The following is a 72,089-nucleotide window of genomic DNA, read 5'->3' on the forward strand; positions in this document are numbered from 1 at the left end:
TCTGATAGAACTCTGATAATGGACACTTAGGAATGATTATGCTCATTTTCTGGTGTCCTGAAAGTGAGTAGTTTTCCAACTATGAATGTAAGCTACTGATGACTCAGGATGTGTTCTAAATTTATAATAAACCATATTTCTTGGTATTTCCTGGTCATTACACTTTTCTTGAAATCTCTCGCACCTCCTCCCAAAATAACAAAAAATGAAGGTATCATCATTTAAGTATTTTCATTTATTATAGCTGATATTGTGTTCATTGTATCTTTTTTTATACCAGAATTGTGACAAAGGGCAATTAGTTTTACAGAAAGTGAAGAAAGATAGGAAGGTTGCTTTAATTTTTCCCAAACCTGGCTGGAGGGAAAATTCGCACATCCTTCAAGTTTATGAAACAGGCGCCGAATCTTTATTAAGTTGGCCAGCAGCAGCAGATCATCCCCATTCAGGTACCGGAGAACTGGAATCTCCTCGGGGTTAGGGAACTTTGCAGCAAAGAGAAAGAGAAGGGAAGCTCAGGGCCCGCCTGTGGCAGCGGGGAGTTTGTGAGGAGGCAGCACCAATTTGCGGTAGGATTCCCTTGATTCCTTATCTACAAAGCCGGGTGGGAGGGGGGATAAAGTTGGGCTGCGGTGTTAATCTAATCTGAAGGAGGAGTGAGCTAAAATGCTGTGGAGATTTGAGAGACCAAAGCAGGACTGACCACATAGAATTTGAATACTTTCAAACGCTCACATTTTATTCAAGTAATGTATCAGCATAGAATGTATCAGCATATGCTGAGGGGAGCACCAAGATGCCTCGAGCACAGCCCCTTCCTGGAGAGATGCCCAGTGGGGAGAGCATGGTCAGTGCTGGACTGGAGGCTAGGAAGGCGCTGAGCAGGCGGCCTTCCTCAGAGAAGGGAGCGCCTCAGCTGAGTTTTCAGGTAGGACCCGGACCGCTGAAACTCCTTTCCTTCTAAAATGTGCCCCTGCCCCGAGGAAGCCATTCCACGTTAACCTTTCCTTGACCCTCCCTTGGCCTCTGCGCTTCCACTTCCTCACAGCCTTTGGTGATTCAGGCTGATGTCTGAATTCCTGCAGCTGCAGGAAGGGGAATGATCTGTCAGGACGGTTTTGCCTGTGTGTGCTCACATGTGGATTCAGGACCAGCTTAGGAGGGGCGTTTAGCCTTAGTTGGGGTGGGGTAAATGCAACCTGCCGCCATCAGTGTTACCACCTACCTACAAGAGACTCAAGAACGCACAGCATTCCCTTCTGCATCGGAAGGTAAGAAGGGAGGGAGGGAGGAACAGGGAGTATGAGACAAGAATAACAAGGAATGGGCCAGCATTTATAAGTTCCCTTCAATCCCGATTCCATAGAATCACAGAAAACTTTTTAAGAGAGTAAATCAATGATGGTTCTAGGAAATAGAAAAGATTCTGATCAGCAGGAATAATCTTACAGAATTCCTGAATATCAAAAAACAGATGGGACCATATCCATAGAGAGGTAATATGATCAAATAAAACCGCTAACCCAGAACACATCCAGAAATGAGGAGGAGGAGGGACCCTGAGGTAAATACTAGAACAATCAGTTGATCAGTCCGCAGCCCTTACGTGGGTGGGGCTGTACCTGTTTTCAATCATCGTGCCCCCAGGGCTGCACAGGCTGGAGCTGGAAGTCTGGCCCTGGGGCTAGCCTTCTCCCCCTCAACATATACCACTTTCCCAAAGGCCCCACAAACAAACTTCAGTAAGTAAAATATGCAGGAAAGTAGGGATTCTCAAATACAAAATGAACACACAACCTGGAATCACCAAATATATGAGGAAATTTGAGGCTGTGAGAGAAAGGCCAGATAAAACTATCAGAGATACCAATATTCAAAGAGACAGTAGCCAGAGGAAGGCTCTTGAATATGGATAGTTAATATTATTTTATTATTGAATATGGATGGTTAATATTTTCTGAGGGAGAGAATTCTTGTCAAAGAGAAGCAATAACTAGAGGACTTGGAAATTCTATGCACATAGGAAAAAAGATGTGTTAATTTTTTTTTTTTTTTAGAAAAGATTTATTTATTTAATTGACAGACGGAGATCACAAGTAGGCAGAGAAGCAGGCAGAGAGAGAGGAGGAAGAAGGCTCCCTGCTGAGCAGAGAGCCTGATGCAGGGTTCCATCCCAGGACCCTGGGATCATGACCTGAGCTGAAGGCAGAGGCTTTAACCCTCTGAGCCCCCCAGGTGCCTGATGTGTTAACAATTTTAGAGTGATCATTAAAATGTATTAAAAGGTTGAGTCTGTTAGGTTGAGGAAAGCAACAAAATCCAGTTATATATTGTTTGCAAGAGACACATCTAACTTAAAATTGTATAAAAACATTGAAAATCAAATAATGCAAAAAAAAAAAACAAACCACACCAAGCAAATGCTAACTAAAAAGAGAGCCGGTATAGCAATTTAACATCATACAGAATAGTATTTAAGGCAAAAGTCACTTGTAGGGACATTGGGAATAATACATGTTGAAAATATAATATTTTTGTCAAAATAAAGACAACTTCACTGATAACACTGAATCTCATAATGGGCGGAGCTGAAGAACTAATAGGTGTGGAAGATTGGGCTGGCCCAAGGCAGAAGGCACAACGCACCAAGGAGATAGTAAACATCTTGAATTTCCTAACCACAGCCTTAAGAGTCAACTGGGGAAGACCAGAAGCAGGGAGACTCATTAGGAAGCTCTTATGATTTAAACAAGAGATGAACTTGGCACAAGAGGCAGACAAGCGGGTTGATGTTAGAGCAAATGAGAAGTTTTGAGACCAAGGCTTTGAGACCGGAGGGGTAGGGGACATGGGGTTTATAGGACCTGCAGGGAATAGATGTGAGGCTCTGACGTGGGGAGAAGGAATACTGCTCCAAAGTGGCCTCAGCAGGGAAGGAGTGCAGGTGTCACTGTCTGAGGTGGAGAAGACTGGGTGGAGGGGGTGGGCATTCTCTAGGATCTAATTTCGCCAAGTTTTTAATGCCCTCTTACACATGCAAATGGAGATACAGGGTTGGAATCCAGGATGTGAAAGCTAAAAGTTCAGGAGAGAGAAAATGAGTATCAAGATGGAGGTGGTATTGAAGGGTAGGAGACTCCATGAGACCACCTAAGGAGGGATTCACCTAGGAATATGAAGAAGAGCCCCCAGGGGGAGGCCTGGAGCCCCTCAATATGTAGAAAATGCAGAGGTGAAGAGAGCAAAGAAAAAGGAGAAGGAACAGTTCCCGAGGTGGAAGGAAAATCAAGGGAAGCAAGGCAAGAAATGCTTCCAAAAAGAGGAAGTGAATAACTGGCTGGTACCACTGGGAGGCCACTCCATGTGGCAAAAATTATACTGCATATAAAATGTTATGGAGCCTTTAAGAATAAAATAGACAAATAACGCTTGTTATTTGTAATGTAGACATGGAAAAACCTCTAATACTCCTTAAGTGGAAACCAAAAACAATCCCCCCCCAACAATACAAGCAATATGATCCAATTTTTATTGTAACAAAGATGTGTATGAATAATTTATAAATACATTGAACAGAGAAATACTAAATTTGGGGTAGTAATGACCTTTAAGAAAGGGGTTAGAATAGATGATGAAAGGATGAAAGTAGAATCTTGACTTTTCACTCTATTTCTATATTATCTGAATCTTCGAATATGAGAATATTTAACATATCACTTTTGTAATTCTTAAAAACCTAAAGAAAGGCTGATCATGAGGATAATGAGAAATGGAACATCAATTTTTTTTTTGGCATCAAAACGACTCTTCTGATTAAAATTCATTTCTAAGGAACAAAGGGGGAGAGAACATTTTTTACATTTTTGGTAAGAAGGCATTTACCATGAATGTAACCAGAAAGAAGCCTATCTCATCAATTTCTAACAAATAAAGAAGCTTGTCTGGAGCATAAACAGAGGACCCCAATAGCCAGAGAGATGGAAAGTGGCTGGAATAGTGCTGAGTGCATGGTAGACCCTCTTGAGGGTTTGGAGTTGGCAGACTCAGAAGTGTCCCTTTTGATTGGTCTCTATGAGATATTACTGCCTGTGCTGAATATGGAGGCCATATTTCCACTTATTTAAAAATGCAAAAGTTTTCGAGGTTGACAACACCTTTGAAGTCTGGAGCAATCTCTTCCTTTTAATAATTGGTGAAACAAAGGGCTTTGAGTTTAAGGGATTTGTTCAGAGCCACACCCTAGATATGCTACATAGACCTCTCTCTCTCTCTCCATATATATATTTCAATATTATTGAGTTATAACTGACAAACTCTGTGTGGAGCTATCATTTATTGAATACTTAGTTGGTACCAAGCACCATGCTACATGATCTATACTTTGTATTCTTGTTGAATATTTGGCAATCTATTTGGTGGGAATCATTATCCCCATCTTACAGATGAGGGAACTGAAGTTCTATCACCTACTTAGCTAAGTGGCAGAGTTGAAGTATGAAACTATGTCCCTGTAACCTGAAGGCCATGTTCTTAACCACTGCCACTCACTGACAGTGTATTCTAGGCCATGCCCTGGGTAGGGTAGAGCAATCCATAAGGCAGAGATTTTGTCCTGGAGCTCACCATCTGGTAGGCAAGGCAGCCACAAGGGCAAGTAAGGCAGCATGGTCCATCAAATGCAGGGAGAGAGGTGAGTACATGAACACCCCCAGGGAAAGCCATGATGGATCCTGATTGGGCAAAGGTCTAGGTGGTCTGGGAAGTGTCTCCAAGGAGACGGAACTTATACTTGGTCTTTAACATGGTTGGAACCCAGGGTCTCCTGACTCAGCCCAGGGCTTTCTGCCAGAGCACAAAGGAAAAACAAGCACAGTACAAAATTCTAAACCCAAACCCCCAAAGTAGTACTACTTGGTCACAGAGTAAACACAGTAAATGTTAGTTTTATCTACTCTGTACTACAAGGAATTTATGAAGAACAAACAATAAGGTTTTTCACTATGTGTTTTTTTTTCATTGAATTCCAAAACTCTTAGTGGATAGCAGATTACACACAAGTATAATCTCTCAGTCATAATACTAACAAGAGTCATTTACTCTCATTATTCTAAATGCTTTGAACTATTTTCAAAAAATGTACCTACCTTCACTTTGGTCCCAACACTGATTCTTGCCTGTTGGCCCATTGCTAGAAAAGTGACTGTAATCTTGTCTTGTTCTAAGATGCGAATTCCAATGTAATGGTTCAAAGCCAGAAAGATAGGTTTAAATGAAACAAAGGGTGAGGAAGCAACAGAACTGGACCAATTCCAAGCCCTTATTCTGTTGCCAGCTTGATCTGAGTATTGACCTCCCAAGATATTGATGTATACCCTGGGCAGAAAGGAAATTGAAAATTATAAACCATCATATTTTACTTTAACCTTGAAATTAGCCCTGTTGCTTGCTAGCCAAGGGGAGCAGAAGTTTACGCTAGCCAGCGGCATACAAATAGTGCAGAACCTCAGGTAATCTTGTGAGTGGTGATACTGTGCCTGAATTTTATACTAATTTAGAGTGGTGGATCCAATCCAAGACCTACTGATAAACCAAACTGGGTCCCAAAGATGGAACCACGATGGTAAAGGGATCTGGGAAACGGTGTGCTAGGAAGAATGAAGGGGGAGCAGGAAAGGTTTACTTTGGACAAGAAGACATGGAGGTGAGGCAAGCAGGCTGTATCTGAAGAGGGGAGAAGACCAGTGCTTAAATTTTCCCCAGGACACAATGAAGACCAGTGGCTGTTAAGTCCTCGGGAAGACCCCATTGGCCTCAGTACGGGACAGCTGTGTTCTAACAGTACCCAGTGACTAGGAGCCAGGAGTCCTCCTAGGAGGGTTCTCGTCAGGGCTGGTTGTGGGCAGGAGAGACTCTGGGAACATCTCTGAAATGGCTCAGGATGCCAGTGAAGAGCCTTGTGATGGAGCACAAATTAGAGCTTGGACTAATGGGGCCTCTGTAGTCTCTTGGCATAGCTGATGCCACATTTACTACATTATATACATATCAGGCCCGGCACAGCCTGAGCCTCAGTGGCACTAGGGACTGCCATTCTACTTAGTTATCTCCTCGTGCTCTCTCACTGTCTTCCAACTTGGATCTCCATCCCTTTCTTGAGAGGGAATACGTACAGCTCTGGGTATTTAGAAAGTTTGCTGAATTTGATAATAAATTATTTTTTTTAAACTAGATGAATTGGCCGTGAGGGGTCCTAGAGTAAGATAATATCTTATTTCCCCACTGCTGATTAGTGACAGTAATCTAATAACAGAAGTGTAAATGAGAAATTGAGGTGATGATCTTATTGTATGTGGGAGGAAGAAGTTTCCTTTCACCTTGAAATGTGGATGAAAATAAAACTTGGGTAAAATTATGTAGACAAATTGTTCACTTAATAACATTCTTTGAGTCTGTATCATGTACATGCTTGTAGGGACAATGATTCAGAGTGTGACTTCAAAGACCATCTGTCCAAGAGGGGAGATGGACTCGCTACACGAAAGGCAGAGGCAGGTAGAAGGGGCTATGAGAGTATGCAGAAGTCACATTAGAGGGTCGGGAATTCAATTAGTGGGTCAGGGGACTTCACAGAGAGGAGAACAGTCCTAGAAACCAATGAAAATCTGGTGACAATTAAGACAGTGCCCCACCACATGTAATATAGAATTGCTATTGAACCCTGAAGGATAAATAGAAATTCTCCAGTACACATAGGGATAATGGACTGCTGCTTTAGACCTAAAAAACACAAGTGTCTTAACTTTCTCAAGTACTGGTAGAATGTCCAGACTTTGTCAATTATGAACAGAGTTTCTCAAGATGAGATAGTTATTCCTGTACATAATTTAAAGGGAGAGTGTATGTCTTTCTGAAAAGTTCAGGAAGTTGGAACTGCATTTGAAGTTAGAACCCAAATTTCACTTTCTCAGGCTAAATAATATGAGGCAAAGTCACAGAGTAGATAAGTTCATAGATCAAAATGGGATCAGGATCTGTAGACATTTTGTAGGTATGTTATTGTAAGTTATAGCTATAGGAATATTGGAATAGTTATAGATATATCTCAAAACATAACACACACAGAAAAACTATAACAACACAGTATGGCAGCTTCCATTATAAATTATTTCCATAGATGATGTAGTATAACATTATCAGGCATCTTGTATAACATTATCAGGTTTCTAGAGAAACCACCTGGGTTCATATCCCAAATCCCTCATGTGACCATATAATTTGTTTGGAGATTTTTTTTTTCTAATACTGAAATACTGAAATCACAAAGTTCATATATTCTTACTGTTTATAGAAAGAATATGATGAGCTTTGTGTTACGTAGCTGTCTGGGATTTTTCCACTGAGAAGATATGGGACGACATTAAAAAAAAAACTTCTCTGAGTTGAACATTACTATCTAAAGACCACTAACTTAAAAAATTCTTACATTCTGTTTACTTTTATCATTTGAAAGAAAAAAAGAAAACCTCCAGCTATAAGATGAATAAATTCTAGGGATTTAATGTACTGCATAGAGATTATAGTTAATACTGTATATATATTTGAACATTGCTGAGAGAGTATATCTTCAATGTTCTCAACACAAAAAAGAAGTGGTAATTATGTGACATGATGGAGGTGTTAGCTAATGCAATGTGATAATCATTTTGCAATATGTAAGTGTATCAAATCAACACATTTTATGTTTTTAACTTCTACGGTGTTATGTCAATTATATCTCAATAAAGTTGGAAAAAATGAAAGAAAAATAAATTTTCAAAACCAGTCCCCCCTCCCAACCCCCACAAAATGGCAGCAGGAGAAACCTAGAAGCCTACCAGACATTTCCATTGGGATGATAGCATGAACTTCTCCCAGAAGAATCTAACAATGCCAGGATCGCAGGGTCAGTTGGCATATCTTCTTGGACTATACAAGTAAAACCACTTATTTTATTGGGCACTCGGATGATGGCTAGGTTTCCAGATGGGTAACTGAGATCAGATAAGGTCCTTTGAGTTGTTCTAATGGCCCTTGACTATTCCGAGAATAAATTCAATTTATGAGAGAGGCTTTGAAACCATTCTAGAATAGGAGCTACAAAAAGCATTTTATGCTTTTTATGGGATCAAAATACATTTACAAGATGCAAAAAGTCTCAACAAAATACCAGCAAATGGAATCTAGCAACGTATAAAAAGAATTATATACTATGCCAAAGTGGAGTTTATCCCAGGAATGCAAGGTTGGCTTGACATCTAAAAATCAATCAATGAAATGTATTGATAGAATAAAAAGCCAAAAAAAAAAAAAAGTGATAATCTCAATATACACAGAAAAAATATTTGACAAAATCCAATACCTTTTCATGAAAAATAACTCAATGAAGTAGGAACAAAACTTCTCAACCTGATAATGTCTAACAAAAACCCACAGCTGACATCATACTTAATGGCAAGAGGCTGAGTGATTTCCCCCTAAGATTAGGAAACAAATGAAAATGTCTATTCTTCCCACTTCTATTCAGCATTACACTGAAGGGTCTAACTAGAGATATTTTATGAAAGAAGAAACGAAAGGCATCCAGATTGGAAAGGAACGATGTGAAACTATCCTGCTCTTATATATAGAAATTCCTAAGGAATCCATGGAACAATATATTAGACTAATAAACGAGTTCAGCAGGGTTATAGGCTACAAGACCAATGTACAAAAATTAAATTGTACTTCTGTATACTAGCAGGGGACATTCTGAAAATGTAATTAAGAAAATAGCCCCATTTACAATAGCATCAAAACGAATAGAGTCTACTGAGGATAATTTACTGTTAATACTCGGTCCTATCTAAGCTAATCAGAGAAGATTAGAGGAAAGGTAAACACAAGATTGACTCTGAGTCATTTTGAAAAGCAGCCAGGGCCTTCAAGAGAATTAAGAATTAAAGACAGGGCCTGAAATGATAACTAATGATAAAAGCTGGAGGGTGTTATGTAAAATTTATTGATGTAATTAAAACAAGACCTACACTTTTTCTCATGGGGCCTTACCTAAAACTTCATTATACTTCCTATGCCATGAAAGTCATTTTTCTGCTTGATTATTGGGGTTTGATTAAACTTTTAGGAAACTATAACCAAACATGCCTTTTTCCTATAAAAGTGGGGCCTTCAGCCACCAAAAATATCTCATTTCATAGCTCTGTTTTTTACTTTCCTTGATGTATTAAATGGCCTTTATGTCAAAATAGTCAATGGCTTGGCCATGAGGTGGAGGTTCAAGTGATGAATAACTTAGTGTTCCATAAAATGGATGTCGAATTTTTGTATTAAAAAGTAATGTGCTGCTCAGAGATGTATAAATTGGTACACATTTTTGGGGGGACAAAATCTATCAAAGCTTTAAAATGCCCAATTTCTCAGTCAGAGTTTCTACCCCTAGACATTCAATTCAAGGAAATAAGTGAAAAGTATACAATGAAGTCTGCACAGAGTTGTTCATTTAGCTGTTGCATATAATAGCAAAAAATTGTGATACTGCCTTTGAGGTTAGGTTAAATGAATTATAGTACATCTCTGTAATGAAATACCTTGTGGTTATAAAACCAGTGGTGTATTTCTATCTTTATTACATATTATATGCTCATAACATTGTTATTTAATATTATATAAAGAGGGCAAGTTGAACAATATGAATAATGAGTTGAAGAATTGACTTTTAAAGAATTATATATATATATATGCGCTCATAGAAAAAAGGAAAGGTGTATAAAAAAGATGTTAACAGCTTTTCTCTAGATGACAGGGTTTGGGGTAATATTCTTTCTTTATAGTTTTGTATATATCTTATATATAATAAAGCTAATAAAAATAACTCATTGAAAGGATACAATATTTGTGTTGTTCCATCAGGAAATGAAGTCAAAAACTTGCTCCCATGTTTGTAGTGCTTCTCCAAGAGCTCTTTCCTCATGATCTATGTATGTACAACAGAAAATGAAAGGTCCCTTAATGTTAATTGTTCCAGATACAGTGTATTAATTATGATAATAACAGGCATTGGTTGCTTGCTAGGCAGTGATACAAACCATTTCTTAATTTAAATTTTCGGCCCTGCAAGAGTGACAAAGAACAATCTTAAGAATCATTAAAGATTATTCCTAGCCCCTGCAGATAACTTGATAAAAGCTTTCAGGCAGGCATCTGACATTACATATCTGTTTGAAAGGCTTTAAAAAAAATTTTTTTTAACCTTATTCACATATTACTCTAGAAACAGAAAATTAAAGAGCAGCCCTAGCACAATGGAAATATTCTATGTGCTGATTGTAATAGTGGTTACATAACTGCCAAAATTCAGAGCGCTGCACATCTAAAAAAGGTGAATTCAACTGTATATAAATTATACTTTGACAGAGTGACTTTGAACTCAAGTACAATCTGTAGCATCTGGTCTCTCTTCAGGATTGCCCTTAAATTTATTTGAGTAAAACACTGATGGCATATGAGAAGAAGAAAAAAATACAGGGAGATAATCCTTATTATATCTCCAATTTTAACTATTTTATATGTAGTACTTAATAGGGAAATGAATTTGTGCCCAGTAACATTTTATAATGAAAGATTCTTTTTAATCCTAATCTTGTATTGATTCAATACAATTGATTATATTGAATTACAATTGTTGTATTGAATTACAACAATGTAATCGATTCAAGGATTTCTAGGGCTAAACAATGAAACCACCGAAATATGTAAGTGTTGCCATTTATTTTGGAAGATAACACATTTTTATTAATTTTTAAAGTTATGAATATGAAATACATTAAGAACAGTGATAAAACATGCTGTTTTGTTAGTGAGTAATTATAAAGTGAACACCCATCGTTATCACCAACCAGGTCAAGAAATAGAATAAAACCAGTACTCTAGGAGCCCCTCTGTGTGTCTATCTCAAAGTCTTTCTTTCCTAGACATAACCGCTACTCTGACTTCATAGTCATTTCCTTGCACTTTTACAATTTCTAAACAATATAGCTTTAATTTTTCTCATTTTGAATTTTACATAGGTAAAAACATACATCATGTGTCTTTAATATTTTGTTCCTTTCTCTTAATATCATGTGTGAGTTTCATGCATGTTCCAGTGTGTAGCTGTGGTCCACTAACTTTCGTTTGTGTATAGTATTTCAGGGTATGAATTTATCCCTATTTATTTAATGGTTGCCTGAGTCATTCCCAGTTTTTGACTATTGTAAACTGAGAACATTCTTTTTTTTTTTAATTTTTTTATTTTTTCAGCATAACAATATTCATTATTTTTGCACCACACCCAGTGCTCCATGCAATCCGTGCCCTCTACAATACCCACCACCTGGTGCCCCCAACCTCCCACCCCCCACCCCTTCAAAATTCTCAGATCGTTTTTCAGAGTCCATAGTCTCTCATGGTTCACCTCCCCTTCCAATTTCCCTCAACTCCCTTCTCCTCTCCATCTCCCCTTGTCCTCCATGCTATTTGTTATGCTCCACAATAAGTGAAACCATATGATAATTGACTCTCTCTGCTTGACTTATTTCACTCAGCATAATCTAAACTGAGAACATTCTTATGCATGTATGCAGGTACTCAGTTCCCCTTGGATATTATGACCATTTGAGAAAAATGGGCCAAAAAAACTCTTGAACACTTCTGAAAGGAGAAATCTCAAATGGTCAATAAATGAAAAGGTACTCAACATCATTAGTAACCTGGAAAATTAAAACCACAATTAGAGATCAGTATATATCTATCGTACTAGCAAAGAAAATGTAAATTCTGATAGTACTGACTATTGGAAAGGATGAAGAACAAGAGTCACTATTGTTTGCCTCTAGTGAATCAATGTAATACAGTCCAACAACTTGGAAATCATTTTGGCTTCATCTAGTAAAGTGAAAGACAGGCAGAGCCTGGGATTCAACAATTCCATTTCTGGGTATAGTATCTGAGAGAAGGGTAAATATTATAGCGTTAACTTCAGACTTGGATAAATTAAGTTTACTTGCTGAAAATTTCTAGGGTAGCCAGAAAAATAACAGAGGCAGAGAGTATAACTCCCAAGCTTGTAGAGGTAGAACAAAAAACAGAATGATATATTTTAAATACCCCTCCCCAAAAGACAAGAAAGGATAAAGGAAAAGAAAAACACATAACAGGGAACAAATAGAAAATATCAAAGAATGTCAGTAATTATGTGTAAATAGACTAAGTACTTCAGTTAATAAAAAAAAAGAATGTCAGATTAGTTTTAGTTCTCTCTCTTTTTTTTTAAGATTTTATTTATTTATTTGACAGACAGAGATCACAAGTAGGCAGAGAGGCAGGCACAGAGAGAGAGGAGGAAGCAGGCTCCCTGCTGAGCAGAGAGCCCAATGTGGGGTTCGATCCCAGGACTCTGGGATCATGACCTGAGCTGAAGGCAGAGGCTTTAACCCACTGAGCCACCCAGGCGCCCCTTTAGTTCTCTTTTTAAGGAAAAATTCCAACCATATATTTTTTACAAGAGACAAATCTAAAATCTAAGTATATAAAAAGATTATAAATAAAAAATGATATATGAAAATACTGAATAGTATTACTAGAGATAAAGAAGATTACTTCATAATGATAAAAGTTTAAATCCACTGGGAAGATATAACATTACAAAATATTTTCCCCATACTTAGATAATTTCAACGTATATAAAGCAAAATTTCACAAAAGGAAAAGGAAAAATTAAAAATTCCATAATCATAATGGGATATTTTAGCCTACCTCTCTCAAAAATTGCAAGGATTTTTAGACCAGAAAGGTAATAAAAAAATAAAATATTTGAATAACGCCTTTCATAAATTTGACCTAATGTTCATGGATTGGAAGATTAAGTATTTTAATGATGACTTTCTTCCCAAATTGATTTATAGATCCAATGTAACTACAATTCACATTTTAACAAGATTGTAGTATTTGTGTGTTGAGGTAAGGGAGGTCCTCACAAGCTGATTCTAAAATTTATATACCAAGAATTTAGAAGAGCCAAGATATTCTTAAAGAAGAAGACTGAGAAAGAGGAATGTGATCTACCAGATATTAAGATGTATCACAAATTAGAGTAAGACAGTGTAATGTTGGGGCACAATAAAGAAATCTGTGATACAGGATAAAGAGTCCAGGGGTGCCTGGGTGGCAGGTGGGTTGAGCCTCTGCCTTCGGCTCAGGTCATGATCTCAGGGTCCTGGGATTGAGACCCACATCAGGCTCTCTTCTCAGCAGGGAGCCTGCTTTCCCCTCTCTCTCTCTGCCTGCTGCTCTGCCTACTTGTGATCTCTCTCTCTCTGTCAAATAAATAAATAAAATCTAAAAAAAATAGAGTCCAGAATCAAGATCATGCAGTCATATACATCTGATGTGGGACAGCTGTGCTAGTGCATGGTAATGGAGAAAGGAAAATCTTTTCCATACATGGTGCTAGATACAACGAGGTATATATATATATATATATATATATATATATATGTATATATATATTTACACACACACACAGGCACATATATTTCAAGATTTTATTTACTTATTTGAGAGAGAGAGACAGTGAGCATGAGGGGAGGGGTAGAGGGAGATGGAGAAGCAGACTCCCCACTGAGCAGGGAGGCTGATTCAGGACTCCATCCCAGGACCCTGGGATCATGACATGAGGCAAAGGCAGACGCTTAACCAACTGAGTCACCCAGGTGCCTCTCTATATTTTTAAAATGAAATTAGAACCACTACCTCACATTATATGTAAAACCCAATTCCAAGTGGATTAAAGACTTAAATGTGAAATGCAGAACTACAGAGATTTCTTTAACATAGGAGAATAACTTTATTATCTCAGGTCAGGGAAAGATTTACCAAACAATGAAAAAAGGCAGTATCCATGAAGGATTTGATAAATTACAGTTAAAATGGTGAAGGATAAGCCAAGAAGGGAAAAGTAGTTGCAGCAATATGACATACAAAGGACTCATATCCTAAATGTATGAAGTATTTTTATAAATCAACATGAAAGAAAAAGTCTAATGTACCACTTTTTCTCTTCATTTTTCTTGAATATCAGACCATCCAATTACACAAAGCACATTCTTTTGAATTTCCTTTAATGTGGGGCTACTAGTGACAAATTTTCTTTGACTTTACTAGACAATATCTTTTTTGGACACATTTTCTTGAAAAATACTTAACCGGTTATAGACTTCTAGACTGACTGCTTTTTTCTTTCAGCATGCTAAAGACATTCCACTGCCTTCTGGCTTCCATTCCTGCTATCGGGAGGTTATCTGAGAGTGTAATTCTTCTTTGAATATAAACAGAACTTCTTGTTCTCTGCTGCTTTTAAGATTTTTTTTTCCTTCTGTGTTCCCCAGTTTTGCTCTCACATGTCTAAGATTTTTTTTTTCTTTATTTCATCTTGATTGGGATTCGTTGGGCTTCTTAAGCCTGTGGGTTATTCTCATTGATCAGTTCAGAAAATTATCCATTATCTCTTCAGATACTGCCTCTTCCTGATTATCTTTCTCCTCTCCTTTTGGAATTTTGAATAGATATGTTTTAGACACCTCATTTTCATATCATATCATAAATTTTATTCTGTATTCTTTACCTATTTTTATTCCCATAGAGAATTTTATAATTTTTTTAAAAATCTTTTTTCCAGGTCATTAGTTCTCTTCTTAGTTGGGCCTAACCTGTGTTTAACTGTCATCTTTCAAGTTTTTAACTTCAGTTTTTATTTTTCATTTCTATAAGTTCCATTTTTTTTTCTTTACAAACTGATTATGTCACGATAGTTTTCTGTTCCCTCCATATATCTTAAAGCTGATATTTTATTTTCATGAGCATAATTTAATTTCCAAAGTCTTTGCAGGTCTTTTTTAAATTAGATATTATTCTTCCAGTTTTCAATTGTGGTGTTGAGTTTTCTTGTGTTCTTGATTCTTTGTCACTTTGTGCTAGTAACTGAACCTGAAGGATAATTTGCAGGAGAAATTGGAGGGCCAGGCAGGTGACTCTCCTCCCAACAGGATTTGGGTTTGCTTCTGTCAGTCACCTCGGTTCACTGCCATGGCTTAAATTCTTTATACCCAAGAGAAACAAATATGGTCTCCATAAGTTAGTTTCTAGAGATCTATTCTGAAAAATATACTTATATAAAAATCCACTTATACACAAAGATATTCAAAGCAGTATTACTTAATATAGCAAAAAAATTGTTAACCTGCATGTCTAATAATAGGGGAATGGTTAGACAAACTACATTAAAAAAACCACACAGATATTGAAATGCTGTTAATGTAAGCTATATAAGATCATGGAAATATTTTTTAATGAAAAATTTTAAATAAACTCTTAATTTTAGAACAGTTTTAGATTTACAAAAAAAATTGTGAAATAGTACAAAATATATCTCAAACCCAGTAGTGTATCCTATTATTCACATCTTACATGAGTATGGTACCTTTGTTATAGTGAAGGAAACAATATTGGTACAATATTATTAACTAAAGTCCTTACTTTATTCAGATTTCATAGAAATATTTTTATAATAAATTTAAAAACGAGATAAATATTACACATGTAATATAATTACAAGTGTTATTAACAAAAACCAATGGGTAAAAGTCTAGAACAGTGCCGTCTAATAGAACTTTTGGTGATCAAAAGAGTGTTCTGTACCATCAGTATGGTAGCTGTTAGTCACACACAGCTGTTCAGCACTAGAAATGTGACTAGTGTGACTGAAGAATTCCATTTTAAATTTTATTTAATTTTAGTTATTTTAAATTTAGATAGCCATATGTAGTAGTTGCTACCCTATGGGAGAGTGTGGATCTAGAAAATATTGGAATATTAAAAACAAACTGGGGAAGTGCTTGAGGCTTTTGGTGATTTTTCCCCCCTTCTTTTTAGTTTTTAAGGGTTCTAAATGTTCCAATGATCACATTTTAAAATAAAAACACTTTAACTAAAATAGCTCACCGTAAAATATATGTAAAAGCATTGTTACAAAGTCTAGTAGAAGTTAAAGAGCCAAGTCTGTACCATTTCTTCTTGACAAAGAGTTAAATGTGTTCTGTAGCCAACCTGTTATATTCATTATGACAGCTTTTACAATTTTAGGAAAAACTGATTTTAAAGAGTTGTGAGTAAAAAAATTACAAGAGAATTACCTTTCCACCTGCTATTCTAGCATCACAGCAAACAATAGAAATTTTTCTGTTTTCTAGTTGGAAATCAAGTAGTCTGTCAGCAATTGGCTTTTTTTCTGGAATATCCACAGAAAGTTGATAAGAAATTGTTTTTAAGTGCTTTGAATCTAATGGGAAAAGAATCACATGAAAGTGGATATTTGTTTAAAATGTTCGAAAACCTCTCTTCTAAAATGAAATTTCAAACCCTATTACAAAAGGATCACTTCATCAGACTCTTTTTTAATGGAAGAAAAATGACGTCCTTCATTAAATTAAAGTGAGTATCTTCTTTTGTTAAAAAAATGAAAACATTCCTTTGTTAAAAGAAGAAAGATAATTTTTTATTAAGTGGAATTTTCTGGCCTTATGTTTAGTAGGAAATAGTGGAATATCAAGGAACTTTATAGTAGAGATTTAGTTTAAACCACAACAAACATTGATCTTTTCTAAGTATCTTTTCAATGGCTCTGAGTGGTAGAGGAGCAACCCCATGTTCAGAAAGATTAAGTAATTTACCCCAAATCAGCCAGCCTATAGGGAAAAGAGCAAGGATACAAATCAAGAACTGATTCTAAAAATCAGTGCTCCTTCAATTTTACCCCTAACTAGAACAACTTTACAGCTACCTGTAAAGTGGTCTATAGATGTTGCTAATTTATTTCGATCAATAACAGTAAGCAGAAGACAAAAACCTCCAAAAGCCACATAACCGAAACACCAGATTTTCTGAACCATTTTAACTGAGACATTGACTAGAATGAACATTTTGTTTATTTTTTAATTATTACTATTTTTTAGATTTTATTTACTTGAGACAGAGCAAGAGAGAGAGAGAGAGAGAAGGAGAGAGAAGGAGAAGGGGGAGGGGCAGAGGAAGAAGCAGACTCCCTGCAGAGCAGGCTCAATCCCAGAACTCCCCGATCATGACCTGAGCCAAAAAGGCAGACCCTTAATGACTGAGCCTCCCAGGCATCCCTGGAATTAACATTTTAAATATTATTTTTTAAATAAACCAATTTCAGCTCTTAGTCATCTGAGCTTTCTATGTTCAACTGATGGATAACATCAGCGTTGAGGAACTCACCTTCTTCAGAAAAATTAGTCTGTTCATTTGTCATTATTGCAAATTGTCTGGCCATTTGTCGCTCTTGTTTTCTACAAAATTGAAAAATATGATGCAAAAGTCTGAAATGTGTTTTGAAGCTTAAAACAGAATTTTAGTACAAATTTTAACTGTTTAAATGCTGCCCCTTATTGTTTTTATCTTTAAATACTTGTGAATCCAGGCTTTTGATCAGTACATACGCGTCTCTACTCTTTAGTCAACAAATTTCTCCAACATGGGAATTCTAAATTGAGCTGAGAATTTGCAGTTGGTAGATTTCTACTTTAAATTGGTGTGTTCACAGAGTTTCTGGGAGCTTCTGAATCTCAGTAACATCCACCAGGAATTTTAATGGGTTTGCTTTGACGACTTTTTATTTCTTTACTGGGAACACATCTTCAAAATTATAAATTTTGAAAAAACAAGGTTCGTCGACAAAAAGCCCTCTTCTTCAGTGGGCCTGAGGTTCAATATCAAAGGCTCAGTTACCTCCGTAGGGCTTTTTCCTTTGCTTTGAGTCTGTCAGCTTCACTGCCATGGGCTGCGTGAGGGTTAATACAGATTAATTCCGCTGTAGGGCCCTGGGTTTTTTTCTTTTCCTCATAGATGTAGTCAATCAGATTTTGAAAATACCTACAACAGGAGGCCTGAAAAATAAAGAGGCCATTTTTCATCTCACTAGTCCTCAATGAAGATAATTAGAGAGGGAAAAAAACAAAGAAACAAAAATGGCTAATGCATTTTGGATAACGATCAATGGTTACTTTTTTCTGGTAACAGCTTTCTTGAGATAGAATTCACATACCATAATTCATAGCCATTTCAAGTGTACAAGCCACGGGTTTTTAGTGAATTCACAGAGTTGTGCAAAATGATCGCTGCAGACAACTTTTAGAACATGAACCTTTATCCCTCGACACTTCCTCCCCATCCTCTTCTCCTCTCAGACCCCCAAAGCCACTAACCTGCATTCTGCATAGGTTTCCTGTTGTGTACAGTTCATATAAGTGGAATCAGAAACTTGTGGTACTTTATGATCGGCTTTTGCTTAGCATAACGTTTTCAAGTTTCGTCTATGTTGGAGCATGTAAGCATGGATCAATATTTCGTTCTTTTTATGACTGAATAGTATTCCATTAAATGGATACACCACATTTATTGATCTGTTTATCAGCTGATGGTTATTTGGGTTGTTTTCACTTTTCAGCTGTTATGAATCACGTTACTATGCACATTGGTGTCCAAGTTTTTGTGGAGGTAGAGGTTGTCAGTTCTCCTGGACATAAACCAAGAAGTGTAGTTGCTGGGCTGCAGGTAACTATGTATTTAACTTTTCAAGGAATTGCCAGACTGTTTCTCAAAGGCCAAACCATATTATCTTCCAGTTTCTCTACATCCTTGCCAACATTTGTTAGTATTATTCGTCTTTCTGATTATAGCCATCAGAGGGGGTATGAAAAGGTATCCTGTTGTGATTATGATTTACATTTCCCCACCAGGTAACATGTAACCCTGTTAAGCCTTGTAATGCAAGGGAAGATGCAGGAGAAAATACTTCATACGTTTAAAAATAACACCATTTCCTCCATGAACCTGTTTTAGAACTTACTTCTTCTATTGATTCCGAATTACTGTCATCAGAGATAATATCCATATTGGAAAGAAATGTTCTTAGGTTGCCCCCACAAAATTCACACTGGGGTGATATTTCCTCCTCTTCTTCCTTCAGGGAGGGGAAAGCAAAAATGAATCAATGCCCACAAGGAGGCCCAGAGCCTCTGGGAGCAGCAGGAGTCAGGGCTCTGGGTGGGGCCAGCAAATGTCCAGTAGGGGAGCAGGGGTGGGGCTGGGGGATGTGCCAACCTGTCAGGATCCCTGGGGGCTGAAATAGTTGGTGGGGAACTTGCAGGGGGCTGAGATCCTATACCAGAAGGCACCAAACTAGCAAGGTCTGTATATTCCAGTAATGAGACATTATTTCTATTCAAGGGCTGAAGAGGCAGAGGTAGTGTTTTGAGGGCCTCTGTCTGGTTCACCAGAGCACAGAGAGCCCATTGGGAACTTGTGGGTCCTTAGGGTGCCTCCTCAGTGAAGAAAGAAAGTTGCACAAATGACTTTACTATTGGCATCAGAGTCCGGTTGGGGGTGTGTGGATTACAGTGTGTGACTGGATGCAGGAGACAAAGGATAACACACATTAGGCCCAGATTGGGGTTCTGAATTCTCCTATCTGTGCTGTGAGGGTAGTTTTGAAGGGGCATGGGAGGCCAGGGGAAGCAACAGGAGACTTGGAGTTAGGGGCTCAAGGGTTGAGGCACTATGGCCATGTGAGTGTCTGAGGTCACGACTCTGACTGCAGGGGCTTCTGGGCAGGCCAGCAGCCAAGCCCAGCATAGGCCTCCAGGAGAAACCCATCTCGTGCGTGGCTCGCAGGTCTCGAGCACTACCAGGCCGGCTGTATCTTCCATTCTCTGGGATTGGCAAAATGGCCACTGTGGGGCCAAAGGGTGGATAAGGTGGCCGGTGCCACCAAGCGTTCATCACTGGGGAGCGAGGGCTACTGTCTTGAGGCTGTTGAACTACCCGATAATAAGTACTGTGCATGGCTGAAAGTGGAACACTTTGGGAGGCATGGGTAAAGCCCCGCCCTGGACAGATGGTGGTGGAACGTCTAGTTTGTCTTCCATGTAACAGGACAGGCGGAAAGAGTGTGGCGATGCCATTTCCCAACCAGGGTCTGGGTCATTAGCTTTTCAGCCCATAGTCCCTTCAACCCTTCACCTGCGGGAGAAGGAAGGTGGAGATTCTTCCAAAGATCATGGGGGGGCTGGTCTCTGCACCTGAAGAGGCTGCAGCTGGAAAGGAGAGCTGGCAGGCCAGTGCCTGGCGCCCCTGTCATAGCCCCATGAGATCTGCTGTGTGTAAAGATCCGGGGGCCAGTATAGGGACCACTCCCCTGAAAGAAAGACCACCAGGCTTTCTTCATGTTCAAGACCATCTCTGGGGGTCAGCAGAAGAAAACCCCAGACACTTCCTTGGGTACAAGCTTTTGTGGTTCAGCAAGAGGAAGGAGCTAGGTTTGAATCAAGAATTTCAGTCTGAAGAGTCTGAAGGATGAGCCCAAAGTTTAGAAAAACCTGGACAAATGCAAACAGCAAATACTGACCAATATTACATTCCATGGCATGTTTAGTGTGTCCGCCTCATTAGACTTGTAGAGTTTAATGTGCTGCCCCAAGCGGCTATGAACAGCATGGGGTGTGTCCGCCCAGCATTCCCACACACACATCTGCCTCACGCCGCCTCCCACGATGGCTGGCTCTTATTTCCAGGGAGTAAGCCTGCACCTTTAGTGTACCCCGAAGTAAATAATGAAGGAGGTTCCTGTCTGGGGACGATGAAGCTCTCTCCACGTAGCCAAGCCACCCGAGTTTGGAAATAATCATAACACCCATCAGTCCCTCCCAGCTCTGGTGCAGCAGGACAGTGTGCAGTCCTGTTGGAATTATGAGGGCGGCCTTTCCCTTGCCCACCAGGCAGAGGCAGTAAATGGTCACTTAAGGTGATCAAGTATGGCAGACATTCACCTTTGTTTCCAGGCCTTGTGGCCACTGTTACAGGATGAATCGTGTCCCCTGAAACAACAGTTTGGAAGTCCCAACCCCTGGTCCCTGGGAATGGGGTTTTATGTAGATATGGGGTCTTTGCGGATGTAAGCAAGTGAGGATGAGGTCATTAGGTCATAATCCAACAGGACTGGTGTCCTTGGAGAAGAGGGACACCGGGACACAGACACACAGAGAATGCCGGGACAGCTGAGGCGACATAGGAGTGGAACAGCCCCAAGCCAAGGCAGGCCAGGGTTCCATGGCCATGCTGGAAGCTAGGAAGAGGCAAGGAAGCATGCTGTCTGAGAGGGTGGACCGGCTGGCGCATGGACTTTGAACTTCTAGCCTTCAGAACTGTGAGACAGTAAGTTGCCGTGGTTTTAAGCCACCTGGTTGGCGGTACTTAGTTCCGGCGGCCCCAGCAGACAGACACAGCCACCCTGAGTGCCGTTCCACATAAAAGAGCTCTTTGCCTGGCTTTGTTTTTTAGAGTATGTTCATATCTTCTGGGCAAATTGTCGTGTGGCTTATTACATTATGTATTAATAAACGAAATTTAAAAATTTTAAAACAATACGAATTAAAATCACCTTGAAGTTAATGCCTAAATTGGAACTCTCTGGTTTGAATGTCAGAATGGATGGTGGCCCGATGCTAGGCAATGTTCTCAGAGAAGGCTCAAACAGGGTGATGAAATCTTCTTTAAACTACATTTTTAGAAAGAGAGAGAATTGATGTTTGAATAAGTGATATTTACCATGAACACTGTTGACTATTGGACTGATAAACATTTCTTACCTCCAGCTCACATAAAATACTCAGTCTTCGCTCTTCTGGATTAATTACCCATTTTTCTGAAGAGAAAAGCATCAATTTAGAAAGAAAGTATAAAATCTTTGTAACAGAGTCTTCTACTCTCTCGTCACCCACTACCCATCTCAAACACACACACACACACACACACACACACACACACACACACACACACACACACACTTTTACAATGTCTTGAACCCTTTTCCCCACCTCCTCAGGTAAATTCTTAGGGGAGGGCATTTTGAGAGGGGCAGGCACCATCCCAGTTAAGGGTGGTTCCCCAGTGGCAGCTGGCCTTCGCGGGCAGAGGGAAGGACTCCAAACATCCATTTACCTCTTAACTTAGAAGCCAGATTTTCAGGTTCAGTTTCTTTGATTACAGAGGTTGCTTCCTTCCCTGTAAAATGAGTGTGCATTTGTCATCAATCCTGACAAAGTGGGAAAGAAGTTTAATGTAAAAGAAAATATGCCTTTCGGAAAAAGAAATACCCTTATCTGTGTTTGTTTTACCTTTGACCTCATACCTTTTACTTTTTTTTTTTTTTTTTTTTTTTTTTTGCCTTTTCCAAATAGCTTTTTATCAACTGTGGGGAACAGAGGAAAGCCACCACTGAAGGATCATATTTTAAAATGTTTCCCTGTTCCTTTCTGGTCCTAGACTACTACAGAGATGCACACTTTACTTGATTATAAACGTTGTTTGCAGACTCTTTTGTTTCCCTCTTTCTAAAGTACTACTTTGTCTACTTATGTCTGTTATTCTGTAAAAGACTTTTCAGGTTGAAGGGTGCTCAGGGTTCTCCTTTAAGACACTGAACTCAACCATGAGGATTATTCCCTCCACAGATTCCATGGCAGTACTGAAAATGGGGAAGGTAACCATCAGCAACTTTGAATAAATGTCTAGAAGATTTAAACGGATAGAACTGGAATAATGGAAACCAACCAGATCAACCTATAGTGGGACAGAGGTATGGGGAGGGAGCTGGCCCGTTTGCTCAAAGAGCCAGGGCCAGCAAGGACTGCTGTTGGAGAAAGAAGTGGGCTTCAGAAAATGATGCACTTCCTATGTGGAGTATCTGGAAAAATTTTATTTTATTTTATTTTTTTAAAGATTTTATTTATTTATTTGACAGAGAGATCACAAGTAGACGGAGAGGCAGGCAGAGAGAGAGAGAGAGAGGGAAGCAGGCTTCTTGCTGAGCAGAGAGCCCGATGTGGGACTCGATCCCAGGACCCTGAGATCATGACCTGAGCCGAAGGCAGCGGCTTAACCCACTGAGCCACCCAGGCGCCCTATCTGGAAAAATTTTTTAAATGTGGGTTAGGTATTTTGGCCAAAAGAAATACCAGCACTGGTATTAAAAAAATGTATGCACAAAGATTTTTATTAAGGCATGAGTTGTTAAGGGGAAGAGCTCAAAACATCAAACCAAACCAAACCAACTCTGAAATATCTAGCAATCAGTTTTATTACATAAGCCACAATAACTATATAAAGTAACACTATGCTGTTGTTTCAATGAATTAGATCGATCTTTCATGACATGGAAAGGTGTCCATCATGCACTGCTAAGTAAAAAAGTTAAAGAAGAGATAAAGTTGCCATTACTTATGGGAAATGTTAATTGTTCCGCAGACTTTCAACTTACAAACTATTAGCATTAATAAGAAATTTCAGCAATGGGTGGGTCAGATACAAGATTAATATATAGAAATCAATAATTTTCCTATGCATTGACAATAATTAGAAAATATAATGGGAAAAAAGTGTCCAATTGTTACATCAATACAGGACTATAAAACACCTAGGAATAAACTAGGAAGAGCTGCATGAGTCCTTTATGGGGAACCCCCCCCCCCCCCCACAAAACTATGAAAGAAGATCTGAAAGAAATGGAGGGGCACACTTAGGCTCACTAGGTTCCTGCTTGGTTCAGACTGAGCGGCCATCAGATGAGGTGGCCCTGCTGCCTTCCTTGGAAGCCTAGGTAAGCAAACCGAAATCCACGCTGGTCAATTCCTGTAAATGCCTCAAGGTTAAGAACAGCCAATGGGGACAGTAACGAGGCTTCCCAAATATCTCAAACCCATAAGCTCTCCAATTAAAAAATTTCCTTGTTCTGCTCCGGGGTCTTCTCTGTAAGAACCTCCTCCTGCCCCCGCTCTTGTCTGGGGAGCGCTCCTAACTATCTCCTGTTGGGCACTACTCCATTTCAATTCATGTTTGCTCAAACTTAGACATCTGAAAATGCCTCAGTTTATATTGTAACACTGCTAAGATGGGGTGACAAATCAACTTGTCAAGTTCCATTGAGAAATCCCATCAGAATTACTGCGTAGATTAATTTGGGAATGATTAACATCTTTTTAGTATTTGGTCCATTTTCCTGTTAGATTTTGTCACTCTTCTGTGCAAACCCTGTAGTGTTTTTCTACTTCGTTCCCATTTATAAAGATCTGGTCCTCAATTGTCCCTTTGACCCTCAGATCCTCCTCCTACTTACTTCCCTGCAGCCACACGGACTGCCCCCTTGCTCTGGGAGGAGGCCCATGCTAGTGCAGTCCGTGTGCCTAGAGTCCTCTTTCCCCGGAAACCATTCTGGCTCATTTCTCTCACATCCTTGAGGTCTTTGCTCAAGTATTTTAGCTTCTCAGTGAAGATTTCCCTGAGCACCCGCGTCACCTTGCACCCCTCCCAACCAACATCTCCTGACCCTTCCTCTGCTTTTACTCCTTAGCATGTCTATTGTCTAATATACTATGTATTTGTGTATTATCTACCTCACCAGCCCCCCCACACACCTTCCACACTTTAACACCAGATCACTGAGACAGGGTTTTTTTTTTCTTGTTTGTTTTTCTTCATTGCCATTTCCCTAAAACCAGGTCTGGACTATGATGGGTGCTTGGCACGTGGTAGGTGCTCGATAAGCCTCTGATGAATACGTGACATAATATAAAAAAATTAAAAAGTTCAAAGAAAAGGCTATTCATAATTCCTTATACTGGGATAAATTAAAATTTTCATTTTTATATATTTCTTAATGGTTCGCATTTAGAAACAGCATGCATTTTACTTCTTAATAAAAAATGAAGACATATATCAAAACATAAGGGCAGATTTTTTCTTGATGCGAACATATCGCCAAGCCAAAGCTAAGAAATCAAACTACTCACTCCTCCGCCTTTTGCCAGAAAATTCTTGAAGCCAGCTTTCTTCTGTTTGTACTGATGTTGGAATTCCTGGATACAAAGTGTGATACATAGTCCTGAAGTTTAGACAAAGTGTTAGTTTTGAGTATATCTAAAGAGTTGTTAGTTCTTCGGAACACAGCACATTTTAACAGTCAAATACTGCAGGTACGTAGGAGAGCCTGGTTTCTATTTTCTTTGAAATATATTCTTCCATTGTTATCTCTCAGTAAAGTCAGGCACAGTGTGTTTTCATCATAGGGCAGTGTTCCTGAGTCCCAGAGGCTCCCAATACCATATCCCCATCCCACCCCACCCCCACCCAGGGAATAAATTACCACCACTATATCAGTGTATGTGTGTTGGTGGTGACAGTGATGGAATGTGTGTTTAAACATTTATTTGAATTTAAATGAGACATACTGTACATTTTATTTATTTAAGTAATTTCTATATCCAACATGGGGCTTGAACTCTCAATGCTGAGATCAAGAGTGCTGTGCTCCTCCAGTTGAGCCAGCCAGGTGTCCCACTTAAATAGCTTAAAAATAATCCAAACCTTTTTTTTTTTTTTTTAAGGGTTGAAGCTCAATGCTTTGTAATCAAACAATTGGTATTCTTTCTACAAGTAGTTCAGTTACTTGAGTTATCACTGACATGATAGAAAGACAGAAATATATTGATTTTTACTAGTTAAGATGACTGTTACCAGTAATAAGTGAGTAATAACTATTGCTTCAAGTTTCTTTGCCTCTTTGAATTTCAATTTTTTGTAATAATTTGCTGGATCTTCTGAAGTTATCAAATCTTTTTCAAATAACTGAGTTAATTTTAGGTTCTCACTTTTTTTTTTTTTTAAAACCATTCTTCGTTCTCTTAATGTCTCTACCTTCCTTTTTTAATGCTTGGTTCCTTGGCACATTGCATCACTGGGATGTTTTAATCCTGAAATGACTATGTCTTGTAATAAGTGAAGAATAACTCTGCCAAAGCCACCTCTGCAAATCTCTGGGGGAGTCCTGTTCATCTCACCTACCAGATAAATAAGTTATGGGGACCAAGGGTAAAGGCATATATATATATATATATATATATACACACACACACACACACACACACATATACATACACATACAAACATATATATACATACATATATAAAGATTTTATTTATTTATTTACTTATTTATTTATCAGAGAGAGAGAGAAAGCACACACAAGCAGGTGGAGTGGCAGGCCAAGGGAGAGGGAAAAGCAGGCTCCCCACCGAGCAAGACCCTAACGTGGGCCTTGATCGTAGGACCCTGGGATCATGACCTGAGCCAAAGGCAGATGCTTAACCAACTGAGCCACCCAGGTGTCCCAAGGGTAAAGGCATATTAAAGAGCAATCCCTAGAGAGCATTGAATGTTTGGCGCTTTTTTCCCAAATTCAATGGTTAGCAAAATCAATACATTATCCACCAAAGGCTCTTTGCCTTCCTGAAACCAATACCAAAGATTGTTTCTGAAATTCTGTGTAAAGATGGCGGGTGACGGACGATAACAAAATTAACGTTTATAGAGATCTTACTATGTAGTAGTCCCTTCACAACAGTTGTCTTACTCACGTTATTTCATTCCAATTAACAAAAACTAATCAAGGCTGTATTAATATTCCCTTTCTTCAGGCAAGGAAACTGAGGCTCTAGAGAACTTCTGAAACATTGCATAGGGCAGATGGAGATGGGGCCCTGACCTGTTCGGCTTCAAAATCTGTGTTTCTCCACATTCATCTGCCGCCTACAGTTGGCCCCATTTTCAACCAGAATAGTAATAGGGCAATTAAAAATAGGAGGTGAGCCAATAGTGGTTGCATTTTTATGACTTTTTAAGGATAGATTTCCTCAAAAACGCAATCTCATGAAATTCACCAGAGAATGCTTGGAAATATAAAAGGAGCGTCTTCTTAGGAAAATTTATGAGGGGAAATTATGAATTTGATCAAGTAAAGAGATGTTCCCACATCATAGGAAGTTCAGGTCAAGATGGCATTTGAGCACCCAGTTCCTTCCCTATCCAAGATCTTACTAAAATAACAAAAACAAACAAACAAACACAAAAATAGCCCTGGAGGGGTGCCTGAGTGCCTCAGTCTTTTAAGGTCCCACAGTCCTGGAATAGAGCCCCGGAGCCCCTCATCAGGCTTCCTGCTGGCAGAGAACCTGCTTCTCCCTCTCCCTCTGTCTCCTGGCTGGTGTGCTCACTTTCTCTCTGTTAAATAAACAAATAAAATCTAAAAAAAAAAAAAAAAAAGCCCTGGGAAATAAGAAATATGTCATCAGTAGACCAGTAATATTGAAGTCCTTAAAGAACAAAAATAAATGGCTTTCACTTGATGGAAAACCAGAGTGGAGAACACCACAGTTTCAGAAAAAAGAGGTAAGTAAAGTTCTTCTGGGAAGTTCTTCGCTCAGACTCAACCAAATGCAGTGAGGAGGGAGCTAGGGACTGCCATCAGAGGAGTTCAAGAAGTCAACTCAAAGCAGTTGGCCAGAGCCACAGCCAGGCCCCTTCTTCTCCCCTTATACAGGAAGGTTGTTTTTATTTCCAGATGAAGCCCAAAGAACTGCTTCCTACAAAGAGCAGGCAGCCTCTCCAGGGAGATTTTGGGTCTGAAAGAGAAGCAGAGCACAGTGAGAGTTTCCACAGGACCTGCCGGATAGGCCTGGATGAGGAAGGAGGAAGGGACACCCCACCCAGAAATGAAATGCCTGAAGAACTCCGACCACGCAGCAATGTGTCCTTATCCTAACTCTGGTAATAGTGGGACATCCAGCTTGCCTGCTTCCTACCGACACTCCAGGAGAGGCTGGCTCTGACAGGTGCCATCCACCCACGCATGCACGAATCACCACCAAGCCTCCAGGACTGCTGTGAGGAACTACTCAGCTGCAGAACGACTCCATTTTGGCTGCCTACCGGCCATTCATTTATAAATACAAACTGATAACCCAGGCTTACCAGTCACCTAAGGACAATCAATAGTATGGAAGAGAAGCACCAAGATAAACAGAACTCATCCTGAAAAGAAAGAACTTCAAAGAACAAAAAAGAATACTCTCAAAAAAGATTTACAAGCAACAACTATTTGAACAGCGACACAGAGCAAGATCTGGTTCTTGGAAATGACAAATATGAGCAACGAAATAAAAATTTTTGTACAAGGGCTGCGTATTATCTTATAAATACCCCAAATCTTAAAGATACCTGAGAGGGCCAACAGCTATCCAGTAGGAGTTCTAAAGGAAAGAACAGAGACAAATGAAAGAAGGAATCACATGCCACCAGTATCTGAGAATCAGAACGATCAGCAATACCGGGTACTAAAAGGCAAAGAAACAATATCTTCAGAGCTCTGAGGAAAAGGGCTTTAAATGTATTCTTTTATGCTATGTTATATTATTAATTAAGTATGAGGGTAAAATGAAGAAATCTCCAGACAGGCAAGAACTCAGGAGTTTGACTACCTATGAGATCTGCATGAGATAATTACCTGAGGAGTTTCTCCAGCTAAGAGGAAAGGAATAGAAGCTGGGAATCAAGAAAATGTGGCCACTGCACCCAACTCAGGAAAGCTGAAGACAATTAAAAACAACTGAGAGGTGAAAAGTTTTCCTTTTAGGAGTCAAGTTTTACTAGCATAAGATTTTTTTTTTTTTTTTTTTTTTTTTTTGGTGCACTAATCCAATCACATTATTGGATTCTTAGCATGAAATTATATTGTTGATTGGCTTTCAATTTTTATAATTAACCTGTACTGACTTAATAATTATAAAACACAATATGAACATAACAAAACTTGGCAAAGTAAAATGACTTTATATGACTATATATTAACATTAATATAGTTTGTTATAAAATGTATATAATGTGTTAATTGGGATAGGAAGGAGTGTGAGGAAAGATAGAAGTAGAAGTGCATTAGTGGGTTAACTTTTCATAATGAGAGTTAATAGGTAGGGCTCCTAGGTGGCTTAGTTGGTTAAGCAACTGCCGCTGTTTGGCCCCACGTCATGATCCCGGAATCCGGGGATCGAGTCCTGCATGGGGCTCCCAGTGGAGCTGGGAGTCTGCTTCTCCCTCTGACCTTCTCCCCTCTCATGCTCTCTCTCTCTCTCTCTCTCAAATAAATAAATAAAATCTTATTTTAAAAAAAGGAGTTAATAGGTAGTTGCTAAAGTTGATAAATCAGATAGTAGAGATTTAAATACCTTAAAATCCTAAAGGCTAGAAAAACTAAAAATAACATCACTACCAAAAATGAAGAGGAGAGAAATAGTGTGAGTTATAATCCTCATCTTTCATGGGTGGGAAGCCCATAAATATGTCACAAATGGATAAATCAGAGAATGAAAATACACTATTTAAATTTATATTGGCATGGCGTCTGGCTGGCCAAAGTCGGTATAGCACGCAACTCTTGACCTTGGGGTTGTGAGTTTGAGCCCCACATTGGGTAAAGAGATTACTTAAAAATAAAATCTTAAAAAAAAATACAAATTAGAAACAAACTGTTAACAATATGTTAACTGGTGAGTAGGAGTGTGGGGATGAAGAAGGGCATGGAAATTTTTTATTTTATACCTTTGTATACTTTAATATTTTAACCATGTACATTTTTTTCTTAAAAAGTTGAATTAAAAGGATAAATAAAAACATAAAAGTGGGACAGAACAATCCTGGTGCTTAGGAATTTAGAATTTGCTTATAAAAGCAAAGTTTAGGTGAATAGTAATTCAAGATTGTGGACTCAGGTTTGGTGTGAGATTTCAGGGAAGATTTATAAACATGTCCCAAAAGGTATTTCTCTGGTCTCTTCCTGTGCTTGAAGGCTAATAGCAAGAATAAGACCATAATTTCCAGTCTCCTTCACAGAATATGTCTGTAATCACGGTCTCATTTAGCCAATAGAGACCTAGGTCCTAAACGTTCAGAACCCTTGCTATTGTCTACCTGGCAGAGTGTTATTATTTCATGTTTTATGAAGTGGACATGCCATGTCTGCGCGTAGATGGACAGGGACCTTGTCTCTATCCCCAAAGTGTCTAACAGTATGGTTTTTTAAAAAAACCTTTTTGAATAAATTACTTGTAAGTGCCCTGGATTATTTTACTCTATTTCCAGACATGTTTATTCAAGAGGTAAACACCATCAGCTTCCAAAAATAATATGAAAGCAAAACATTTCTTACCTATTTAAATTCGTTTCAGAAAAGTCTTTCCTAAATGTCTGGAATATTTTAGGAAAACCTGTTGAATGAAACATTAAACAATTTATCCACTCTTCCTAGATCAGTGGTTCTCAGAAGGGCAATTTCTCCCCCCACCGCACCCCCCAGGAGACCTCTGGCAACATCTAAAGACATTTGTGATTATCATAGAGTGGGGGCTAAGGGCGTAGTCCCCGCTAGAGGCAAGGGATGCTACCAAACATCTGTAAAGCAGAGGACAGCCCCCTCCCACGCTCCGCCCAACCGAGGAGGATCCTGGCAGAACTGTCTACACTGGGAGGTTGAGAATCCTCTAGATAACTGCCCTGCCTCTCTTTTTAAGGAAGTGACTAGTGTGGTTTTAGCGCAGGAACTTAAACACGAAGTAGGTTTTTTGGAGGACGGTCTTAGAAGCATAACACTCTAAAGGCACTACTGTTCCAGGAGTGGGACGTTCGTGTGTGTGTGTGTGTGTGTGTGTGTGTGTGTGTGTGTGTGTGTAAAAGAGGTTGGGGGGATGGGGGACCGTGGGGTGGGGGGGAGATAGAAAGAGGGAGGGAGAGGGAGGGAGGGAGAGGGAGGGAGGAAACAAAATCTCGGCCAGAATGCACAGAGGAGTACTACCAAATGCGCTCCATATGGCACCACCCAAACTTCAGTTTCGCCAAGCGTTTCAACGATGTCCTAAACTCTGAGCCATCACAAAGGCTCGGGCAAGATTTCAGTGCCTCTGACAGAAGGGCGGGAGATAGACTGGGCTGTGTGTGGAGTGTGCATGTATTTAGAAACCAGCCGCGCAAGGAGACCAAGGCTCTGGAGTCGGGGGACCCGCAGCCCTGAGGGCCCGGGAAGCCTTAGAGGAAGGGGCGGGCAGGGGCTGTACTTTTCTGGGGAGTGGAGGTGCTCCACTGCGAGCTCCAGCTCTGGGTCTCGCTCTGCGACGGTCTCGACGTCTGGCTGAGCGGCGGGGTCGGGCTCAGGCTGGGGCTCAGGATGCTGGTAAGGCGGGGAAGGTAGGGCTCTGAATTTTCGCCATTGCTGTCACCGAGCTCCACAGCCTTCCAGAAGTACTCATCGCTAAACGTCTCGTGGACCTCCACCTTCTTCTTCTCCGCGTCCGCGGCCTCCTCCTCCTCTTCCTCCTCCTCCACCACCTCTTCCTCCTCCACCTCCTCCTCCATCTCTGCCAACACCTCCTCTTCCTCCTCTTCCTCCTGCCGGTCCTCTTCCGTCTCGGGCTTTCTGAAGCTGCGACGCGAGTGCAAGTTGGCCATGGCTGGCGGGAAGCGGGGTGGCCGCTAGCTCAGTGGCCCGCGCTGCCGCGGGTCTAGGCGGGAGAGCGCACGAGCTATTGTGCATCTGTCTCCCTGGGCAACGGACCGCCGAGCGCTTCCGAGCCCCGGGATTTAAAGCCGCAGCACCCGCGGGGCGGGGGGGAGGGGCGGCGGGGCCGTGAGCTGCTAAGGAGCCAGGACTAAGGGCAAGTTTCTTTCTCACCTGCTTTCCCCTCGCAGCCTGTGGCGAACTGACCTCCCTTTCCTCTCAGGTCCTTTGAAGCGTGTTTGTTTGTTTGTTTGTGTGAGTGGGGTAGCGGGAGTCACTAATGACATCGTGAGGCCACTTGGTATGGTTGAGGCTGGATTTTGGTTTTTGAGTAGATACATGTTTGTTGGAACTTACTATAAAACTTTGTTACAAAAACAGGCACCGGCCTTTGGGTCGCAGTTTGCTGCTTTGCTTTTTAAACTGATTTTATCTCGATTAATGAGATTTTGGGTGCCCCTTAAATTTTGTGCCCGAGATGGGTGCCTTGCTCTAGACCCAGTCACGCTTGTCGCAAAGCCTGAGGCATCTGGCTACTCTAAGTACCACCTGTGTCTTTCCGGGGGCTTTGTTTTCAGTTTATTGTAATTTTTTTGGTAAAATATTTGTATATACACAAGGAGGTAGATAGAATGATAGGTAATGTACGTTGTTTACTTACCACCTAGACTGGAACATACATCTTCACTGTAGAGTTCAGCATCCTTTGAAAGGCCTCTCACGTCTGAGAAACGTTCCTGGTGAGAGAAATTGTGTTTTTGCTGTTTGACTTCACCTCTAAGGTAAAGGAAGCAAACTGAGATTCTCCGTGGCTGAGGACACCTGGCTGTTGTGAAAAGGGCCTGGACTGACCCTTATATTAAGTGAACAGGGTTAGGTCTAGAAGTCTTCTTGTCTGATCTCTGTTAAATCACTTGACCTTGTTCAACTTCAGTTTCCCTGGGGGTAAATTGGGAATAATTATACTTTACCCCTGAGATGTTTGTGGATATCAGTGAATGTGAAATGACAGCCTATAACTGTTGGAGCCTTTCAGCCAAAGACCATCCTAGGAACACACATGTACTTAAATACATTATCACCGATCATAGCAAGGTCTTAGTAAGAGTGTAGTAGGGTGTAGCCTTTAGTTAGATGATTCAGGAGAAGGTCTAAGCAAGCAGTGTTTTGCTTTGAATTGGATGCTGTCAGAAAGTGGGAGCTGTTCTATGATGGAGTATTTTGTGGTGGCTTGGTGACTTTATTTTTATGATTAGACAAAACCATGAAGTCGCTTTGTTTTATTTCATTTTGTCATGGTGTCAGAGGGACCTTGTGTTTTGCTTAGTTTGGGAGGCTATATCAAAATAGAAACAGGGTGGTTTATAGACGACAGAAATCTATTCTCATGGTTCTAGAGGCTGGGATGAACAAGATCAAACAGACTTGATGTCTAGTGAGAATCTGCTTCCAGGTTCATACGCCTCTGTCTTTTGGCTCTGTCCTCATGTGGCAAAAGCAACAAGGGAACTCCTTGGGGCCTCTTTTATTTTTATTTTATTTTATTTTTTTAAATTTTTTATTTTTTTATAAGCATATAATGTATTTTTATCCTCAGGGGTACAGGTCTGTGAATCGCCAGGTTTACACACTTCACAGCACTTACCATAGCACATACCCTCCCCAAAGTCCATAACCCCACCTTCCTCTCCCCACCTCCTCCCCCCAGCAACCCTCAGTTTGTTTTGTGAGATTAAGAATCACTTATGGTTTGTCTCCCTCCTGATCCCATCTTGTTTCATTTATTCTTCTCCTACCCCCCTAACCCCCCACGTTGCATCTCCACTTCCTCATATCAGGGAGATCATATGATAGTTGTCTTTCTCTGATTGACTTATTTCACTAAGCATGATACCCTCTAGTTCCATCCACATCGTTGCAAATGGCAAGATTTCATTTCTTTTGATGGCTGCATAGTATTCCATTGTATATATATACCACATCTTCTTTATCCATTCATCTGTTGATGGACATCTAGGTTCTTTCCATAGTTTGGCTATTGTGGACGTTGCTGCTATAAACATTCGGGGGCACGTGCCCCTTTGGATCACTACGTTTGTATCTTTAGGGTAAATACCCAGTAGTGCAATTGCTGGGTCATAAGGTAGTTCTATTTTCAACTTTTTGAGGAACCTCCATGCTGTTTTCCAGAGTGGTTGCACCAGCTTGCATTCCCACAAACAGTGTAGGAGGGTTCTTTGGGGCCTCTTTTAGAAGAGCACTAATTCCATTCATGAAGACTCTCCCCTTAGGACCTAATCACCTTCCAAAGGCTCCACCTCCAAATACCATCAACATGGAAATCAGGTTTCATCGTAAAAGAGGGCAACTAGTCAATAGCATCTTGTCTGAGGTTGTTATTCTTCCAGAATGTTTCTGTCCAACAGGAAGACAAAATGACCTGGCTGCATCAGACCAGCTTGTAACAATCATGAGCTCTAGCTGTGAATATTAGGTCAGTTCCCGACATCAGGGACTCCCATTTATGAGCTTTCCAGCCCAGAAGACTTGTACTAACAGGGCTCTCAAGGGAGCAGGAAGTGAGAAGATAGGTATGGAGAATCACAGGCAATATGACTGTCAAATACTTAATGAGCACTAGGAGCTAGCCCTCTGCTGGTGCTGGGCCATGGCTGTGAAGAAGAAAGGGACGGTCCCCACCCTCACTACGCCAGGACAGTACCTGCACCTTGGCAGGAGTCTGGCAAGCTATGGGGTCCTGAGGCAGGACAGGGCAGATGAAGGTACAAAACCACCCATGCACTCCAGAAAATCAGAGGGAAAGATATTGTAATATTCCTGGAAGAAGGAGAGTTCTCATAGGCTAGCAAAGCAGTCGGTACAGATAAGAGATAGTTTTGCTGCTCTGGAAGGAAGAGTGAAATGTGGAGAGGAGGCGTTTGGAGAGGAGGCGAAAAGCAGTTGAAAGCATGTCAGCAGGCTCAGGGCAGGAAAGGGGGCTGGCACAGGGAAGTGTGGTAGAGAGGAAGAAGTACAAATAAGATAAGTGGTTTTTTTTTTTTTTTTTTTTTTTTTTTTTAAAAGCCCAACCTTTTTCTGGGCAATAAAAGCATTTTGATGCCAGAAGGGCCCTTTGAGGTGACGCAATTCACCAGCTACTTGTACGTGGGGAAGTGACTTGTTCCAGAGGAGGCAAGCTTATTTCTTCCCAGGGTCCTAAGAGAGCAGACTGGAAATGAGATGTGGGTGTGTGGGGGGTAGGGGGCAGGAAGGAGAGAGCAAGTGTGAAAGTACTTGTGCTTAGTCTGTGTTGCCTGCCCTTAGCTTGGTTCAGTGACGGTTACAGCATTTTCTCAATCGTGTAGTGAACTCATTTTTATGTAAGCCTTATTTAGGACCTTTGTTAAGGCCTTTTTGAAAATCTTAGGAATCCTTTCTTTGGATCCATTTACTCTACAAAAAAATTTATTTCCTTTTCATGGAACATCATTCTCTGTTTTGGCCAATGAGACACAAGATGGCACAGGGCCATTATTGTTTCCTTTCCCTCGCCCAGGAGCTCTCTGAAACTGGAGGCCTGGGACTGGAGAACCGGGCACCGCCCCTCACTAACTCACTCCAAGCTTGTTCAGCGTTGGTCCCTCAATTTGAGATTCCCGATCTGCCTAATTCACGGGGCTGTTTTGTTATACAATTTGGTTATTATTTTTATTGTATTATACATATGTTAAAATTTTTTCTTGTGGGAACTAATCTTTTTTTATTCTATTTTTTAAAAAAAGATTTATTTATCACAGAGAGAGTGCGAGAGAGCAAGGAGGGGTTGGGAGGGGAACACAGAGGGAGAGGGAAAGAATCAGACTCCCTGCTGAGCATGGAGGCCCGTATGCAGCTCAATCCCATAACTCTGAGATCATGACCTGAGCCAAAGTCAAGAGTCAGTCACTTAACCGACCAAGCCACCTAGGTGCCCCTTGTGTTTTACTTTTAGAACCACACAGTTTTGTTTAGAAAACAATGTTACTTTTATAATCTGTAAAATGTTTTAGGTGCTTCCAATCTAAGTTGATTTTTAAACATTTTTTTCTTCTCAAAAGTATATAGTCCTATATAATTGTTCTCTGTTGTCATCATTTGGTATATTGTTTCTCTTTCTGTTTGCCGTTGTCTGTCTGAAGACGGACATGAATACATCTACCTTGAGAAAGGCAAGAGAGAGAATTTTTGCCCAGTGCAAACAATATTTGCAGGCAGGATATTTTGGTAGATAGCTCTCAGCTCAGAAGGAAAGCACTGGGACCCTTCAGAATGCCTTGGTTAAGCATTGCTCTCATTCATAATAGAGGAACAATAGCAAAGAACCACAGCCTTGATGAGGGCTGAGGAGTAATGAGCCTGGCTATGTCCATTTGGGTTGCTCTGACAAAATACCACAGACTGGGTGGCTTTTTATAAACAATAGGCCTTTATTTCTCACAGTTCTGGAGACTTGAAAGTCCCCCGTCCAGGTGGGGGCAGATTTAGTATCTGGTGAGAGCCTGCTTCCGGGTTCATATACCTCTGTTCCTTCCCCTACCCCTCTTCAGGTGGTGGAAGGGGAGGGGGCTCTGTGGAGTCTTTTCTGAGAACCGGAATCCCATTCACAAGGGCTCTACCCTTAGGGCCCAAGCACCTCCCAAAGGCCCGACCTCCTAATACCACCACATTGGGCTTTATTTAGTATTTCAACATAAGACTTTGGGGAGCACACAAGCATTCAGACCCTAACAATTAGCTATGAGAGGAATCTTTGTAAATGTCAGGACCCCCCCCCTTTCCCACAAGCCCCTTTCACAAGATGATTTCTGAAAGCATGCTTAATGCCTCTTAATTAGCAGTGACATCCACTTTATCTTTCCCTTTAATATTTTATATCAAACGCTATCCGCCCTGATTGCTACGTGTGCAGCAGAGACTGCCTTGGGAAAGATGCTGTGGCAAACACCTGTCTCTACCCAAGTCCCTAAATCCTGCTGCTCTCTCCTCCCTGGTTTCCTATCATCTCACTAGTTCTTTAGAGGTCAAGCCTGGCTTTAGAGCCCTTTTGCTTCCATCCCTTTCAATCTATAAGCCTAACTCTAGTTATCATTTCTTGTCTCTGGATTGTCTCTACAGTTACAGAGAAATAGATGCTCTTTATCCCTGCTGAAACTAACCAGTGAGGGCTATCCCTCCCCTTCCTGCCTCCTCCTTGACTTCCCTTCCTTCCTCCCATCCATCCATCCATCCATCCATCCATCCATCCCTCTAGTACACTCAGTAATTCAGTGATTTGTTTATTCAAAAAGTGTTTCTCAAGCCTGTGCTCTATAGCAGGCCCATTTCAGGTCTGAGGAAGCAGTGGTATACACGGTTTCTGTTCTCACTTGTGCTGCTTAGATTGGAGGAGGACCACACAGTAAATAATTAGTGTGCCTGAAGGTCAGAAGTGCTGTGGAGAAACAAAGTGAATGTGTGTAGGAGGGGTGCAGAGTTGTGGGTGGGAGTAGTTGCTTTTTGATAGAGGTGGGCACAGAAGACCTCTCTAGTAGGATAATATTTGGGCAGAGGCCTGAGGTAACTGAGGGAGCTTGTCAGGGGGATCTCTGGGGAAGAATGTTCCAGGCATAGGAGGGAGTGTGAGGGTTGGAGGGGCAGGGTGGCTGGAGTGGAGGAAGCAAGTGATCCATTGTGGAGGGCCTTTGGCTTTTCCTTTGGGGAAGATGGGGAGCCATTGGAGGCTTTGAGCAAGGTGTGGTTACATTTAGAGTCTGCTAGACTCACTAGACTATGGGAGAGCAGGATCAGGGAGGATAGAAAGGATGGAGATAAAAGGTTATGGTAACGGGCAATATGTTGGAAGTGCAGCCCTAGGGCCAAAGAAATACTCTTAGGAATACAGAGATGAGTAAGGAAGCAGAGAGGGAGGGGAGATGTGACAAGTTCTCAGATAACTGTAAGAGAAGATGAAACGTGTGGCCGGCTGCCAGACAGGCACAGAGGATGTCTTGGAGCTCATTGAATTCACTCCTGGGTAGGGACCAAGGGGAGGGGAATCACTCAGGAGGAGACACTCAGGAAGAAGGCAGCCGTTACCTGGTATGACCTGGTAGATTATTTCTAAGTCAGAGCTCCAGACATTTAAAAAGTAATATACGCTCACTACAGAAAATCTGGAAATGCAGAAAATAAAGATAAAAGGGTAAAAAGCTTACCCATATTTCTAGCATCTTGAAACAGACACTATTAACTTTTGAGTTATTTTCTGTCAGCCATCCTTCTGTGCATATTTATTCATTTTACATCTTGTGAGTATATATAATTTTGTACCATGCTTTTCTTCATTTGAACATGACATCATAAACATTCTCCTCGTTTAATTTTTCTGTCATATCAGGCAGACATACCTCACTTTATTCCATAATTTTTGCATTCACTTAGAGAATTATTCAACAAATATTTGATCTCAGTGCTTTAGTCTCTCTGAGGATACGCCTGGGAGTAAGACCCATGAGGCCCTGGCCTTCATGAAGTTTATATTCTGGAAGGAACTTACAAGAAGGCGTTAAAGAAGGAAACAAATAAATAAGCAGTTCTATCTGTAAGATAGTAAATTTGTGCTGCTTTAAACAACCAAGTTTGTGGTAACTTATTATAGCAGCAACCGGAAACCAATACACGAAGCCATTTCCACCTCCAGGCTCTCGCTCTCCCCTCAGCTCTTCACATGTCTGCTTCCTCCTCAGGCAGATCTTACCTCAAGCGGCATCCCCTCACAGGGAACCACTTCTGTCCTCCAACATGTCTTCCTCTTTCATTTTTTTCAAATTCTCCCATAGAGCCTTTAGAAGGAACCAGCCCTACCACCATGCAGAATTTAGCCTTGCACTCATTGCAGAATTCTGACCACAGGAGAAAGGAAAATGGACAAATCAGTGGAGGGCAGGTAGAGGACCACGTTTTCCCACTCTATCAGTTGGCTAGGGCTGCCATAGTGCAATACCACAGACTGGCTGGGTGAGGCAACAGAAATTAATTTTCTCATAGCTATAGAGGCTAGAAGTCATGACCAAGGATCCAGCAAATGTGGTTTCTGGTGAGAGCCCTTTTCCTGGCTTGCAGATGACTGCTTAGCTTTTTCTTCCTTGCTGCGTGAGCCCAGTGGAGGTGGGGGATGGGCTGGTGGGCTTTCTGTTGTCTCTGCTTATAAGGACTCTAATTCCGTTGGACTAAGGCCCCACCCTTTTATCTCATCTAACTGTGATTGTTTCCTCAGAGGCCTCATCTCCAAATATAACCACCCTCAGAGTTAGGGCTTCAACATAAGGAATCTGGGGAAGGCACAAACATTCAGTCCACAACATCTACCTTGAAGGAAACAAAGGGGCCAAGGTTTCAGGTGAGCCATTGTGCCAGAGGTGATGACAGGCCTGAGAAAAGATGTCTGGATCTTGGTGACTGGATTGCTGTTTGTCAGGGCAGTTTCAGGGACAGGGCAGAAGGGTTCCCATTCTTCAAGAGCTTTTGTGTCCAAGAGGTAAATGCCAAGATGGGGAAAAGTCTGAGAAGAAAAGGGGAGAAGGAGCCCCAAGAAAGGAGCCCCTGGGGCGCCTGGGTGGCTCAGTGGGTTAAGCCTCTGCCTTCGGCTCAGGTCATGATCCCAGGGTCCTGGGATGGAGCCCCACATCGGGCTCTCTGCTCAGCAGGGAGCCTGCTTCCCCTCCTCTCTCTGCCTGCCTCTCTGCCTACTTGTGATCTCTCACCCTCTGTCAAATAAATAAAGAAAGGAGCCCCTAAAATCCATGGTTCAGGGCCTGGACTCAAGGAGCAAGGCTCCTTGGGTTTAAATCCCAGCCCTGAAACTGACCCTCAGCATGACCTGACACACCCACCTTCTCTGTGCCTCAGTCTCCACATCTGTAAAACAGGAGCAGTATTTAGTCCTCCTGACAAGCCCATGAGATAGGCACTCATATTCTTTGTACTGATTTTACAGGCCAGTCATAAGGGTTCGATGAGTTAATATATGTAATATCTTAGAGCAGCCCCTGACGCACTGTAAATATTGCGTTATCCACTTACATTTGTGATAGTCCACCATCTTGCAGGTAGAGTACAGTAACATCTTTTGGATGGGCACAGCCTTGTAGATACCTCTTTGAAAACTTGTCAGCGATCCGAAAAATAAGTGAGGTCAGGAAAAGATAGATTAATAAATACTCAAGTGTATTTATGGCCTGAGAAGGAAGTGGCAGGTTGATTATAAACTGTTTACATGTTCACTCTGCCCTGTCAGGGATGTCTGTTGGTGAACGGCTCAGCCAGGGTTCAGGTATAGGCCAATTTCCTAAGCGACGGGCCCCACTTCTCCTGCTGTGTCTTGTGAGACCTTTACCCACCCCTGGGTTCAGGTTGCACCAGAGGTCTTTGCGCTCCTTAGCGTACCTGCCATGTCTTTCCTCAGGACCGGTAGGTGGCCTGCTCATCCTGCTCCCCATGTACCCCTCCCTGGCTAACGCTTTCTTGATTTCCATAAACCTCCCCACTATACCCTGATGGCCCCTCTGGGACTCCTCTCAGGGGAAGGCACAGATCACAGGCAGTTCCTGCTTGTCTATTTGTCCATCTGTACTTATTACATAATGTAAGTCCCACCAGGGCAGGAAATGAATGTCTCTATCTTGTCCTCATGTCTTGTATCATGTCTTGAAGGCCTCGTAGGTACTTAATAAAAGGGGCTGGATCACAGAAAATGAAATGGGTTTTAGGTATAATTTAGGACCCCTCACTTCACAGGGGAACAACCCTGGCTCAGAGAAGTGTGGTGGTTTATCTCAGGCCAGAACTAGTTAGTGAGGACTACAACTCAAGTCATCTGGCCCCCAGGCAATGTTGTCTTCCCAACACCACAGAAGGTCCACGTGTCCCTCGTGCTATTATGATCAACCTGGGCCAATTTTCTAAAAATATGAAGTTTTAATGAAAATACACACATAGAATTTCTCAAACACATTAGGACAAGCTTTACTGATTAGATATTAATTAAAATATGAATAATTAGTATAAATGACATAAACTTGGTGTGAAAGTCATCACATTTTCTTTTCCCAGTTAATCACTGAAGCCCTTAAATTAACTCACCTGCAGAGGCAGCTGCCCTCGGCTTTCCAGAGAGGATCATCCTCTTGCTAGTTGTGAAGCATCCCTCTCTTAGAATCATAAAGACAGAGCTCTTAGCCCCTTCTGTTCCCATCATAGTTGCCTCAGACCAGGTCCCAGGACCCACCACGTCTCAGACCTAGATCTCCTGTCAGCCTTGAAGTCGTGCACTTGAGGGAAGACCTTTTCCCTTAAACATCCAGAGCACAAAGGGTCTGAGAAGATGTTGGAGCTACTTGACCTTCTGACCAAATGATACAGCTTCTAGGAGACATCCCAGGAATTCCCAGGTGCCCTACACAGGCTCTCAAGGAGTCTGGTGGCTTAAATCAGCTACAAATTCCCACCCTCCCTGTTCATATACTCCTTTGCAACGTAGTTTTCCTCCTCCTGTCAAGAAGTGAGCCCATGTCTCTGCTCTGGAAGCTGGGGTTTCTCATGTGATTTGCTTTGGCAGTGGGGCATTAGCAAACATGATGTGGGTAGAAGCCCAGAGCCCTGGTTGGGAAGCTTAGCAGCTTTTGCTAAGCTTTTTTGCTGCTGGGACCCCTGAGATCACCATGTGATGAAGCCTGGGGTAGCCACTGGAAGATGTGAGACCACGTGGAGCCGGGACAAGCTGGTAGGGCTGAGGGCCCTCCCACCTACCAGCTACCAACCAGCTAAATGTGAATGAGAGCTCCAGCTCATGCACCAACGGGCCACAGGGATGAGCCAGCTGGCCCAGGACAGAAGACTTGCATGGCTGAACTACAGAAGCATGAACTAAATAAAATGGTGAGTTTTTTTGTTTGTTTTTGAAGTCACTAAGTTTTACGGTGGTTTATTGTATGGCAGTAGATGACAGAGTTAAAAGTGATTTTCTGTTTTGGCCTAGATAGTGTGGTAGCTGGAACTTCTCTAAAGAAATGAATAAACAGGGCCCCTGGGTGGCTCAATCATCAAGCGTCTGCCTTCGGCTCAGGTCATGATCCCAGGGTCTTGGGATTGAGCCCTGCATCGGGCTCCCTGCTTGGTGGGAAGCCTGCTTCTCCCTCTCCCTCTCCCCCTGCTTGTGTCCCCTCTCTTACTGGGTCTTTCTCTCTGTCAAATAAATAAATAAATAAAATCTTTAAAAAAATGAATAACACACATTTGATATCCTTCAGGTACGGTAGCATCCTAGGTATGGATGGAGATACACACACGTATACATACACACAGAGGAGAGGGCTTTTTTCTTTTTTAATGTCAGGAACAAATAGCCCTGGGGAATAGGAATGAGTTAGGGGTAGGGGGGAAGTGAAGAAGCCCTTTAATTTTAGTTCTGTATACACGTCTATATAGATGTTTTTGCAATAAATAGATATTTACAATACCACCTGGGTCATTTTTGGGTGGGGGAGGGGCAGGGGCAGAGGGAGAAGGGAGTATCTGAAGCAACCTTCATACCCAGTATGGAGCCCAACACAGGGCACCATCTTGAGACCCTGAGATCATGACCTGAGGTGAAATCATGAGTCAGAGGCTTAACTGACTGAGCCACCTAGCGCCCAAGATACAAAATATTTGAATACATTTAAAATGTGTGTGGGTTCACTGTGATACTGCACAAATAACTGATTTCACTTGGTGATTATAGCCTATCAGTGGTTAAATAAATATTGACATCATGCTGAGGAGCTTCCATTTTGTTTCCAGCTTGTGGCCTAGGGGACCCAGTCCCCTTTTCTCTCAACCACAGTCTTTTGGGGTTTTTCTTCCCTCAGGAGATGAGAGGAGAGCATCTTTGTTAGAGGCTCACAGCAGCCTTGGGAAGCTCTCTGCCACATTTCAGTCCTTGCTCCTTGCATCCCTTGGTGGGTGCAGGGTGGTGGAGGGAAGGTATGGGAGAAAGGGATGGAGGAGAAAGAAGTGGAAATGGGTTCTGTTATTTTGAGAGGTGAGGAAATAACTTCACATCTTTGGAGGGGTTGGGGGGGGAGTGCCCAGGGGCTTGTTCAACCATCACCCCATTTGCTGATGCAGAAGCTCCTTCCACTGGATGACTCAGTAGGAAAGTTGTACAACCTTAGGTTTTGAGTGCAGAAGAGTGGAGAGCAGATGGGGTCTGGGATTTCCAAGGACAAAAACAAAACAAAACACAAAAACCAGTGTCATGCAGGAAAAAAAACCCACGAATGAGCATAGAGGAAAATGTAGGTCTCTAAGGTTCTTTATTAAGGATGGGTTTAATTTAGAAACCTACTGAAAGTTGACATGTCCTCTTGCTTAATTTTATTACCTATCCACTCTTTGTCCCTGTCATTATAAAGGACTCTGGTGGGCAGTGATTGTTCGTGATGGCCCAGCATTCCTTCTCTCTACTCCTCTTTCTTGTGGAGAACCCATTTCATAGGATTTAGATGAGGATGATCTCAAAATCTCTCTCCATGATCAGGAGTCAGCCTACAGTTTCCTAATTCTAGGAAATTCCTAATTCTATTTGGAAATTATAGAAGTCCAGAAAAAAATAGAATCTGTTCTGTCCTTTTTAATATTTTCAGATCCCCTGTTGAAATTCAGTCTTGTCTTTGGTCTATTTTAACCTTGTGAGCATAGCTATTTTTAAGCCAATGTCCAGTAGCTCCCATATCCAGAACCCTTCAGGTAGGTTTCTGTTGTATCTTTTTCTGCTCATTTTGTAGTTATTATTGTTCATGCAGTCTTGTCTCTTTATATACCTGGTTTTTTTCTTTTGGATTTTTTTATATAGTTCACACATGTTACGTTAGTTTCAGGTGTACAACACAATGATTGAACATACTACATGTTCAGCTATGCTTACCACAAGTGTATCCATCACCATGATATGTGGTTACTATTATTACTTTTTGACTTGTGGCAGACATTGTTATTTGAAAAAATTGTAGAAGTAATTTGAGGTTTATAAAATATTATCTTTCGCTGGAGAGGAATGACATTTGCTTTAAGAAGGAACCTAGAAAGCCTCGTAATCCAGGATTACCTTAATCCAATTTCAGGTGATTATTGTGATTTAAAGCTAGATTGCGCCCCTATGAGGATTATGCTACTTCCACTTCATATTCTGCTGAAATGCAGCCGTCAGTGTCAGTGTCCCATCTCAAGTGTGGTAACCCCACAGCACCACCTCTCTCCCATAGCTGGTGGGCTCTAATTCTCTCTCTCTCTTTTTTAAATGGCTAATTGTGGGATAAAGGAATTCATTTTTTTATTAAACTATAATGTATTATTTGCCCCAGGTCTGTGAATCAACAGTCTTACACAATTCACAGCACTCACCATAGCACATATACTCCCCAATGTCCATTAACCTGCCACCCTATCCCCTCCCTCCCCCCACCCCCCAGCAACCCTCAGTTTGTTTCCTGAGATTAAGAGTCTCTTATGATTGTCTCCCTCCAAGGTCCCATCTTGTTTCTTTTTTTTCCCCTCCCTACCCCCCATGACTCCCTGCCCTGCCTCTAAAATTCCTCATATCAGAGAGATCATATAATTGTCTTTCTCTAATTGACTTATTTTGCTTAGCATAATACCCTCTAGTTCCATTCACGTCATTGCAAATGGCAAGATTTCTTTTTTTGAAAAAATACATAATATTCGTGTGTGTGTGTGTGTGTGTGTGTGTGTATGTATGTATACATATACATACATATATACACTACCACATCTTCTTTATCCATTCATCTGTTGATGGACATCTAGATTCTTTCCATGGTTTGGCTATTGTGGACATTGCTGCTATAAATATTCGGGTGCCCGTGCCCCTTTGGATCACTACATTTTTATCTTTAGGGTAAATACCCAGTAGTCTGATTCCTGGGTCATAGGATACCTCTATTTTCAAACTTTTTGAGGAACCTCCATGCTGTTTTCCAAAGTGGCTGCACCAGGTTGCATTTCCACCAACAGTGTAGGAGGATTCCCCTTTCTCCGCATCTGTCGTTTCCTGACTTGTTAATTTTAGCCATTCTGACAGGTGTTAGGTGGTATCTCATTGTGGTTTTGATATGTATTTCCCTGATGCCGAGTAATATGGAACACTTTTTCATGTATCTGTTGGCCATCTGGATGTCTTCTTTGCAGAAATGTCTGTTCATGTCCTCTGCCCATTTCTTGATTGGATTATTTGTTTTTTGGGTGTTGAGTTTGATAAGTTCTTTATAGATTTTTGGATACTAGCCCTTTATCTGATATATCATTTGTGAATATTTTCTCCCATTCTGTCAGTTATCATTTGGTTTTGTTGACTATTTCCTTTGCTTTGCAAAAGCTTTGATCTTGATGAAGTCCCAAAAGTTCATTTTTGCCCTTGCTTCCCTTGCCTTTGACGATGTTCCTAGGAAGAATTTGCTGCAGCTGAGGTTGAAGAGGTTGCTGCCTGTGTTCTCCTCAAGGATTTTGATGGATTCCTTTCTCACATTGAGGTCTTTCATCCATTTTGAGTCTAGTTTTGTATGTAGTATAAGGAAATGGTCCAGTTTAATTCTTCTGCATGTAGCTGTCCAATTTTCCCAACACCATTTGTTGAAGAGACTGTCTTTTTTCCATTGGACATTCTTTCTTACTTTGTCAAAGATAAGTTGACCATAGACTTGAGGGTCTATTTCTGGGCTCTCTATTCTGTTCCATTGATCTATGCATCTGTTTTTGTACCGGTACCATACTGTCTTGATGATGACAGTAGGAAGCTCTAGTCTCCATGTATTTGAGTTCTTTCCAACTTTCCTCTTGTGGTTGGGTTCTAGTTTCAATGCATTGTAGTCTAAAAATATGCAGGGAATGATCCCAATCTTTTGGTCCTGATTGAGACCTGATTTGTGACCGAGGATGTGATCTATTCTGGAGAATGTTCCATGTGCACTAGAGAAGAATGTGTATTCTGTTGCTTTGGGTTGGAATGTTCTGAATATGTCTGTGATGTCCATCTGGTCCAGTGTGTCATTTAAAGCCTTTATTTCCTTGTTGATCTTTTGCTTAGATGATCTGCCCATTTCAGTCCCCTACTATTATTGTATTATTGTCGATGTGTTTCTTTGATTTTGTTATTAATTGGTTTATATAATTGGGTGTTCCCATGTTAGGGGCATAGATATTTACAATTTTTAGATCTTCTTGTTGGACAGACCCTTTAAGTATGATTTAGTGGCCTTCCTCATCTCTTTTTATAGTCTTTGGCTTGATTGTCACCCCAGCTTTCTTTTGATGTCCATTAACATGGTAAATTGTTTTCCACCCTGTCACTTTGAATCTGGAGGTGTCTTTGGGTCTGAAATGAGTTTCTTGCAGACAGTGTATCAATGGGTCTTGTTTTTTATCCATTCTGATACCCTGTGTATTTTGATTAGGACATTTAGCCCATTTACATTCAGGGTAACTATTGAAAGGCATGAATTTAGTGCCCTTGTATTGCCTTTAAGGTGACTGTTACTGTATATTGTCTCTGTTCCTTTCTGGTCTGTTACTTTTAGGCTCTCTCTTTGCTTTAAGGACCCCTTTCAATATTTCCTGTAGGGCTGGTTTGGTATTTGCAAATTCTTTTAATTTTTGTTTTTCCTGTAAGCTTTTTATCTCTCCTTCTGTTTTCAATGACAGCCAGCTGGATATAGTATTCTTGGCTGCATATTTTTCTTGTTTACTGCTCTGAATATATCATGCCAGTATTTTCTGGCCTGCCAGGTCTCTTTGGATAGGTCTGCTACCAATCTAATAATTCTACCATTGTATGTTACAGACCTCTTGTCCCAAGCTGCTTTCAGAATTTTCTTTGTCACTGAGACTTGTAAGTTTTACCAGTAGATGACAGAATGTGGGCTATTTTTATTGATTTTGGGGGGGTTCTCTGTGTCCCCTGGATTTTGATGCATGTTCCCTTTGCCAAATTAGGGAAATTTCCCTCCTATAATTTGTTCCAATATTCCTTCTGCCCCTCTCTCTTTCTTCTTCTTGTGGGAGCCCAATTATTCTAATATTGTTTCATCTTATGGTATCACTTATCTCTTGAATTCTCCCCTCATGGTCCAGTAGTTGTTTATCTTTCTTTTTCTCAGCTTCTTTATTCTCCATCATTTGGTCTTCTGTATCACTAATTCTCTCCTCTGCCTCATTTATCCTAGCAGTAAGAGCCTCCATTTTTTATTGCACCTCATTAGTAGCTTTTTTAATGTCAACTTGGTTAGATTTTAGTTCTTTTATTTCTCCAGAATTGGATTCTCTATGTATCTTCCATGCTTTTTTGAGCCCAGCTAGCACCTTGATAATTGTCATTCTGAACTCTAGTTCTGACATAATAATATTAGTACTGATAAAATTATTATCAATTGGTACTGCCTCTTGTTTTGTTTTGTTTTTTTGAGATGAGTTTTTCCACTTTGTCATTTTATCCATATGAGCATATAAGAATAGGGGGCGCCTGGGTGGCTCAGTGGGTTAAAGCCTCTGCCTTCAGCTCCAGTCATGATCTCAGGGCCTGGGATCGAGCCCTGCATCGGGCTCTCTGCTCAGCAGGGAGCCTGCTTCCCGCCCCCCCCCCCCCCCACCGCTCTCTCTGCCTGCCTCTCTGCCTACTTGTGATCTCTCTCTGTCAAATAAATAAATAAAATCTTAAAAAAAAAAGAGTATAAGAATAGATGAAGAGAGAAAAAATACTAAAAGGGTAGCAATGACCCCAGAAAAAAAATACACTAACCAATTCAGAAGAGACCCAAAACCAGGGGAGAAGAAAGGAGGAAAAAAACCAATGTAGATAAATATACATATATTTATATTTATATATTTATATTTATATACATTTAATATATAATATAAATATATACATATATTTATATTATATATAATATATATATTTATATATTTGTATTTATATTTATATATTTATATATATATTAGGCTGGTGAATAGAACAGAGCCACACACTTGATTTTGGGTGTATTTTGGTCTGTTAGAAGAAACTGTCTCCCAGAATGTTAAAGAAAGAAAACATATATATACACAGAAATAAGGGTGAACATGATGAAGGGATGGAATATGACTGTAAAGATGAAAAATTTAAAAGATTCTAAAAAAGGATTGAGAAGAAGTTGGTTGAAGAAGAAAAAAAAGAGGAAAGAATGTGATAAGGCTGGATACTAGAACAAAGCCATGTGCTAGATTTAGGGTATATTTTGCTCTATTAGAAGAAACTGTATCCCAAAATTTTAAAGAAAGAAAAAACTTATATGTATACAAAAAATAAGGTTAAATACAATGAAGGGATAAAATATGACTATAACAATGAAAATTTAAAAAGTTTTAAAAAGGCATTGATAAGATAAAATAGTTAAAAAATATTAAGAAGAGGAAAGAGGAAAAAGTTAAAAAAATAGAATAAGAAAAAATAAAATTAAAAAGATTTAACTTTGAGGGGCACCTGGGTGGCTCAGTGGGTTAAGCCGCTGCCTTCGGCTCAGGTCATGATCTCAGGGTCCTGGGATCGAGCCCCGCATCGGGCTCTCTGCTCAGCAGGGAGCCTGCTTCCTCCTCTCTCTCTGCCTGCCTCTCTGCCTGCTTGTGATCTCTCTGTCAAATAAATAAATAAAATCTTTAAAAAAAAAAAAAAGATTTAACTTTGAAAGACTAAAGGATCATGGGAAAAAAGCCATGAATTCTATGTGTTGCATTCCCCTAGCTCTGGACTTCTGTGCTTCTCATTGTTCAGTGAACTTGGTGTTGGCTGGATGTTCTTGCTGATCTGGCAGAAGGACTTGTTACAGTGATTCTCAAATGTCTTTGCTGGAGGCGGAATTGCACCGCCCTTGCCAGGGGCCTGGCTAAGAATCTGCTCCGGTTTGCTCTCGGAGCTTTTGTTCACTGAGCACTTTCCGAAGAGCTCTGGAGGACGGGAATGAAAATGGCGGCCTCCCAGTCTCCTGCCCAGAGGAGCCGAGAGCTCAGCCCCTGGTCCTCAGTGCACCCTGAGAGAAAAGCAGTCAATCCCTCCCATCTCTCTGGTCTCCAGCTTTGCTCTGTGCTCACCCGGCCTGTGACTGAGCATTTCTCTCTCAGGCACTGGGTCCCGTTTGGAGTCTCCAAACCCAGTCGATTCCTGCAGCATGCTCCAGTGTTGCTCCTCCTTGGGGAGGAAGGTGAGTCTCCCTGGGTCTGCCGCTTGTGTGGTCCCTGCTCCAAGAGCAGTGGTCTGACTGTGCCTCAGGTCATGGTTTAAGGTAACTCTGAACTGAAAGCCCCTCCTCGACTCCATCTCTGCAGCTGGCCTCCCTGCTCTGATACCTGGGGGCTCTGCCACACTCAGACACCCCCTGGTCTTTCTGTGACCCCAAAGGTCCTGAGACCACACTGTCCCCTTGAGGGCTCTACCCCCTGCTTAGCCTCTGGAGTGATATCCCTCAGTGGAGCAGACTTCTAAAAGTTCCGATTTTGTGCTCTGCTGTTCTACTACTTGCTGGGACCCGGCCACTTCCCCCGCATATATTGCCTCGGATTCAGTTCTTCGCTGCAGAACTTGAGGTCACTACCCCACTGCATGGGTCCTCTGATTCTCTTTTTAAAAAAAATTTCATTAGCTCATTCAAGGCTGTCAAAAATCTTACTCAGCCTCTCAGTTACCTCTTCCAGAATTGGCAAATGCCCAGGGAAAAAGCAAGTCCCAGTGTACCACTTTGGATTTCCCTCTTCTCTGCTATCTTAGCTTAGCTATTTAAACTGTCTTGTTGCCTCTTTTGTGACTCTAAGTAGGCTTTTTAAAAAAATTAAGTAGATGTGTCTGGTTTTTGTAGTGGTTCTCAGTGGGAAAGTTGGTCCAAATTGCCAAAGCCATCATTACTAGAAGTCCTTTATGTAAAGTGCCAACAGTCTTGGATGGGAATATATATAAAAGATGTATTTATGAGAATGAGGCATGAAATCTTAGCCTTAGGAAAGGAAATGGGATTGAAGCTCTAGGAAGACAGCTCTGCCCACTAAAGAAGTATATGCTAGGTTGTAGCAGAGTGAGATAGCAGTTCAAATGAAGTGACAGTGTATTTATTTCTCTCTCACATAAAATCCAGAAGAATGTAGTTGAGGTTCTTGAGGTGGCTCTGACCTAGGGGCATCCAAGGACCTAGGTGTCCTCTATCTTGCTGCTCCAACAGAGCAACATCATCCTCACCCTCAGGGCCAATAACTACATTATCACTCCAGTTGGGGAGGGAGGAAGAGAGAGAAAGAGGAGGCTAACCAGGTTGTTGGGGATTTTTCAAGATATATAATCTGGAATTTGAATGCATCACTTCTTTTCTTGTGTTCTTGATCCAAACTAATTATTTGCATAGTCATCTCTAGAGATAAGAGAGGATGGATATGTAATTTCTTGCTGGAAAGCCTGCTGAGCTGTTAAAAGTTGTGGTGGAATGGGGTGGTGATGATTGTAATAGTAAGAGGGACAAGGACAGAATGGATCCTGAGGATGGCGATCTCTATCATGACCCTGGTTAAGAGAGGTGGAGAATGAAGTCTCATACCCAGGTGGGCTCACGGGACAAGGAGTAGGAGACACCAAGTATGACTTCACACAAAAGGAGGGGCGAATGGTGTTTCTGTGTGCTAGGAGAAGATGAATTCGAGTCGAACTTGAGTATGCAACAGAATTACCTAGAAGGCTTGTCAAAATGTAGGTAGGTGGGCATCACTCCCTGGGGTTTTGGTTCTGTGGGCCCAAGGTGGTTCTGAGAATTTTTTGTTTCTAACAATTTGCTGGATGATGCTAATGTTACTGGTCTGGGGATCAAACATGGAGAGCACTCTGAGCACCTGGGGGGCTTGGACTGGTTTTGCAAGCATTGACAAAGATGGGTGTATTGTATTATTATACCAATAATAACATAACTGAGCCCTGTGTTTTCCGTTGTGAAGTTCTGGAATCCTTCGCCGTTATATTACTGAGGAGATGATAGACTAGATCAACTCCTCACCATCCATGAGCATGACCACTCTACTTTTGATTTCCTCATACTCTGTTTCTGTCTCCAGGCTAAGACTGCTAGAATATCTTGCAAAGCCATTTAAACCTCTTCATTGAAGCATCTCTGATAAGCAGATGTCACTGTGTGTTTGCTTCACAAAGGTAGGTGTGCTGTATTATTGTTAGAGCTGTTTATACATCTTTTAATGGGAACTCTATGAGTATAGGCCTTGGTTCTTCAGGACAAAATGGAATGCGATTTATTTAGTTGTTTAATCCCTTTTTGAGTTGGCTGAGTGGGGTAGTTGAATTTCTAGATGCTAATTTATAGAATGAAGTTGAAAACAAAGGCAGATCAGTTTGAAAAATAATTATGTTGGGGGTGCCTCGTGACTCAGTCAGTTAAGGACCTGATTCTTGATTTCGGCTAAGGTCGTGATCTCAATCGTGAGATTGAGCCTTGTGTGGGGCTCTTCTCTCTCTCCCTCTTCTTGTGCTCCCACCCACATGCTCTCTCTCCCTCTCTCAAAAAAAAAAAAAAAAGAAAAAGAAAAAAGAATATTTCCTGAGAAAATTACCCAAAACTGGAAGGAATCTATTTATAGGCTTCATTTTTGATGACTGCTATCTACGACTTAGCTGAATCTGGATGGCTTTATTTCTGATTCCAAGTGGCATTAGCAGCCAGGTGGGGGATAGAGAAAGGGGAAATTTTTAACGTTCTAGTATCATAGTTCGCCCCAAGCAGGACATTAGGGGACACACCTGGGAAAATAGGAAGGAGCCCCCCAAAACAAAGAGAACAAGAAATGAGGGACAAGTAGGGACAGAAGCAAGGCCCAGGGAAGAGGCCATCACTCAGGTCAAATCCCAAGCAGCATGTGACTTATCCAGTGCAGTTCTTATTTTCTAAAATCATGGGGAATTCAATATGCTGGAAATGGGCTGAAGGTAGAGTGTCAGAGAAAATTTGGTAAACGTCTTGATACTAATTTCAGAGCTAGGTCACTCCAATCATTCTGTCAAAAGTCCAGGCAAAAGCTCTGGATAAAGAGAAAAATAAGGTCAAGAGACTCAGGCAGGAGAAGGTCAGGTAGAGCTATGGCTACAACTCAGCTTTGTTCTAGAAACATCCAGGGATTTCAATGTCGGATGAGAGGTAACTGTCAGTCAAAACTCTTAGTTTTCTGGACAAGCCTGTCTTAGAGAGAAGATCAGCAGTTAGATGCTGGTTCAGACACGTGGGTGAGGCTGCCTAGCTGGACATAGTGACTCTTCCTGAGGCTGAGTCAGGAAGATGCTTCCTTTAAAGCTACTTATCCAGAATGTTCTGAGGAAATGACCTCAAATCCTAAAAAACCATGAGAGGTTTTTTTTTCCCCCTCTGAAAAGTGGTGCCTCTTAAACACCTTTTATAGAGTTTGGGGTCATTGCCTTTGTGGGAACAAGGCAAAAACTTTGTTGCTTTGAATCTCAGAATATATGTATTTACTTCACCAACCTGATAAAGAAACGAGTTTGAAAGATGGCTATAGAGTGTTATCAAGCAGTATTTTTTTTAAAACATGTCCTTTATTTAATGTTTTCCTAAAAATTATTATTGTCATTATTATTAGCAACCCTCCAGGAAACTCACTTTTGTCCAAACCTCCCCCTCTTCTAGTCACTACCCACCCCCAAGGGAAATCCCTGTCCTGTTATCCGACATTGTCGATGGGTTCTGTCTGTTTTTGTCCTTTTATAAGTAGAACCAAACAACATATACTCTTTTGCATCTGGCTTCTTTCATGTGTATTGCTGTGTGTGGTTGTAGACTGTGTATTCTTGTTGCCATATGGTATTCATTGTGTGAATATACCAGATTATTTATTGATTATTCTGTTGACGGGTATTTGAGCAGCTTCCAACTCAAGGCTATTATGAATCATGGTGCTTTCTAGTCTATGATTTCTGGTGAGCCTATGTTTATATTCTGTTGGTGCTTTGTTTTTTAATTTTTTTAAAAGAGTTTATTTATTTATTTGACAGAGATCACAAGTAGGCAGAGAGGCAGACAGAGAGTGAGAGGGAAGCAGGCTCCCTGCTGAGCAGAGAGCCCAATGCAGGGCTCAATCCCAGGACCCTGAGATCATGACCTGAGCTGAAGGCAGAGGCTTTAACCCACTGAGCCACCCAGGCGCCCCTGGTGCTCTATTTTTAATTGTAGAAATAGTTTACCATCAACCCCTTTGAATCAGAAATTGTCTGGTTGTTGCTGTCACAATTTAAAGGGGGAGCAAGTGGGGGTCTCTAAGAGCAGAGCTCCAGGAGACCGGTAAAGATGATCAGTGTGGCTCTGGAATCCTGCATTGGCAAATCTCATCCCTTTCTATATGTTCTCTTACTCAACCCTTCCAAAAGTAGTCCCATTCCCTCCCCCCCCATTTTATTTTAATTTTTAAGATTTATTTATTTATTTGGGAGAGTGAACAGACGCGTGAGCTGGGGTTGGGGGCAGAGGCAGAGAATCTCAGTCTTCACTGAGCAGGGAGACTGACACAGGGCTCTATCCCATGACCCTGCAATCATGACCTGAGCCCAAACCAAGAGTCAGACACTCAAGCAACTCAGCCACCCAGGTGCCCCTTTTTCCTTCATTTTAGAGATGAGGAAATGAAGGCACACAGAGGCCAAACAGCCCACTCAAAGCCGCACAGGCAGCAGATAGAGGAGCCAGATTTGAACCAGGTGGTCTGTATCCAGAAGCTGAGCTCTTTGTCACTCAGCTTTGTCGCCTCTGTACCCCCCATCCTCCTGTCTCTCTCAACAGGGTGAGTCCTTCTCCATATTTAAATATGCCTCAGCTCGTTATCTTAAAATGGAACCCTCCCATGACCACACATCTCCTTCTAGCTGTTCCCCCTCTTCTGCCCTTCACCTCCTAACTTCTTAATGGAGTTGCCTACTTGCCTCCTTTTGATTTCCTCACCTCACTCCAGTCTGATTTTAAACCCTACTTTTCAACATGCTAGATCCTGCTAAGGTCACCAGTGACCTCTCTGTTGCTAAATTCAGTGGTCGTCATGTTGCTTCTTTTATTGTTGATCACTCTCCCCTTGAAACTCTTATCTCTTGACTCAAGTAGCTTTCCCAGTTCTCATCCTATCTCTTTCATCTCTCCTCAGCCTCTTTGGCTGGTGAATCCTCTTCTATGTGACTTTAAATATGGTGGTGACTCCTGCCTCAGCACTGGCTCCTTCTCTTCTAATTCCACACCTTTTCCCCAAATCAGCTTATCTCCACCCAAGGCTCCACATTTACCATCTGTACCCTGAACATCCCCTGAGTTCCAAACTTGTATACAAGACTGTCCATTCCACCTCTCCAATCCATGTTTCCTAAGCACCTAAATTTAGTTTCTCTGGAATGAACTCATGAGCTCCCCCATCCCCAACCTGCTTCTTCCCTTGGGTTCGCATTATCAAGTCCATGGAGCCATTATCCTTGATATCTGATATCTGATAACTGCAGAGTCATCCTTGACCTCTTCCACTTCATAGCCCTCAAATCCAGTCAGTCCTAAGTTTCTCCCAAAACTTCTCCTAGTTGTCTCTCAAAGTCTCTCTAGTGTCCCGTATTCTAGACTTGTTACTTTTGTTTCTGGCTTAGATTAGTTAACATCCCTTCCTGAAAGGTCTGCTTGCATTCCTTCTTACCTTTGTGTTTTTCAGATTGTGGCCAGAGTGATCATTTAAAAGTGCAAAAATGAAATCCTGCCATTTGCAATGACGTGGTTGGAACTAGAGGGTATAAGTCTAAGCGAAATAAGTCAGAGAAAGACAATTATCACATGATCTCATGGACATGGGGAATTTAAGAAACAAGGCAGAGGCTCATAGGGGAAGAGAGGAAAGAAATGAAACAAGTGAAACCAGAGAGGAAGTCAAACCATAAGAGACTCTTAGTCTTAGGAAACAAATCGAGGGTTGCTGGAGGGGAGAGGGGTGGGGGGATGGGGTGGTTGGGTGATAGGCATTGGGGAAGGTATGTGTTGTGGTGAGAACTGGGTATTATATAAGACTGATGAATCATAGACCTGTGCCCCTGAAACAAATAATACATTATATATTAATTAATTGAATTTATTTTATTATTATTTTTTTAAAGATTTTTATTTATTTATTTGACAGAGAGAGATCACAAGTAGACGGAGAGGCAGGCAGAGAGAGAGAGAGAGGGAAGCAGGCTTCTTTCTGAGCAGAGAGCCCGATGTGGGACTCGATCCCAGGACCCTGAGATCATGACCTGAGCCGAAGGCAGCGCGGCTTAACCCACTGAGCCACCCAGGCGCCCCAATTAATTGAATTTAAATTAAAAAAATAAAAATAAAATAATTCAAGTTTCTAAAAAAAATAAAATAAAAGTGCAATTTTAATTCTGTCATTCAGCTCTCCAACTTAAAACCCTTCAAATAGGCTCCTTATTGCTTTCGGGAGAAAGGTCAAAACCCTGATCATAAGTTGTAATACCCCCTATGATCTGGCTTGTGTCTCTAGCCTTTCCTCGGTGTCTGTACCATGGACACAGGCCACACTGGCCACCTTTTCGTCCCTCCCCCTTGCTTAACTTCCCCACCCTGCATGACCCCTCCGCTTTGGTGCCTTTGACCCCGAACTCATCCTACAGATCTTCACTCAAACTTCACTTCACTGGGCCCTCAGACGAGGTCAGGACCCTCTGTTATAGCTCAGAGCTTCCACTACTTCTCCTTCACGTGGCTGTTCATGATTGCAGTCACTTCCTTATGTAGATGGTTGCTTGGTCAGTGTCCCCTGATGGAAAGTTAAGTTCCACAAGAGCAGAAACTATTCCCGTGTGGCTGTCTGCCCTGTTTCCAGAACCCAAAAGAGTCTCATATCTCTAACAGGCGCTCAAATCAGTGAATGAATCCGTGACTTGCCATCTTTTTTTTTTTTTTTTAAGATTTTATTTATTTATTTGACAGAGAGATCACAAGGAAGCAGAGAGGCAGGGGGAAGCAGGTTCCCCCTGAGCTGAGAGCCCGATGCTGGGCTCGATCTCAGGACCCTGAGATCATGACCTGAGCCAAAGGCAGAGGCTTAACCCACTGAGCCACCCAGGGGCCCCTTGACTTGCCATCTTTAGAATTTTCAATTCCATCTCTTCTGATTGTTCCTTACTCCTATTTTATCAATATGTCGAGGCTGTTTATAAAAATTAGACTAGGTTGTGAATTCCAGTATCAAAAGAAATGGTTTTATACATTTGACATCATTAGCCATCATACAAAACAAAACCACTACGAGCTACTACCTCACACGCACTAAGATGGCTGTGGTCAAAAAGACATGTGTTGGGAGGAACGTGGAGAAATTGGAACCCGTATGTACTGCTGGTGGGAATGCAAAATGGTGCTGTCACTTTGGAAAACAGTCTGGCGGGTCCTTGATATGATGAACATGGAGTCACCATAGGACCTAGCAATTCCATTCCCAGAAATATGCTTAAGAGAAATGAAAACATGTCCACACAAAAGCTTGTACATGAATGTTCATGTCAGCAGTATTCATGGAAATAATCCAAATGTTTATAAATCGGTAAATTGATCATTAAAATGTGGTATAGCCAGGGCGCCTTGGTGGCTCAGTTGGTTAAGCATCTACCTTCTGCTCAGGTCATGATCCCAGGGTCCTGGGATTGAGCCCCGATTCGGGCTCCTGGCTCAGCAGGGAGATTGCTTCTCCCTTTCCTTCTGCTGCTTCCCCTGCTTGTGTAATCACTAACTGTCTCTCCCTCTGTCAAGTAAATAAATAAAACCCTTTTTAAAAATGTGGTATATCTATACAATGGAACATTATTTGCCAGTAAAAAGAAATGAAGTACTAACTCATGCTGTGACATGGCTAAACTTTGAAAACGTGCTGAGGAAAAGAAGTCAGTTACAAAAGACCATGTGATTTCATTGTTATAAAATATAGAATAGACAAAATAGGTAAATTCATAGAAATAAAAAGTAGATTAGTGGTTGTCTAGGATCGGTGGGGTTTGGGAAATTGAAGAGTGACTACTAATGGACATGTGGAGTTTTTTAGGGGTGATAAAAATGATCTACAGTTGACTGCGGTGCCATATATCTCTGAACATACTAGAAGCCATTGAGTTGTCCTCTCTAAGTGGGTGAATTGTATGATAAGTGAATTATATCTCAGTAAAGCTATTAAGAAGAAAAAGATGGTCTACTTGTTTTTTTTTTATAATGAAGACTTTATTTATTTATTTGAGAGAGTGGGAGTGAGTGAGCATTGCAGGTGATCAGAAGGAGAAGCAGAGAGGGGAGCCTGGCACAGGGCTCGACCCTGAGACTTCAGGATCATGACCTGAACTGAGGACAGACGCCTAGCCGACTAAGCCACCCAGGTGCCTCAAGATGGTTTACTTTTGAGGGTAGACTGAAAGCCCATCATTCAGATCTCTTCCACAACAATTGATATAACAAGATTATGGAACACAGCCTGTGTCATCTGCATGTAGCTCTTCATTCCAGTACTCTCTCTGCAGATCATGGGCCCCTTTGCTTTGTTTGCTTTGTTTTGATGTGACATTTTTTAAAGAAGATTTTATTTATTTATTTAACAGAGAGAGACAGTGAGAGAGGGAACACAAGCAGGAGGAGTGGGAGAAGGAGAAGCAGGCTTCCCACTGAGCAAGGAGCCCAATGTGGGGCTCAATCCCGGGACCCTAGGATCATGACCTAAGCCGAACGCAGACGCTTATCCACTGAGCCACCCAGGCGCCCCCTGATGTGACATTTTATATCTGTCTTTTCCCTTGACTCGTGAGCTCAGAGCAACTAATAGTTCTCCCCTCTCAGGACTGTTGTGAGCATTAAGTGAGTTAACAAATGCAATGTTCTTAGTATTGTGCCTGGCACATGGTAAGTGAACCCTACATATTATCCCAACCAAAAACTAGAGGATTTTATATTGTTACGGAAAAAATAGAACCATGGCTTATATTTTGCAAGTTAAGTGGCTATTATCTGTGTACATTTGCAAGTCCTATCACATATCCACTTCGTTTATTTTTCCGCTTCTGCGAAGTCAAGGGCCCAGACCTCCCTCCACTTCATCCTCACCCTTAAAACAGGGCGCAATAATATAGATGAACACCAGGGGGCAACATGCAACTGCAATTAAAAAAAAAAAAAAAAATGGCACGCTTGAAACTCAGACCAGATCTAAAACATCTAGTATGAAGGGGTGAAACCTCTTTCTTTAATATAGTGTTTTGTAGTATTCTTCTATAGGAGGGAAATATCACTATCAGGAGGGTATTGCTGCTAGAAGGCTGATGGCAACGTTACTCAGATTCTACCTACCTCTGGCTACCTAAAAGAGGCTTATAACCATTTCCTTACACGCTGTGCACTCTATGTACTAGCTTTCATGAGAACACTTAGGTTTCCCTGTGAGCTGGTCGCTCTGATGGAAGGTGTCTGGGAGCCCCCCTTAATACAGCACTGCCTTTCAAAGCACTTTCCTGTAGTATCCAATCTTGGGGATGGGGGGTGCAGTTGCGCTTCAATTCCTGGGCGCCCCTTGGGTTGCTGATGACTTTCTGTTGAGGTATAGGTGCTCCCATTGGACGGGAGTCCTTCAAGGCCAGGAACAATACCTCACCTTCACCATTGTGTCCCCAGAAATTTGCAGGGCTTGGCATGTCCTCGTGAAGCTGGTTAAACATCTGCAGGACTAAACTCTTCCATGAACTGAGCCTGGAAAAAGAGAGCAATTCTGACCACCTGGTCCAAGAGCAATGAATGGGACTCCCCTGAGTAGGACTATTCTTTAATTATTCTTTCTATAGTACAAAAGCAGTTCATGCTCAGAATGGAAAAAAATCAGGCAAAGAGAACGTTTAACGTACTTCTAATCCCATCTCCCCAAATCTGGGGACTACCACAGACATTCTTTTCATTTTCTGTCAGAGCACAATATATAAACGTGTCTCTGTGGGTGTATGTACACACACACACACACACACACACACACACACATAAACACAGTGTTTACATTTATGGCAGCACGGAACATAGAATTCCACTGTTTGATGGTACTATCTTTAGCTAATCCCCCTCTTTTGGGAACTTACGTTGTTTCTAAATTTTCTTTTCAAGAGCAGTCTGGTGACTATCCTTGTTGCTAAATCTTACCCCACATTCTTTATTAGTTCCTTAGGATAAATTCCCAGGAGGAGAATTTCTGGGTGATGGGTAATTTACATTGTCACCAACTGTGACAGTGCCCTTGATCAGATGAAAAGTTTTAATTAAACATCATACCAGAACTCTGTAATCTTGTCTGCATGGTGTCATCAGCACTCAAAACATTTGGTGAACTCCGTGTTTGGTGATCCAGCCGATGACTCACACGAGAAAATAAATCTTCATCTTTCCTCCTGCCTTTGATCTTGGACTGTTCAGGAAAATCCAATTTGTTTTGAAAGGACAGAGAAAGCTACTCTGGAGGAGATTCATATGACGGTGGCCCTAGCGTCCAGAGCTAAGATAGACAAAGGGACCATGGAGCATAAGTATTAGGTGCCCCAAAGGTCAGTTCTCATTGTATAGGTCATAATGGACTTGTTTAAGAAGTTGAAAAAGTAGTGTCATGGCATTTTCCAGGTGTATTCCTCTTGACTCTTTACTAATTTGAAGGGTTTGTTTTTGTTTTTTTTTCCTTTCACCTAACATTTCTCCAAACCTTTTCAGAAATTAGAATGAACTCTACTTCCTCAGCAGCTGAACACCCTGATGGGTTGCTACAACGAATCCCTAGGGCCTGGCTTTTTTCTTAAAGGTTCCCAAGCTGCTCTTTCTTTAGACCTCAAAGATGTACACGAAAAACTCAATATTTAAAAATACAGGAATTTCCTCACGGGAGGGGAGAGAGACATCAGCCCCAACTGGGACTTAGTATTTCTGTCTTGAGGGGCTCAGGTGTGCTGTTGATTGATGGGAGTGGGTAGGGGTACAGCAGTTGTACTGGTTTTTGCTACATTCCGGGTTTATCTGCTGAGGTCTGGGGAAAGAGCTGGTTGGTCTAGGAGGGAGGGGACCCCTAACTAACTCAAGCTGGCCCTTGGTGCTGTGATTTGTATTCTGTGCCGCCCAGAAATTCGCAGTGGCTGAGAAGCCCACCCAGCTAAGCCTTAAGGGCTGGTTTTCAAGGTCCTCTGTAGTATAACCTTCACTCTGCTTTTCCAGCCTTAATATCTATGCCTTCTAGAGATCTGCACAGATGCTTTGCCTCCTTTTGGCCCAGCTGCTGCTCTAACCACCACTGTGGCAAACAGCTCTCTGCACCTGCGGCCCAACAGCTCTCACTTTAGCAGCACTGAGAATCACTCACTCCCTGCCTGGTGTCTCCCCAACCTGCAGTATGGATGCACTTGTCTCCTGGTTGCCTTCTGGCTGTGTGAGGGACCTGCCGTGATGTGGGGCAAACTTCAGTCATTGGGGATGGGACTGAAGGGTGAAGACCTCCCCTTCTGTCTGTTAGTTGGGCAGTTCAGAGGTCCTTCTATGTGACTCTTCAGAAGCCTCCGGTGGGATGAAGTCCCAGATGCTCACATGGTGGCCAGCTGATCTCGCACCCCTGTGCTGGCTTTCCCTCCTTGCCTGGTCCCCTCTCCCCGATCCTTTCCCGCTATTCCTTGCAGGGAAACAACAGTCCCACTCCTATTTGCTACTTTCTGGTTATGTTCCTGGCTCTTCATCTGTTCATTTTTTTGATATCACTTGGGGGCCATCTAGTATGTTCCTGGTGTGGGGAAGGGCCCTAAAATATAAAAATGAATGAGACACGAGCCTTGTTCTCAAGGAGCTGGTGGTTTAAGAGAGGAGGCCGCAGCTGAAACCTGGCAGCGGGACACGGTGAGTGCTAGTCCAGAGAACCAAGGAGTGGGGGTCCAGGCGGTAGGACAATTGATCTGGTTCAGGGTCTCTGGGGAGTTTTCTTGAATGGAAAGTAATTTGCTGGAAGAAAGTGGAGGAAGACCTTTGGGGCTGAGGGAAGGGTTTGGGCAGACAGGAAGTCATGAATTTTTTTTTTTTTAAGATTTCCTGTATTTATTAGAGAGTGCGTACAAGGAGGGGAGGGGAACAGGGAGGGTGGAGGCAGAGGGAGAAGCAGACTCCCCCACTGAGCAGGGAGCTTAACTCACAGGGCTCAATCCCAGGACCCCCAGATCATGACCTGAGCCTCAGGCAGACACTTCACCGACTGAGCCACCCTGGCGCCCCAAGTCTTGAATGCTTTATGTCTGGAACCTGTGGAAAGTTCGGGGAGGCTGGAGTGGAGGGCGCAGGAGGAATGTACACAGGGGAGTCTCTCAGGATCTGGGTGCTCGCTGCACCTGGAGAGGTCTGAGAAGGGGCCCAGAGTGGCTTCTTATGTGTGACCAGCCTGGTTTTGTTCTTCTGTACCAGGTGGCCCTCCCACTCTGGCCTCAGCCACCGACTGGGGTAGATGTCTACAGGGATGGACTCGGGACAGGCCTGAGGCCCGAGTCTGCTGGGGTGCTCTCGAGAAGCTGAGTCGTGCCTCATCTAGCTCCTGGTAACGTGCGAGGCTTATTCAGCATCGGTTTCTAGCTCTCATGGAGAGCCAGCATGAAGCCAGCACCTCTAGAACAGCCGGGAGTGGTGCGGTCTGTCCTTCCTCCCCCACGAGAATGCCCATGTCTTTGCCCTGGCGCTGGCCGTGCGGACTCGAGCTTGTGTATGTTTCTGTGTTCTCTGCTGTGCAACAGTCCTGCAGTTGGGGCTGCGGGTGGCTTTCCCATGGACTCCCACACGCTTATGGTAACCAGGCAGCTTCTGACCGGGGCCAGGCCGCTGACTTTCAGAACAGAGCAGACTGACTGGTGACTGGCCCGATCAAGTAGACCCTGTCCTGAAGGGGTCAGCAGTGGTTGGTGGGGGTAGAAATGAAAGGACACACAGACAAGGCCCTGGGCAGAAACTGTGAGAACAAGAGAAGGAGAGCAGAGGGGACGCCTGGGGTGGTTGTGGAGGGGTTCCTCAGCTGATTGAGGATTGGCCTCTTGGTTTCAACTCAGGTGGTGATCTCAGGGTCCTGGGATTGGGACCTGCATCAGGCTCCACACAGTGGGGGCAGGGGTTGGGGGGCAGACTGAGATTCTCTCTCTCTCCCTCGGCCACCCCACCACATACTTTCTCTTTCTCAGATAAATAAGTAAATAAAGTCTTTAAAAAGGAGAGCAGAGAGGAGCAGTGTGCTGGCAACAGCGTGGGCACAGGCAGTGTGGCTGAGTCACCGTGAGACAGCAGTCCTGGGAGCTGTGAGATAGTGAGGGCCCCCCAGAGTGGCCTGGACCACCTCTCTGTTTCTGAACTCCGCCCCAGACTCCAGCAGCCTGTGGGTCTGGCTGGGCCGGTGCTCTCGGGAGCACAGAGAGACACCCACCCTCCTGGTCCCTTACACATCTGAACTCAAAATGGGGTCAGGAGCTGCATGGCCCGGGGATGGATGCCGGCCCTGCCGCCTACTGCTGTGAGAACTTGGGCAGTTACCTGTCCTCTCTGTGCCTCAGTTTCCTCCTTCATGAACCGGACTGATACAGGTGTCCACCTCGTGGGATTGTTGTGATGAGTGCACGCGTGAAAGACTGAGCCTGCAGAGAGGAGCCGGGGGCAGCAGGAGCAGCTCTGTGACCAGGGAGTGGTCTGGGGCTGGGCGGGACATGCAGTTGGGTAATTGCGGAGAGTGGAAGGGACCCATTGACAAAAGGTGTGGGTGAGGTGCAGGGACAGGCAAGGGAGGGCAGAGCCCCCTCTGGCTAGCATTTGCAGGAGCCTTTCCCGGTCCCCTCACCTGAGGGGGTGAGGAAGGAGCAGTTAGCAGACACCAGCAGTCTCCAGAGAGAGCAGCCAGACAGGAACCTTGGGTTCTGGACAAGCCTGCCGCTGGGCCATTCGGCCCTACAGGGAAGAAGTGGAGGGATACAGACCCCCAAGCCCTCTCCTCCCTCACACTCATCTCCTGCCCATGCCACCCAAAGACCAGTCCAACCGGAGGTGAAAGCCCAAGGCAGCACAGAAGTCCATCTGCCAGGGCCCAGAGCTGGGGGTGAAGGGTGAGCAGAGAATGGACAGCCCATCCCCTGGGAGCCGCAGCTGTCCCAGCAGCCTCCAGGAGAAAGATGGCTTTGGGCTGGGCTTGCTGAGTCACGGCCAGAGGGCGCTGGTTGCTGGGCAGGGGTGATTACCGATTACCAAGGAGAAACTGGCGCGCGCTGCGTGTGTGTGTGTGTGTGTGTGTGTGTGTGTGTGTGTGTATGTGTGTGTGAATATGGATATTACACAGGTCGGGGAGGGGAGGTCGAAGGCGGTGCCTGGTGTGGGTCAGGGAGGAGGCTGCCTGGCTTAGCCCAGGCTCCTCCCCAGGGCCCCTCTCTAGTCAGCTGCATGGGTGCCAGGCCTTGGGCTTCCCTCCTCTCACTGACTCAGGTCCCTGTGGTCCAGACCAGGACGCTGAGGCTTAAAGTTCTAAAAGCCAGGGGTCATTAGGAATGCCTGAATGGAGCCCTGGGGGGTAGCTCTTCACTGTCTCTGGTCTTTAGCACGGAGTGAGCGCTGCCCAAGGTGTGGTCACTACAGGCCACTGTAGGAATTTTTGTCCCTGTATCACTTACTGAATATTTTCCTTTTGGAAATTGCACCCCCCACCCCTTTTTTCCCTCTTGTACTTTGAACAGTTTTTGTTTGAAAAGGAAACCGTATCACTACCATAATTGGAGAGCTAGGCTCATCTACAGTAAAGAAGGTAAACCATCCCTAGAAATGCAAAGGAGTTTCTGGCATTCCGCCTGGTGGACTGAATATCAGAACAGAATGATTTCAAAATAACTCCCTTTCAGTTGATAGGTTGTCCTGGGAAGCTTCTCTTCCCTCTATCTGTCGGGTCCCTAAGATCTTTTATCACTGATCTGATATTGGATTGGAGCCAGAGCAGTGCTGGTAGCTGGTTAATGCTTAACAACCAGCTCTCCAAAAATAAATGTAAACACACACACACACACACACACACACTCTCACACACACTCTTAGTATCCATCTTACTGAGAGCAATGACCTGTAGCACACAAATTACAAAGAAAAGTGTATGGTACTCTTTATTGTGAATTCTATATATTCAATTGATTCTCTGGGAATGTTTCCTTCCTTCCTTCCTTCCTTCCTTCCTTCCTTCCTTCCTTCCTTCCTTCCTTTTAAAGAGTATTTGTCAGAGAGATGGAGAAAGAGAGTACAAGTAGGGGGAGTGGGAGACAGAGGAAGAAGCAGGATCCTGCTGAGCAAGGAGTCCGATACGGGACTCAATCCTGGGACCCTGGCATCATGACCTGAGCCAAAGGTCAGATGCTTAACCAACTGAGCCAGCCGGGTGTCCCAGTATATAGTACTCTTTACTGTAAATTCTATATAGTCAGTTGATTTCCTCAGAATTTTTTCATTGCTCTTTGCTGAGCTCACCTATCTGTACCAAACCGAGGTTGAAATTGACAAACAGGTGTGGTTACAACATAAGTGTAGGTTGATACTAGTAAGATCAGAGAGAAGAAACAAGGACACATGTCAGAAATTCATTAGTTTGTCAATATCATCAATGATGTGAGTGACTTCTTTGCTAAACTGTGTAATAGTTTTCAAAATACTATAAAAATATTTCCTCACAATGTTGTCCTATTTGCTCTAGAATGACTGGAATATGACATACTTTTCATTAAAACTGTACTACTAGCATTTTTCTCCCTTACTTTTTAAAGTCCAGACAAAATAAAATGATAAATCAAGCCATGGTGTGGAGCATTTGCTGATTTCTGTGGTATAAATACTCCTACCATGACCCATTTCAAGTGAGCTAATGTGCCATCCCTGAGTGTGATGTAGAGTTGAGAGGGGAAGCCCCATGGCTCATTCTTTCTAGTATCTCCACCATACAGAAACAATGGACACAAAACCTCAGCAGCCTAGATAATAGTTAAATGTAGCAAAATAATTGGGAAAGTGAGAGTACTTAATGCTTTTATTTTTAACATAATTTATCTCATTGTAAATTTTTATAAATTTGATTTTTAGTAATAGCTGTATTTATCAACTGAATCCCTGATTCCTCAAAAATTCACTCAAAACTTGTGCCAGCTCCAGTACACCAGTGATTGTAACTTTAGTGATTGCATATGCACTCCTCATGGCACCAGTGTCCAGAATAATCTCTGCTCTTCTTAGATAGACACACTCCACTCAGCTCTATCAAAAGAATAGCAGAGAGTGTCTCTCTCCTTATTTCTCTAACTTCATAGTCTACTTTCCTTGTTACTGACTCCGGTTCCCAGATATTCCTTGAACATACCAGGCATGTCGACCCCAGGACCTTGGCACTTGCTATTTTCCTTACCTAGAATGTTCTTTCTCTAGATGTCTGTGATTCACTCCCTCACCTCCTTCACATCTTTGCTCAATTGTCCCATCCTCTCAGTGAAGCCTTTCCTGACCACCCTATTTATAACCGCAATCCCTCTCCTCTGCTATTCCCCCACTGACCATCCTTTACTTTTATGACTGCCCTGCTTTATTTTCCTCCATAGCATCAGTTACTTTCTATGTATTACGCTGTATAAGATCCTCCTATATATTTGTTTATTGCCTGTTTTTATCCATGAAAATGGAAGCAACACAAAGGCTAGGTTTTTTGCATATTTTGTTGAATTCTCTGTGTCTGAAACCATGCCTGGCACAGGGTAGGTAGTCAATATATATTTGTTGAAAAATGAATGATTCAATAGTGGGTGCCTAGTAAATATGTATTGAGTAAACAAATGAATAATGAATATTGCTTCATGTCCTGGAGGCACAAACTTACCAGAGGGAGATGTAAAAAAATACATATATATATGTATATATAGGTACATATACATATGTGTGTGTGTGTGTGTGTATATATATACACATATCAGCTTTATTGAGGTATAATTTATATACCATACAATTCCCCATTTGAAATACACAATTCAATGGTTTTTAGTGTATTCAGAGTTATGCAACCATTACTAATATCAATTTTAGAGCATTCTCATCACTCTAAAAAGAACCCCATGCCCATTAACAGTCACTCTTCACTGGCTCCCAATATCCCCAGTGCCAGGCAACCATTCACTTACTTTCTGTCTCTGTAGATTTGCCTATCCTGTACAGTTCCTGTAAATGGAATCATATAATATGTGACCTTTTATATTTGGCTCTTTCACTTAGCAGAACATTTTCAAGGTCCAATGTGTTATAGTATGGATTTGTGTTTTATTTCTTTATACTGGTGAATAATAATCCATTCTATGAATATACCATATTTTATTCCTTCATCAGTTGATGTACATTTGAGTTTTTCTACTTTTTGGTTATAATGAATAATGCTGCTATGAACATTCATGTACAAGTGTTTGTGTGGGCATATGTTTTCATTTCTCTTAGATATATACCTAGGAGTAGAACTACTGGGTCACATGATACTCTATGTTTAACATTTTGGAGAACAGCCCACCAGCAATGTATGAGATTTTGAATTTCTCCACAATCTTACCAATGATCATTAGTATCTGGTTTTTTTTTATTATTATTATTATTATGCCCTTCTTAGGAGGTGTGAAATGATTCCTCTTTGTGACCTTGATTTGCATTTCTTTGATGGCTAATGATGTTGAGCATCTTTTCACGTGCTGATTGGCTATTTGTATATCTTCTCTGGAGAAATGTCTATTTAGATTCTTTGCCAATTTTTAAATTTGGGTTATATATTTTGAATACTAGATGATTATGAGATGTAAAATTTGTAAAAAAAAAAAAAATTGTGAGCTGTGTTTCATTCTCTTGATGTTATCTTGTAAAGCACAAAAATTTTGAACTTTGATGTCCAGTTTGATGATGCTCAGAGTTTTATAGTTTTAGCTCTTACATTTAGGTCTCTGATCCATTTTGAGTTAATTTTAACATGTGGTGTGAGGTAGGGATCCAAAGTCATTCTTTGACATGTAAATATCCAATCATCCCAGCATGGTTTGTTGAAAAAGCTATTCTATCCTTGAATTTTCTTGGCATCATTTTCTAAAAACAGGAAGATTTTAAATCAGATTTGTGTAATCTAATTTGTGTCTTTGTGATTTATTTTGGTGGAAGCATTGAAAATTCTAGTCAAGATGTATTTGGCATAAATCCATACAAACTAGCTCAAGAATAAAGGGAATTCTCCTACTGCCTAGATTGTGATTTTTTAAACATTTTAGTTTTGAAAAATTATTATGGAGGTATAATTGACATATAACATTATGTTAGTTTTAGGTGCAAAGTGTAATATTTCAATATTTGTATATATTGCAAAATGATCACCACTATGTCTAGTTAACATCTATCACCATACATAGTTACATATATCTTCTTGTGATGAGAACTTTTAGGATTTTAGGATTTATTCTCTTAGTAGCTACTCTCTTAGTAGCTTCCAAATATACAATACAGTAGTGTTAACTATAAAATACCATGTTGTATGTTATAGTCCCATGACTTATTTATTTTATAACTGGAAATGCATAGCTTTGACCCTTTTCACCCTCTTTACCTCCACCTCTGGCAACTACTGATCTTTTACTCTGGATTAATGAGTAGTTTTTCTTTGTTTGTTTGTTTTTTTAAGATTCTACATATAAGTGAGATCATATAGTATTTGTCTTTCTCTGTATGACTTATTTAGCATAATGCCTTCAAGTTCCATTCATGATTTCGCAAATGACAAGGTTTTATTTCTTTTTATGGCTGCATAAATATTTCATTGTATATATATATATATACCCCATTTCCTTTATCCATTCATCCATCGATGGACATTTAGGTTGTTTCCATGTCTTAGCTATTGTAAATACAGGCATACCTCATTTTATTGGCTTCATTTTATTGCGTTTTGAAGATATTGCATGTTTTACAAATTGAAGGTTTGTGGTAATTCTGTGTTGAGCAACGCTTTTGATGCCATTTTTCCAACAGCATTTGCTCATTCATGTCCCTGTATTATGTTTGGTAATTCTTGCAATATTTAAAGCTTTTTCATTATTATTATATTTGTCATGGTGATCTGTGATCAGTGATTACAACTTGCTGAAAAATCAGATAATGGTTAGTGTTTTTAAGCGATAAATTATTTTTTAAGTTACGTGCATTGCCTTCTTTTAAAAAAAAATAATGCTATTGCATAGTTAGTGAACTACAGTGTAGCCTAAACATTTATATGCACTAAACATTTATATACCAAAAAATTCATTCTTCTCACTTTAATGTGATACTCACTTCATTGTGGTGATCTGGAATGGACCCTGCAATATCTCTGAGGTATGCTTGTAATGCTGCAGTGAGCGTTAGGCTGTGATCTTTTTTTTTTTTAAAGATTTTATTTATTTATTTGACAGAGAGATCACAAGCAGGCAGAGAGGCAGGCAGAGAGAGAGAGGAGGAAGCAGGCTCCCTGCTGAGCAGAGAGCCCGATGTGGGGCTTGATCCCAGGACTCTGAGATCATGACCTGAGCCGAAGGCAGCGGCTTAACCCACTGAGCCACCCAGGCGCCCCTAGGCTGTGATCTTTAATTATTATTACTCGTTGAAAGAATTGAAGGCTCCTTAGAGACACAGTTGATTCTAGGTTGAAGGCAGAAGGAATGAGATGAGTCTGGAACATTAAAGATCACTATTTATGTCATATCAAAAGGACCCAGGAATTAAGCTGAATAAGCATTCACCAGGCCAAGATGGACTGGTATGGACATCAATAAGGATAATAACTACAGTGGATTGAAATACATAGAAAATGTTTAAATCCATGATACATAATGATTTTTTTAAATTTTTTATTTTATTTATTTTTTAAGATTTTATTTGTCAGAGAGCGAGAGAGAGACCATGCAAGCACACAAGCAGGCAGAGCAGTAGGCAGAGTCAGAGAGAGAAGCACCTCCCTGCCGAGAAAGGAGCCCTATGCAGGACTCGATCCCGGAACCCTGGGATCATGACCTGAGCTGAAGGCAGCAGCTTAACTGACTGAGCCACCCAGACACCCCCATAGTGATATTTTTAAAAATGTTGCTTCACTGGTTACATTGGAGGATGCCAACATATCATCTCACTGTTTTGTAAACTCATGAAGGAAAATGAGCATTTATCTTACCTTTCCCTTATAAAATGTACCTTCAAATAGTTGAAAAGGGGAAGTTTCTTACTATAGAAGTTTTTCAGCTAATGAAGATGGATTGACATTTGGAATATCATTCTGTATCCCTAATTAGTGGATATGGTCTATCAGTGGTTGATAACATAACCAGTAGAGACTGATTGATTGATTGATTTTGTCCTTCCTGCTATGGAAGGACACAATGTCTAGTTAACATATCTAGTTAACCACTCAGGAAGTAACCGCATTTAAAAAAGAAAAAATCAAATCTGATTTTGATCAAGCCTCTTGTCTTAACTACTGATTTAAAAGAAATACAGGGTGCAGAAGATTCTATTAAGTGATCATCTGGATGCAATGAAGCCACAGGTAACTGCTATAGGACATCTGTGTTCTTGAATAAAGAATTTCAGAGAAAGAAAAGAGATGGAGAGATAATCTATAGATTGAAAGAGATGGAACCATTTCATCAGTATGATATAGGATCTCACGTGGATTCCCATTCAAACAGAATACTTCAACCAGGGAAATAGGAAATCTGACTGGGTATTTGATTATATTAAGGAATTATTAATTTTAACAGGTCTGATAACAGTATTGTCATATAAAAGTTATCATCCTTAGATACTCTATACTGAAGTACACAGAGAGATGAAATGATATAAATACCTGGGATTTTATTTTAAAAATCCACATGTGGAGGGTGTCTGGGTAGCTCAGTCGGTTGAACATCTGACTCTTGATTTCAGGTCACAATCTCGGGGTTGTGGGATTGATCCCTGCATGGGGTTTGGTGCTCAGCAGGGACAGAGTCTGCTCGAAAATTCTCTCTCCCCCTCTGCCCTTCCCTCTACTCTCTTGCTAAAATAAATAAATCTTTTAAAAAATCCACATGTGAAAAAAAAAATCCACATGTGGATGTAGGAGACTAGATGAGTATAGGAGTATAGATGAAGCAAGATTGGCCAAGGGTGGATAATTGTTGGAGTTGGTGACAGTACATCAAATTCATTACATTGTTCTCTCTTCCTTCTTTTAAAAATTTACATAATAAAAGGTTTTAAAAAGCATTATAAATCTTGACAACAATAATCATAGAATGAAAATCAGTGAGAGAAAGCATGTGTTACTTGCTTTAACGGTGGTGGGTGGGAGTCAATAAATACAGTCTAAAACTGAGAAAGGGAAAAAAGCAACTAGGGGAGTGTTTTGGGAAGGCACAAGGGGCCGTCTCAGCACAGGATAGCTCAGAACAGGAAAAAGAGTGTCGCTGGGACTTGTGGGGTGAGGAGTGAAGACTGGGACCTGGAAGAGTGGGCAGTATGGCTGCTCACTCTACCTCTCAGGGTCCCTTGCTCCCCTTGTCTCTGCTTTTCTTGCTGGGCTCATCTTGGCACAGCCCCAGCTTCCCAGCACTGTGTGGGTGCCTTGCTCACCATGGACAGTCTTCCACTCTCTTGAGAGAACTGGGTTGGTTGCTGCTCAGCCAACAAATGGGCTGGCCTTGGATTAGGTCATATCAACTGAGGCCAGCTTTGTGAGTCTATGGGGGGTGTGAGTTATTGGGGGCTCCCATTGAGTTTTCCAGAAACAAGGCAAATTCTTTAGAGGGAATAGCTTTAATTGTGGGCCATGTGAGCCATGATGATTAGCTGGTACAGGGATGGATTAGATAAAGGAGAGACTAGAATTAGGAGATCAGACAGGACACTGTTGAACTCCACAGATATTCACTAGACACCTTCTGTGTGCATGACCTTGGATTAGGTGCTGGGGATGTAGGAGTAAAGGAAATATGAAAGTTGGAAAACCCTGTAAATGGGATGGTGAGGTGGACAAGGCTGGACTTCGGCACTGCCTGCCTTGGGGTTGGTCAGGGAGACCCTGCTCCTTTTTCTTTTCTTTGCATATCCTCCCCACTGCCTGAGACCTGAAAAATCCTACCCCGTTCTCAAGGCCCATTGCACATACACTGCCTCTTCCAAGAAGCATTTCTGATCTTCCTTTGAACTCCATATCAGTTTGAATGTCCTCTGACTATCATATGCTTTGTAATGACACAATTTGTGTAGCTGCACATTTTGTGATTGTAATTTGCCTTTTGTCTTCTGCTTTCAGACTTGAACTAATCCGTTAGAGTCCCTATGCTTGCCACATGTGCAGGCAGGCCCATGGGATGGGCTACAGTCTTGGCCTTGAATCCAATTTTCACTGCTTGCAAGCTGTGTGATTTTTTTTTTTAAGATTTTATTTATTTATTTGACAGAGATCACAAGTAGGCAGAGAGGCAGGAAGAGAGAGAGGGGGAAATAGGCTCCCCACTGAGCAGAGAGCCCAATGCAGGGCTCGATCCCAGGACCCTGAGATCATGACCTGAGCTGAAGGCAGAGGCTTTAACCCACTGAACCACCCAGGTACTCCAAGCCGTGTGATTTTAAGCAAGTTACTTAGCTTGACTTTCTTCATGGGTGAATGAAAGTGGTAATATTCACCTCAGCATGTTTATGAGAATTAAATTATATCAAGGATATAAAGAGCAGAGAAGGAAGCAGAGAACAACTGATGGGTGTGTAGTGAATGAGGACCATGTTAGGCCTAGAAGGGTGAGTAGCATTAGCATAGCTGGACAGATAAGAGAGTACATCGCCAGAGGTATGCCCTCCAGTCCCTCAGGGGACAGGGGAGAAGGGTGGGTTGGCTAGAGAGAAGGGCAGCAAGGGTGCCACACTGGACAGGACATATCTTCTTGTCACCAGAGGCCTCTGTAACTCTAGGACTCAGGTAGCCCCATGCGCTTGTCCGGTGTAATGGAAACTCTGCCTTTGAGCTGCAGCGTGCCTCTTACTTGATATCACTGTCGCAGGGTCTGGAGGCAGTAACTGGAGCAGTACTTAGGGCTTGTCTCTCAGGGAGCTGGAGATGGACAGTCTTCTCAGCGATATTCAATAGCTGACCCCTCTGTTCTACTTAATTCTGATATTTTCCTGAGGGGTTTGTGACACCAAATCCTCAAGGGTTTCCCCCACCTTGGCAGCCATCTTAGAAGTCCCATTTCTGGGCTCTGTTTCCTCATGCGGCAGTTGTTTGACACGGGCCCTAGTCACA

The 72,089-nt window shown here is 41.7% G+C and overlaps 1 protein-coding gene and 1 long non-coding RNA gene across 3 annotated transcripts; both read right to left on the reverse strand.

Annotated features, from left to right (window-relative positions):
• Nucleotides 1–212: 212 nt before the first annotated feature.
• Nucleotides 213–31,627, reverse strand: ERICH6 (glutamate rich 6). Of its 2 annotated transcripts, none has more exons than XM_047727899.1 (14): nt 31,141–31,627; nt 30,240–30,297; nt 24,993–25,084; nt 22,147–22,209; nt 21,795–21,850; nt 21,587–21,703; nt 19,001–19,111; nt 17,878–18,035; nt 17,368–17,438; nt 16,263–16,408; nt 9,924–10,009; nt 7,875–8,030; nt 5,145–5,373; nt 213–485 (listed from the first exon to the last, which is right to left on the reverse strand). In XM_047727899.1, exons 1-14 carry the CDS (start codon nt 31,529–31,531, stop codon nt 222–224), a joined length of 1,998 nt encoding a protein of 665 aa, XP_047583855.1. In that variant the 5' UTR covers nt 31,532–31,627; the 3' UTR covers nt 213–221. The 2 variants fall into 2 exon arrangements, with proteins under 2 accessions (XP_047583855.1, XP_047583847.1); XM_047727891.1 differs by having other exon boundaries at nt 18,998–19,111.
• Nucleotides 31,628–54,733: 23,106 nt separating this feature from the next.
• Nucleotides 54,734–62,878, reverse strand: LOC125079490 (uncharacterized). The gene is made up of 4 exons (XR_007121134.1): nt 62,294–62,878; nt 59,127–59,258; nt 58,377–58,471; nt 54,734–54,780 (listed from the first exon to the last, which is right to left on the reverse strand). It is a non-coding gene; the product is annotated as an uncharacterized LOC125079490 (long non-coding RNA).
• Between the last annotated feature and the right edge of the window lie 9,211 nt (nt 62,879–72,089).

This window comes from Lutra lutra, chromosome 1 (genome assembly GCF_902655055.1).
Source record: "Lutra lutra chromosome 1, mLutLut1.2, whole genome shotgun sequence".
In the NCBI taxonomy this organism is placed as follows: Eukaryota; Metazoa; Chordata; class Mammalia; order Carnivora; family Mustelidae; genus Lutra; species Lutra lutra.

Bases quoted from the DNA above. Each gene is read 5' to 3' on its own strand.
- ERICH6 (XM_047727891.1), bottom strand. From the start codon at position 31,531: ATGGCCAACTTGCACTCGCGTCGCAGCTTCAGAAAGCCCGAGACGGAA. The intron at 21,704-21,794 runs GTAAGAAATGTT...CTAAAAATGTAG, and splicing joins GTATTTTATGTGAGCTGGAG to TTTAAAGAAGATTTCATCAC. The intron at 10,010-16,262 runs GTAATTCTCTTG...GTACATACATAG, and splicing joins CTAGAATAGCAGGTGGAAAG to ATCATGAGGAAAGAGCTCTT.